This window comes from Podarcis melisellensis (genome assembly GCF_964234715.1).
Source record: "Podarcis melisellensis genome assembly, chromosome: Z".
NCBI classification, from domain to species: Eukaryota; Metazoa; Chordata; class Lepidosauria; order Squamata; family Lacertidae; genus Podarcis; species Podarcis melisellensis.
In genome coordinates, this window is record NC_138547.1 from 9476259 (window position 1) to 9539083 (window position 62825).

At 46.6% G+C, this 62825-nt stretch overlaps 1 protein-coding gene across 2 annotated transcripts; it reads right to left on the minus strand.

The window, feature by feature from the left end:
- Positions 1-3961: 3961 nt before the first annotated feature.
- ARRDC1 (arrestin domain containing 1) lies at positions 3962-56148 on the minus strand. 2 transcript variants are annotated; one of them, XM_081896548.1, is made up of 8 exons: positions 55729-56148; positions 30610-30720; positions 12357-12407; positions 9001-9155; positions 8533-8712; positions 7616-7792; positions 6342-6753; positions 3962-5539 (listed from the first exon to the last, which is right to left on the minus strand). In XM_081896548.1, exons 1-8 carry the CDS (start codon positions 55844-55846, stop codon positions 5475-5477), a joined length of 1269 nt encoding a protein of 422 aa, XP_081752674.1. In that variant the 5' UTR covers positions 55847-56148; the 3' UTR covers positions 3962-5474. The 2 variants fall into 2 exon arrangements, with proteins under 2 accessions (XP_081752674.1, XP_081752673.1); XM_081896547.1 differs by having other exon boundaries at positions 8533-8715; positions 55729-56145.
- Positions 56149-62825: the final 6677 nt, after the last annotated feature.

The following is a 62825-nucleotide window of genomic DNA, read 5'->3' on the forward strand; positions in this document are numbered from 1 at the left end:
AGATCCTTTAGCTTCATAGGGGCTACTCGGAGTATAACTTAGTAGGCTACAATCCTCTGAATTGTTTGCAGGGAGGTTAGAGGACCTTTGCATCATTTCCCCACCTGTTTCCTCATCAGAAAAGGTCTGATCTTCAGAGGAAGCAGGTGTGCTGTACAAGAGCTCCCAATTTAACTGTAATTGCACATCCCGAATTTGCTGGTACATGACTGAGCCCAAAGATATTGACACGCTTGGTTTCCAGGTCACGGGAACTGATTTCCTAGATGAGAATGAAGATCCATTCCAGCTTAGTGTTCTGTTTCCAGCAGTGCTTAGCTACATATGATCCTAGAACACTGGTCTTCAGCTGCTCAATTCGGTTTTAATAGATTCAAGGATATGGCCACAGTTTAGTGGTACTGTAGTACACTTGGTTTGCATGCAGAAGTTGTGGGGTTTGCAGCCAAAATCACAAGTGCATGTTTTGCTAGACAAGCACAGAGATCTTCAACTTCCTAAAGAGGATGCTCTGTGTATGGTCACTTTCTTTGCCTCCTCTAGGTGGGAGTCCTGTAACAAAGGAGGCAACCTTTTATATTTTCTTCTGCACCTGATGGGTCCCTCCGCCATGCCTCCAAGCTCCTGCTTTCAGCCACGTTAGCTAAAACTACCAACTTTTTTTTTGTACTTTTAAATATGTTAATTTAACTTAAAGGAGATACATGATGTAGAGTTTTACACATGTTGTGGAGAGATAGGGTGATGGTGTTTTCTTTCTGTAAGAACTCAAGAACCCAAGGCCATCTGATGAAGCTGAATGATGGGTGATTCAGGACAGACAGAAGGAATTTGTCACACTGTTCATTTAAAGTATGGAAGTCCCAGGATGTGGGAACCACCGGCTTAAGTGGCTTAGGCACTGGTGTCCAAACTTTTTGGAAAGAGGGCCAGATTTGATGAAGTGAAGCACCAAAGGGCCAACCAAAGTTGTTGACCTTTTTTTAGGTTTGAAGTTGTTGAAGGTGTTTTTTTAGGACTTTACCCCAAAGTTGCTGAGCTTTTTTGGGGGGGATTGGGCCCCCCAAATGGACTTTGGACATGCCTGCCCATTGTCTTGGCCATGGGCTTTCCAGGGGTATCTGGTTTACCACTGCAGTGGAAAGAGGATCCTCTCTTAGATTAGTCTTTGGTGTGATCTTGGTGCTCTGCTAATTGATCTTATCCAATTGTGAACTCGCCCCCCCCCAAAAAAAAAACCAAAGACACTAAGGTGGGCTTTCATCTTTAATCATTGTGTATAAAATCATTGCACATATACTAGGGTCAGGATGAATCTGCCACCTTCAAGGGCTGAAGTTAGGCTTGGAGATAGGTAGAACCTAGCTGGGGGATTGCTGCTAGGAGAATCACAGCTAACAAAATGTTTTAAAAGGCATTCATAAGAGGCACACATGGAGGCACACACACACACGGTAGTGATTTAGCACTAAGAGATATCAGAAAACACAGTACATTGACAAGTGGAAGACTTAGAAGGTGCATTTTAAGAAAAAGGCTACCTGGGAATCATTAGGAGCCTAGATAATAGAGTGCACATAGGAATGTGCACAGGTAGAAGCCAGCGGTGTAGAAGTTTCCAGAAGCAGGGGCAATACAATATGCTTTTGTGCAGGATTTGTATCTAAGTCTGAGGTGGGCAAAGTGAGCTTTGAGTGGAACCCCTCCAGAGCTTGCCTCCTGAATACTAAACAGCACTACATGGCCATTTTAATTTCCCAGAATGCTCCAGGTAAAGGTAAAGGGATCCTGACCGTTTGGTCCAGTCGCGGACAACTGTTGTTGTGGTGCTCATCATGCTTTACTGGCCAAGGGAGCCTGCGTACAGCTTCCGGGTCATGTGGCCAGCTTGACTAAGCTGCTTCTGACGAACCAGAGCAGCGCACATAAACGAACCACCGACCTTCTGATCAGCAAGTCCTAGGCTCTGTGGTTTAGACCACAGCACCACTCACATCCAGAGCAGAGGCCAAATGTGGCATCCCAGCCATGCTTTCAGCACCCTCGCTTCACACCCTCCTAGAGGGTATTTACCTGGCTGGAATGTATCCTTAAACTCTGACAACACCTGTTGGTTGCCTGTTTGGGGTACAGAGAGGGCTCTCTCTCTCTCTGTTTATGTAGAAATTAGCCTATGGTTTACTAAGGTAACGTACACCCATTGTTGTGGCCCTGCCCAAGACTGGCATGTGGCTCCCATTATGATAAAGTTCTCCCCACCCTCCTTCAGATCAGGGACATTGTGAAATATATGGCCACTACACCTAGCTACCCAACACTGCTCAAATCACCAAGCTGGACTATTCATATTTATTAGTGCGAATGCCAGGGAAAGTGTTAGCAGCGACCCCAGCTCAGAGATGCCAGATATGTGCGTAATATGGCCTCGCTTTTACAGAATCCACTTGATTAAAACCAGGAGAGGAAATGGCTGACACAAGACTTTGCAGCGCTTCCCACTACAGGAAGCAGAGGCCAAGACCATCCAGCTGCTGCCTGGTTCTCTCTGAACATCAGCCAGCCCTGCCTCTTATACGATACTTCCTATGAATATTTGAAGGATGCCCTCCATGTCCCTTCAGGGCAAGACAGACAGACAGCTGTGGCTGGTAGGCGTCTGGTTTGGAGACGAAGAACTGGCTTTTGGAAATGTCACAACACTGGCAGAGGAGACGATGGCAGGGAAGAGATACCAGAAGATCTCTCACAAGCAAATCAAGTCTTCCGGCACAAGCTTTATACAGTATCTGATGTGGACAAAACATGCACATCTTGGCTTTATGCCTCAGCTGAAATTGTACAGTTTGTGAAACTGGGTGGTACAGGATTGCCATTCAGCACTGTAGCAAATGAAGGCTGAGTTTGGTTTTATCTGTTGATTTCAATCATCTTTTGTTTTTGTTTGTCTTGAAAACAATGCTCCTTTTTAAGCAATAATTTTTATGTTCCAAATTGTTTCAAGGTTTTCCTACATTCAAGGAGTGTATATGCCTTTTCATTAAAATGAAATACAACAAATGAATTACTTCATTGCAAATTAAAGACAGGTGAGGGCTTGCAATGAAACAGCAGTATTTCAAGGGCTCCCTCTCCATAATTCCAGCTGCTCCATTCCATTATCTATCCTGAATCATTTCCCACCGTATCCCCATTACAGACACTCAATTGTCCATTGAACATACCCAGATCTCACCGTGGGCACCTAGATTCTCTGTCTCTCTCTCCTCTCCTACACTGGCTGCCAACTTTTGGTACTTCTCATACCTCCTGTTGATACACCCCCTCATGGGGGGTGTTGCTGATTTAACTACATTAGCACCAGCATTAGCACCATACAGTAAAAGGTAAAGGGACCCCTGATGACCATTAGGTCCAGTTGCGGATGACTTTGGGGTTGTAGCGCTCATCTCGCTTTATTGGCCGAGGCAGCCGGCGTACAGCATGACTAAGCTGCTTCTGGTGAACCAGAGCAGCACACAGAAATTGTGTTTACCTTCCTGCCAGAGTGGTAACCAATTTATCAACTTGCACTTTAATGTGCTTTCGAACTGCTAGGTTAGCAGGAGCAGGGACTGAGCAACGGGAGCTCACCCCGTCGTGGGGATTCAAACTGCCGACCTTCTGATCAGCAAGTCCTAGGCTCCGTGATTTAACCCACAGCACCACCTGCATCCCTTCAGAAACAGGGGGATTTGCAAAATAAGCCAAGACAGGCAGAATGACTCCTGCTTCACATTTATGGTTAAATCCAGAGATGGGGAACCTCTGGCCCTCCAGTGCTGGAAAACTCTTTGTCACACACAGGCAGGATGAGGCTGGCAGTTGTTCGGAACAGCACTTAGAGGACCAACTCCTGATTCAATCAGAGCTGCTGAGAGGAGTGCAGGGGGCGTGCGAGTGAAGCAAAGAAGACATTTTTACATTCAAGGTCTCAGAATAATTTATTAAATACATTTAAAATCTGTGTTTTCAAAGTTTCACCATTTAAACAAAGCTGATTGGAAAAAGACACAAATAAAAAGGGTCGTGGAAGAGGATCAATTGTCCTATAAAAACCACGTGGTGCTGGGAATGTGAACGTTTGCATGTCCATGTTGCTGGATCAGCCACCCAGCAAACTTGAAGGAGCTCATGAAGAGAGGCTGGCCGAGAGAAAGGAAAAAGGCTTCACGACTCCAGAGGTGGTGCTTAGCAGATCAGACTTGCACACACAGAAAAACCTGATGCCCAACGTAGTAAATAGCCATGGAAAAAATAACACCCCCCACACAAACCCACAGACACACACAGTGTGTCAGAAGCCCTGCTTTAAAAATACTTTGACATTGGCTGTTCTGTAACATTGAGATTGCAGAGGCCGGGAGCCTGTCTGGGCAGCAGCTAGTCCACTTTTAAAACTGCTATGCTAGTAAGCAGGCAGAACTCTCTATTTGAAGGAGAAGGCAAGAAACTCCAGAAGGAATATAGCCAACCAGCCTCACACCTCCACTGGCCATGAGCTGCAAAGCTGCAGAGGCACTCACTGTGGAGCACAGCACGAGACCTGTTCCCACCCACTGTTGTCCAGTGGATCAAGTGCATCACTACCCAAAGCTCCTAACTATTTGGAATTCTGCTTAACAAACTGTATGTTTTTCTTTTCTTTTCCAAAAAGCTCTCCTCCTTTCCCCTCCTCCATCTGGACTCACTTCCTGGGAGAAGCAAAGTCAAGAGGTAGAGTTAGGCTAGAATTGTGATTGTCAGTTGTCTCCAGTCTGTGGATTACAGGGGTGGCAGAGAGAGGGGAAATGGTAGCTACTACAAGCACTCAAGAGCCAAAAAAGGAACTACTACAAGCACCCAGAGTAAAAATCAGATGTGCTATGCCACATTTTTTTAAAAAAATGGCAGGGAAATGCCAGTTGCCCTACATCAGAAGGAATGTTGATAGCAGCTCTTCCTGCACTGCCTGTACTGTTCTCTAGAGGGCAAGCTAGTGCAAAAGGGTGCACTGGGCTTAAATCACGGGATGCCCAGCAGAGAAGCAATTTGTCTACACCCACACACCTTTTCTGGTTAGCACACAATAGATATGGGGTGGCACTCAAAATATATACATATGTACATTCATTCATTCATTCATTTGTTCGTTCGTTCATTCTCTCTCACTCACTCACACACACACACACACACACACACACACACACTGATCTGCACACACCTCTATCTTTCCATACACGATGACTCCCACATTTCAGATAAGGCATCACGGGTGTTCGGATTATAAAGCAGCAAGTAAGATGATGAACTGTACAGCACAAGGAAAGAGATTGTTGTGCAAGGCAGCCATGGCCCAGGGAACTATTGCTGGGGGAGAGAGCGCCCCCTCCAGGCAATGTTTTGCACTGTCCTTTCTCCCAGCTTGGCATGCCAGACATCAGGTTGTGAGCTCGTGGCTAGTTGCCATTGCTCAGGCTGGAGGTTGCGCTGCTGCAACTTTGTTCATATGAAGGGGGTGCCTCTGGAAGGAAGCAAAAGAGAGAGAGAAGTTGAAAGCCATCTAGTTCAGAGGTTTTCAAATTGTGGTCACACAGTCAGTCCCTAGTCATTCTTCGGAACTTAACTTCACAGGAGGCAGTGATGGCCACCAACTTGCAAGGCCTCAAAAGAGGATTAGACCAATTAACAGAGGAGTAAATTTAATGGTGTCTACTAGCCATGTTGGCTATCCTCCATGGCAGCAATGATTCTGAGTACCAGTTGCTGCAACCTGCACAAGGGGAGAGGGCTCTGGAGCTCAGGTCCTGCAGGCATCTGGTTGGCCACTGCGAGAATGGGATGCTGGACTAGATGGGCCACTGGCCTTCTGATGTTCTTATGGTCCACAGATCAGTGGTCCATGAGCTCTAACTGTCTGCAGCCTGAGGAACATAACAAGCTGCCAGTGGTCCATTCAGTTCAGTGCTGTTGAGGCTGCCTAGTTGCAAATTCCCCAGGAAAGAGACTCTCCCGTTCTTTCTGGGAGATGCTGGGAACTGAACATGGGATATTCTGCATGCAAAGCAGGTGCTCTGCCACAGTGCTATGGGCCTTCCTTTTTAGTCTTGGTGTTGCCCTTCAGAACTCAGCAGAGAGGAGGAGACAAAGATAGAATATACTGGCTTTGTCATCTGCTCTGGTGCCACTGGCTGACGGCCTCCCTGCCCTTCTGCCCCCCCAGTCCCCACAGGCATCACACACTGCTGCCCATGTGGGCAACAGCACAACCCCTGGGGTCTCTGCCCCAGCCAGGGAATCCTATCTGAGGCTAGGCAGGATCTTACCGTATGGGTAACCCCAGGTGCTATACTCCGGAGGCAGGATGAGGGAGCTGGCTGTGGGAACCGGAACCACCGTCCCCTCGGCATAGTAAGGGATCGTCGCTCCTGTCGAGAGGCAGAGTGTGGGGTGGTTGGGCGAGCTGCCCTGCTCAGAGTCCAGCCTTGCTTCCGGGAAGCTCAAGCCTGGTGCATAGCTGAAAGGCTGCTGCTGGGAGTGGCTCTTGGTGGGGATGGAAATGTTGTCCATGGGGTGGTAGCCACCGGCAGCCTCCTCGTCCACTGGCGGTGCACTCGGGATCACGGGCGACGGGACGTGAGGGACCGAGCGGGTCGGGTTGAGGGGGATCCTGTTCACAGCGATGTTGCCAATGTAGATCGGGAGAGCAACAGAAACCTCAGGAGATTTCAGGGAAACCTAGGGGCAGGGAGACAACAATATGACAGCAAGCATGAGGACATTGCAGGGGTTTGGACTGGACGGCCCTTAAGAGCCCTTCCAACTCTATGACTCTATAAGGAGCAGTCCTGTGAGGTCAGACCAAGGACCCATACATCAGGGGTGCAGAAGTGTCAGTCCCAGTGGCTGAATATGGCTCTCCAGACCTCTCTGTCTAGCCCTCAGGTCTACATTTCATCTCTCCTGTGATGGGACGATGAGCTGCTTGTGCGTAAAATGCAAGTCCCTCAGAGTTTGATCAGGTTTTCAAACCTCTGCCTGTGACGGAGCCCCTCCAGCATGGCTGCGTCAATCACTAGTAGAATCCGAAAGTGGCTGCTTTCGGAAACGTTTCCAACATAAAAGCTCCTTAACGGAAACACGTCGTCTGGCCTCTCGGCGTGACAGTTTCCGTCGAGGTGTGGGTGTCCCTATAGGAGGTCCTGAGACCTCCCCACTGGTTTCGCTTGAAGCGTCTCTGAGCCATCCCTCCGACTCACTTTCCCTTGGAGTTCTTGCTCGCCCTCTACTGGTTCCCTCTTCCGCTGCTACTGCTCTCTCAACCTCAGGGAGCCTTTGCACCTGCGGCGCTTTAGATGTCAGTTCCCTGACATCTCCCTAGGGATGTTGGTGCCTGGAAGGTGTTTTTTTATTATTTACAAAATATATGTGCTGCTTGATACACCTGTTTCCCTGTTAACTCACCCACTTTTGCTTCTGGCTCTCAAGAGGCTGCCCAGGAGGAAATGTGGCCCTCGGGTTGAAAAAGACCCCCTGCTGCCTCTGTTATATTGGTACCCACAACCTGTGCTCCTAATCCTCAGCAGAACCTGGACCTTACCTGGATGTAGTAGTCAATATGGATGAGGCTGCAGCCTTGCAGGATGGACTGAGGCAGCGCTGGGACGAGAATCTGCTCTCTCCATTCTGCATGCTTCCAGGCCTTCACGGGAGAACCCTCCACTTCCGCTATGGTCCTCAGGTCATAGATCCACCGCTTGGATTTGTAGGCAACTTTCTGGGTTGGGCAGAAGAGAAGGGGAAAATACGGTCTGTATATTTAAAGCTATGGTTTTCACAATAGTGATGTATGGAAGTGAGAGCTGGACCATAAAGAAGGCTGATCGCTGGAGAATTGATGCTTCAGAATTATGGTGCTGGAGGAGACTCTTGAGAGTCCCGTGGACTGCAAGAAGATCAAACCTCTCCATTCTTAAGGAAATCAGCCCTGAGTGCTCACTGGAAGGACAGATCGTGAAGCTGAGGCTCCAATATTTTGGCCACCTCATGAGAAGAGAAGACTCCCTGGAAAAGACCCTGATGTTGGGAAAGATGGAGGGCACAAGGAGAAGGGGACAACAGAGGACAAGATGGTGGGACAGTGTTCTCAAAGCTACCAGCATGAGTTTGACCAAACTGCGGGAGGCAGTGGAAGACAGGAGTGCCTGCCGTGCTCTGGTTCATGGGGGTCACGAAGAGTCGGACACGACTAAATGACTAAACAACAACAACAACAATCTAATAAGTACTCCAAGTACATCTAATAAAAAAATGGGCCTATTATTCTGAGAAGAACTGAGTTGAATACAACCCTATAGTTTTGCCTTGGATTCATCAACAGCTAATCCTAATTCTTCATAAAGACAGCTTCCTATGTTCCTAAGATTGCATCTGCAGCAAGGGAACGAAAAATGAACAAGTGCCCCTCAAGCAAAGCTGAGCACCTAAAATACACTATCAAAAGCCTAGCCCGGTTACCTGGATGAGGCTGGCTACAATGGTGCTGGTGTCCCGGCCTGATTTGTTCTCAATGTCTGTCCGCAACTGGATGACCTGCCCTACAACGTAGCCCTTGAGGTCTGTGGTGGCTGTCAGGACCACGTTGCCAGTTTTCACGAGCTTGTAGCTGAACTTCTTTGTGATCGACGTTGTGTTTGGCTGCTGCAGAAAAGGAACACTAGGATGAGAAGGGAAAACACAGCCTGCCTGCCACTGAGTTAGGCCCCACCAGCACTATTCATTTAAAGCACTATGAGGCCACTTTGAACCATCACTGGCTTCTCCTCTAAGAATCCTGTGAACTATAGTTTAAGGTTGCTGAAGATGGCGAGGAGATTCCTATTCCCTTCACGGAATTCCCAAAGTGGTTTAATGAACTGTCCCTTGGGATTGAAAAGCAAGGTGTGGGGGTGCCTAACACCTTCCTTCCTTCCCACCAACCCTTACCTCAATCTCAGGGATATCATTCAGGTTCAGCGGGCAGAGGACATAGAATATCTTGCTGCATTTGTGATCCTTGGAAAACCGTGGTGTCTCTATCACAGCTTTGACCTGATGCAAGACCTTCCCAAAGGGACCCTCGAAGGATGTAGGAGCTGAAGCTGTTTTCCAAAGAGAAAAGAGAGAAGACATGGCATATAATGTACTTCCCCCCACCTTTTAAACACCCACACAAACACACTTTCTTATGACTTGCAATAGAAAAGAACAACAAAAATAATTTTGCCAAAATCTCATTCTACTCCAGGAAAAGGTTTTGACATGCATATGTTTTGCAAACATTAGAAGTAAAACCAAAACCGTACATCTTCTTGATTTCTGATGGTTTTGGGGAGGAGGGTGATGTGGGGCATTTTACAACCATAAGCCAAGACATTTTGGCACCTGAGGCAGACCCCAAAATGGCACCTCCCTCCCCACCAGGGAAGAAATGGTGAGGGAAGATCTACATCAGGAATAAGGTGGGGGTGGGAGGAAAGGTTGACATCAGGATCTGCTGCCCTGGTGGATCTTGCCACCTGAGGCAGTCACCTCACTTCGCCTCACGGCTGAGCCGGCCCTGACCATAAGGCAGACCTGCACAACTTGGCAGTAGGTAGGGGCCAAAATTAAAACAGGCTAAACTTCTTCGGACCAATTTCCAAGTAAAGTTATAATTAATGATTAAACTGTTTTGCAAATAAACCGTATTATTAAAAAGGGAGATTTCAATTAATATAAATTAACTTGGTGGGCTGCTGTGCAGCAAGCATGGGGTAATAAGCCCTCATGTTGCTGCCGCTCACTGCATAGCGGGTGTCAGCTGCGTTGGTCCCTGTCCAATGCCAGTAATGACCAAAAACACAGCGGAAAGATATGACTCCCACTCCTCTAGGACTAGAGATAGATTGGCAATGGCTGGTTGCCGTGGGTTACGTGACAAACAGGAGAGAATGTTCAGTGGCAACCCATCCACCAAATTACATGATGGGCACAATCAGCGCTTTTATTCTGGGGGTACTCAGAGGTATGCAGTACCAACACCTTTTTTCCCCTAGAAGAAAAACATTGGGCACAATAGCAGAAGGCAGTTCAAGTGGCACATGGAAAAGCACTCATTACATCTTTACTTCCCTTTACATTTTTTGCAGGCCACCCAAAATCCTTGGGGAGCTGGGCCTTATGTTGTGCAGGTCATAAGGACTAGAAAATTGTTGCTTTCTTTTTTTTAAAAAAGGAAAAGCAGGCAGATATTGTAAGCTGCCTTACGAGTGCCAATTGTTTTTGTCAAACAAACAAGTTTATTAAATTTGTGAGGTCCATGCCTTTACACAAAATACCATAAAACATTATTAAAAGATAAACAATCAAATTATAAAAATAAGCTAAAATTCATGCCATGCTGTCCCAGCAAGGAAACTACCCAACTTTTTGGGTAGTTTCCAATTGTTTTTATTCGTTTAAAATATTCATGAATCACCTGCAATCATAGCTCTCTAAGCAATGTACATTACAGTACAGAATAAAATATGGAGCATACATAGTACAAAAATGGTTTTTTTTTTCTAAAAAAAAGGGACAAGATAAAATTGATGTTCCAGAAACAGCATGATGAAATCCATACAATCCATAATTAGTATAGATATCAAATTTCAGAATGTAAATATTCTTAGGAATGTTCAGTTCTCTGCTTTGCATCAAAGTCTGTTTTCAATTTGGTGTTTGCATGGACTAATGAACAGCCCCAGACAGACACGTTCTTCAACTACCCCTCTTTCTAAGCATTTTTAAACTCTCTTTTTCAAACCTGATTTAGAAGTTCCTAGTTATTTTAGTTAACTGTTTATTCTTTATATCCCCAGCTTCCTTTAAACAAACAAACCCTCAAGACAAACTGGAAACACCCCCATGGACACCAGCTTAACAACTCTGCAGGTAGGCTAGGCAGGAAAGGTGTGACCAGCCCAAAATCCACCCAGTGAGCTTCCTGACAGAGAAGATGCTCTTATGCACATCCACAAAGTCAAAGCTCAGCCATTCAATTAAAACAAACAAACAAACAAAAACTATGATGAATAAGCAGGGGTTTTGGGGGGAGGGGAATAACGTTCTTGTTTAATGTTTCACGGTTTTATATAGAAACAACCAATTTTAAAAATTAAGCGAGAGAATGGAGTGCATGATTTGAACCTGAAGACCCTGATAGGTGCAATTTTTTTGGGGGGGGGGAGCACTGCAGATCAGCTTCTGTTCCACATATTCAGCTGTAGGGCTCATTCACACATGCCCCGTGCTTTCTAGGCAACAGACCCGCACTTTCCTGGTCTGCGCTAGAGTACTCTCCCCAACCCCACCACTTTCCCCAAGAAAACCTGATCTTTAATGCCGAATTGGAACAGATGACAAATGGGGCTTTTCTGCAAGTTGCCAAGTGCCTTAAAGAGTGGGTTTCCGTGAGGAAAGCGGCTGAAGGGGGGGGGGATTAAAATAGAAATGCTACGACACAGACTGGAATAGCACAGAACTGTGCCTACAAAGCACAGTGAACCATTAGTGTGTATGAGCCCATAGTGACTAGTGACCATGTGAACTCAGATGAAGGGTTGTATATATATATATATATTTAATAAATAAGCCAATAAATAAGACAGGGAGCCCAACAGGAGGTGCTGCCAAAGGGGAGGAAGAGCCAACCCATTCTAGTTCTGTCCCCATCCTCCTCCTCCTCCTCCTCCTCCTCCTCCTCCTCCTCCTCCCCCCTCTACAAAGGCAACATTGGAATCTGACAGCTACTGGACTGGGCAGTAAGCAGCAAGGTAGACAGGTGGGGGCTTGCTGAAAGCAGACTGGGGTTGTTAGAACAACACCTCAGTCACATTCATTCACTTGACACAAAACCATGGCTAGCTCTTGCACAGGTTTTGGAATTCCCACCCCACAGAGGTGCATCTGACACCTTCGTTGAATAGTTTTTGTCGTATGCTGAAAATAAACCTCTCCTTTCTGTCCGCTGATGCAACTGAGACCCGCCACACTCCTATGATTTTTTAACTTAGTTGTAAGCTGTTTTAACAGTGTATTTTAAATCATTGCAGCCTGCCGTGGTAAGTTAGGGTGAAAGGCAGGTAAGAAATCCAAATAAAATTACCAATAATAATAGCAATATCTGACAGCAGTTAAGCACTTGAATGACACCCCAGGCAACCCTGTGGTTGTGCTCACAGGACATTAAAACCAAGGTTATAGGAAGTCTGAAGTCACTGTTCAGTCGCAGTCCTGGAAATCAATGGGAACAAGAGAGCAAAAGAATGAATTCACTGTACCTGGAAGAAGGAACTGGAAAGGGAATGTGTGCTCCCCAGCTGCCAGGACCCCTGCAAAATATAAATGCAGAATAAGTGTAGGTAAAAGAAGAAGCCAGCAGGGAAATGTAAAACAGGACTTAAGAAGAAACAGGCCACATGCCCATCTAGACCCACATCCTGGCCTCACAGTGGCCAGCCAGGTGGCCTCAGTGAAAGGCTCAAAAGGAGGGCCTGAATGCAAACACCATTTCTCCAGTGGCGTAGCATGGGTTGTCAGCACCCGGGGCAAGGCAAGTAATTTGCGCCCCCTAACCCGTGGTAGGGGCAGAGAGCTGCGAGTGCAAGCGCGCCCCCCCCCCAGATGTTGTGCCTGGTGCGGCCGCCCCCCCTGCACCCCCCATTCTACGCCACTGCATTTCTCCACTAGTAATTCCCAGCAGCTTCTATCCAGAGGCATATACTGCCTCCAACAGAGGAGACAGAACAGAATAAGAGCATGCGTCAGGCTAGTGGCCCATCTAGTACAGCATCCTGTTCTCACCTTGACAAACAAGATACCTGTGGGAAGCCCAGAGGCAGGACCTGAGCACCCTCTGCACTTGCAATCCCAGGAAGTGTTATTCAGAGATGGTGGGGGGTAGTATGTAAAAAGAACTCTGCGGCTGGATCAGGCCAAAGACGCATCTAGTCCAGGATCCTGAACTCACAGCGGCCAACCAGATGCCCCATCTTACAGGAGACTTTTTTAAATATATTAATGTTGCAATACATATATGAGATGGGACGCGGGTGGCGCTGTGGGTTAAACCACAGAGCCTAGGGCTTGCCGATCAGGAGGTCGGTGGTTCGAATCCCTGTGACGGGGTGAGCTCCTGTTGCTGGGTCCCTGCTCCTGCAAACCTAGCAGTTCGAAAGCACGTCAAAGTGCAAGTAGATAAATAGGTACCGCTCTGGCGGGAAGGTAAATGGCATTTCCATGTGCTGCTCTGGTTCACCAGAAGCAGCTTAGTCATACTGGCCACATGATCCGGAAGCTGTATGCCGGCTCCCTCGGCCAATAAAGCGAGATGAGCGCCGCAACCCCAAAGTCGGTCACGACTGGACCTAATGGTCAGGGGTCCCTTTACCTTTACGAGACTGGGCAGGAAGCTGAAAGGCCTTCAGGCATGGGTGGATTTTTCATCCCTCCAACTCCCATCAGCCCCACACAGGATGCCCAATGGCCAAGAATCCCATGATGGGAGCTGTTATCCAACAACTTTGGCTACCCTAGTGTGCTCAGCTTCAGGCTCTTCTGTCCTACAAACTAGGCTGAAATATTATACCCTGCCTAGCCACTAGGGGGATCAGAAGTAGCTTTTCACCAACAGGTACAAATACAGGGTGAGTGCTTTAAAAGAGGTCCTGTGGATACAGAGTACACATGTTCCATGTGGCCTCTTTTAAAAGACTCACCCTATATAAATTAAGCTCGCTGCAGTCACCTATTGTCTAGTTCTGGCACACTTTGAAAAATTAACTGTACAGTGGTACCTTGAGTTAAGTACGTAATTCGTTCCAGAGGTCCATTCTTAACCTGAAACTGTTCTTAACCTGAGGTACCACTTTAGCTAATGGAGCTTCCAGCTGCCGCCGCGCCGCTGCTGCACGATTTCTGTTCTCATCCTGAAGCAAAGTTCTTAAGCCAAGGTACTATTTCGGGGTTAGCGGAGTCTGTAACCTGAAGTGTATGTAACCCGAGGTACCACTGTAATGCGTATTGCTTCACAGCTGGAAGAGCCATAGTTCACAGGTAGAGCATCATGCTTTGCATGCAGAAGGTCTGAGGTTCAATCCCTGCATCTCCAAATAGGATTGGGTGAGATCCCTGCCTGAAACCCCGGAGGAGCTGCTGCCAGCCAGTGTAGACAATAATGAGCTACATGTGCCAATAGCCTGATGCAGTATAAGGCAGTTTCCTGTGTTGCTGAAGCCTTGCTGTGTCTGGGGGCCCTCCTGCTCATTCTGCTTAGTGCAACTCTGTACATCCAGCCCAGAGGCCTTCCTTGATGGCACCAATCACTCTTCCTCCGAAAGGTGTATAGAGGAGCACAGCTTAAAGGGGAAGCAGCCCCTTAACCTCTGTGCAACTTGTTGAGGAAACAGCTGCAACGCTGTGCTAAATGCATCCCAGCATGACTCCAAATTTGTAACCACTGGGGAATGCAAATCCCATACAACTGTAAAAGGAAAAATAAACTGCTAAGATTTTTTTAAAGCATGTGAAGGCGGTCAGCTGAGCAAAGACTGCTAGAACAGGGTGGTCCCCAGGGCCGGATTTAGGTTCGATGAGGCCCTAAGCTACTGAAGGTAATGGGGCCCTTTATATGTGATATTTTAGGGAGCAGGCTAGCAGGCATAAGCAGGCTAGCAGGCCCATTACTTACATCACAGGAGCCTACAGAACACAAAACACTGTTGCTATATGTAGGTTTTATTTTATTTGTTTTTCATCTTATACAGTGGTACCTCAGGTTAAGTACTTAATTCGTTCCGGAGGTCCGTTCTTAACCTGAAACTGTTCTTAACCTGAAGCACCACTTTAGCTAATGGGGCCTCCCGCTGCCGCCGTGCCGCTGGAGCACAATTTCTGTTCTCATCCTGAAGCAAAGTTCTTAACCTGAAGCACTATTTCTGGGTTAGCGGAGTCTGTAACCTGAGGCGTATGCAACCTGAAGCGTATGTAACCTGAGGTACCACTGTATTTTGGAAATGTACATCCACTTTGTTTTTTCCCTTAAACTTTTTTTTGGGGGGCCCAAGAGAGTGAGGCCCTAAGCTATAGCTTGTTTAGCTTATACGTAAATCCAGCGCTGGTGGCCCCTATTTAACTGAAGAAGTACCTTTATGTGAAAGTAGAGTACATTGGTACCTCGGGTTACATATGCTTCAAGTTACAGGTTACAGAGTCCGCTAACCCAGAAATAGTACCTTGGGTTAAGAACTTTGCTTCAGGATGAGAACAGAAATCGTGCTCCGGCGGTGTGGTGGCAGCGGGAGGCCCCACTAGCTAAAGGGATGCTTCAGGTTAAGAACAGTTTCAGGTCAAGAATGGACCTCTGGAACTAATTAAGCACTTAACCCAAGTTATACAACTTAAGAAGAACTGCTTGCTCCTATATAGGGCCCAGTATAAAGCTGGCTGTTGCTGAAGCAACATTAGAGCAGCTCTGCTCCCCTCCCCTCCCTTCCCCTCCCCAACACTGTATCTTTGTTCTCTTCTGGCATTTAATGTGAGCCTTGCACAAGGAAGTTTACCATCTCCTTGCTGTGGCAGAGGTCAATGCTTGCAGCAGGACAACTACCTTCTCTCCACAACCCATTATTTGCATACTGAGCCCAACAAAATCTATCTCTCTCCCCCCACTCCCCAACAAAATATTTCCCTTGATTGTTGAGAGAACAGAATAAAACTTGGTGTCTACAGTCTACTGTGCAATTCTGTTTACAGAGCAAACAAAAGCCTAATCCCCACCCCAGAGGGGGAAGAGGAAAAGATGCAATTGACAGCACTCACAATACTCCAAGCAGAAGCTCTCAAACACCGAGAGTTGTTACTAAAAAGAGACTTGCTGGTTAGTGACTTTAGGCAACTTCACAGTCAAGGAGAGTTAAGCAGACAGAGGGCTCATCCACAATTCTGCTTGTCCCACTGCACAAACATCAGTCGGGTTTTCTGTGCATTTGTGTTTGTTCTGATTCAGTGTTAATCAGTGGGTTAAAAAGCAGCAGAATGAAAAATCACTCAGGCTCATGCCTGGAAAGCGTAGGACAAGTGGAAGTTTGGATGAGCCCAGGGACTGATGCATTTGAGAGATGCCTTGGGGTGATGGGCCAAGGTTTGCACACAGTACAGGGGAATGCAAGCCTGCCTTACAAGAGGGTTGTTGCAAAGATGAATGAATGCCTGCCAAGTTCTTCACACATTCTAAAGTGTGCTGTGCTAGACGCCAACAGCAATATTAGGTTGGTGTTGTTCTCAGAGGTTGAGGTTTGAACCCCACTCCTGCTGTGTCCTCACTAGGAAGTCTGCAGCAAAGCCACTTTCAGCTTCTTGTCTGTGTTATTGGGGGTGAGAGATAATGACAATGACCTACCCTAGAGGGTTGTTGTAAAATGGTTATAAAAGTAAATTGAGCAAGCAGCAGGAAATGCTGGATCCATGTACAGTGGACACTCGGGTTGCGAACGTGATCCATGTGGTATGCACATTCGCAACCCGCAGTAGCACGTCTGCGCATGTGCGGGTTGTGATTCGGCGCGTCTGCGCATGCGCAAAGCGTGATTTAGAGCTTCTGCACATGCACAACCGCCAAAACCTGGAAGTAACCCGTTCCGGTACTTCCAGGTTTTGGCGGTCCGCATCCCGAAAAAACACAACCTGAAGCACCTGTAATCCGAGGTATGACTGTAAAGAAGCCCATAGCTCAGTGGGTAAAAGCCCCTGGCATTGTATGCATAAAGCACCACTGTCAACCCCCTGGCATCTCCAGCTAAGGGCATCAAGCACAAAGGCTGGGGGTTGACTTCATCCCCAGGGCCTCAGAAAGAAGTTCAAAACTCAAGCAGATACTATTGGGCTAGACTCTTCCCAAGTCACCTTGACTCTGTTCAAGTTACCTTGGTCCAAGAAGTCTTGATCAGAGAAACAAGCCCTTTTCCCCCTCCAAGATTTGCTCAAAATGCCATTTCTGCCCCATTAAAAATAATAAAAAAAGTCTTGATCATGGCAGACAGGAGTTCAGTGTATAAAACTCTAAAAACCATTCAGGGCTTACTTCATTCCCAGAAGCCTGAACAAAAGGCTCAGTGTTTCCCCACACAAAAGCTTTTCCTGAAATTTGTTCACAGCTAAAAATACCTCTGAGAGAAAGTCATTACGCCTAGAGGCTGCTAGGTCAGATTCCACCTGTAAATGCCCCCCTCCCATTGTCCCCTTTGTCCAGGGAGGGAGACAGGCAGGGGCTTAGGTGGGAGCAGTGAACTCAGTGGAGAGACAGCTAGGAAACTTCTTGGAGAGCGTCATGCCTTATTTCTGCAGAAAGCCATATGGAGCTTTCATTTAGAAAGAAAAGAAAACTGAGCAGTATATATTGATGGTCTGCCAGTGTAAGCAAGGCTAAGAGCAAGATATTCCGGTTGAGCCCCTCCTCCTGCTCCAGGCACAGACAATAAAAGCAACAAATATTTTGAAGGATGATTTGTTGGTTTTTCGTCAAGTTACACACTAATTTATCGTTGAGGTAATTGAGATACAGTGGTACCTCAGGTTACAGACTCCGCTAACCCAGAAATATTACCTCGGGTTAAGAACTTTGCTTCAGGATGAGAACAGAAATCGTGCTCCGGCGGCAGCGGGAGGCCCCATTAGCTAAAGTGGTGCTTCAGGTTAAGAACAGTTTCAGGTTAAGAACGGACCTCCGGAATGAATTAAGTACTTAACCTGAAGTACCACTGTACTTGCACAGATTTCACCAGCCAGCAAGATCAGGAAAGGAGAGGTTTTAAAGATTGTTTAAAAAAACTGAACATGCCAGTATTCCCAGTAACCCTAAACTACAGTTCCCAGGAATCTGTTTTAATGTGTGGTGTGTAAAGGTAAAGGTACCCCTGCCCGTACGGGCCAGTCGTGACCGACTCTGGGGTTTCGTGCTCATCTCGCTTAAGAAGCCGGGAGCCAACGCTGTCCGAAGACACTTCTGGGTCACGTGGCCAATGTGACAAAGCTGCTCAGACGAGCCAGCACCAGTGCAACACACGGAAACACTGTTTACCTTCTCGCTATAAAGCGGTCCCTATTTATCTACTTGCACTTAGGGGTGCTTTCGAACTGCTAGGTGGGCAGGAGCTGGGACCGAGCAGCAGGAGCGCACCCCGCCACGGGGATTCGAACCGCCGACCATACGATCGGCAAGTCCAAGACACTGAGGTTTTACCCACAGCGCCACCCGCGTCCCGTGTGGTGTGTACGCAGCCTCAATAGTTATAGTGGGAATTCCTTGCAGATTACCACAGTGCCTGGAGACAATCAATCAGGTTGGGTATCCACAGCAGTGAGCAGAGGAGAAATGACCACAGGGAGGACAGCAGAGAGAATAAACGCCATGATGCATCTGCAGCAGCACAACCAGCCACTTTCACCTGCCCCAGCTGAAACAGAACATGTCTCTCCCATTTCGGTCTCTACAGCCACAGCAGGCACTGCAACTCTCCAACAGTGACTTCACCCCCGAAGATGCACTCCTCCATTGTTTCCTGAGACAGACAGATGCCAACTCAAAACACACACAAAGGCTGGGGAAACTCTGACCTATAACTCCCATCAACTCTAAAACTTGGGGCTGATAAGAACTGGAGTCTATCAGCATCGAGAGGGGTCAAAGGTCTCCCAGCTTTGTTTTCCTTTAATTGTTGGGCGTGTGGCAGGGATAAGGCTTGTTCTTTTTATTGTATGTACAGTTGGATGAGAGTTGGGGGTTGGGGGTGGGAATTTTGTGTTGTATATCATTTTAATTTGGCTTTTAATTAATTTTATCCATTTTAATTTATTTCATTATTAAGTGTCACTGAAACATCTCCCCCCCAATAATGTGATTAACCAATAAAATAACAATCCAAAAATCCTAAGCTCCGAATTGTCTGCCCATTGACATTTTTTCCTGTGATGCTTTTTATTTGATTTTCTTTCATTATACATTTACATATTCCAATCTATACTTTAACTTATGTTAAGTGTAAAACAAATCCAAAAAATATCCACATTTCTTCACCCGTGACTTCCCACAACCACACTGCAGCTTCTTCTATTCTATTTTTCTTTTCAGTTGTGTTGATTACCTTTGTTATCTCATTTACACACAATAAATAACATATCTATCTGAATTTTTACTTCGTGAAATTTAGTCAATACATATCAAGGGTTTGATTTGGGAACAATGTTTTATAATATATTCTTCCACGCTTTCCCACTCTTTTAAGTCTTTGGTTTGATTGTTGCCCGATTACCACTGACACAAGACCTTTGCTGTCTTGTTTTGTGTGCCTGCTAAAAACACTTCTGTTTATGCACGCCTCCCCAGACATGTGAAGTTGACATATATTTTAATCCGTATTTTTACCTTATAGTGCATACTTTTAATTGTTGAGTTTACTCGTTCTGCTCTTCTTAAGACTTGTTTTTTTGCTGACAATTCCAATGTTGATATACTTTGTAAACTGCTTAGAGGACTTATACGTAGTTAAGCGGAATCTATCTTTTGTTAAAATACTAATAGTAAAATGCACACTAATAGTAAGCTACTAATAGTTGTAACAAAACACAAAAACTTGCTATCCACCTTTTGAAATGGCAACAGAAATATTTGGCCTCTTTCGACCTTGAAGGTCGAAATATAAGCAAGAAATATAAGCAAGACCCTGATATAAGCAAGAACCCTCTCCCCCACAGCTACCTCCTTCGCCCTCTCCCCTCTGAGGTGCAGATAAGTCTGTGGGATAGAGGCCAAGTTTCCATGGCTTTGAATGCAAGCATATCTCTGTGCCTTTCCCATCCCATCCAGGTGGCTGCTACCTGCCTCACTGGCCACACTGCTGAATTGTTCTCTAGAATATAATAACAAGGCACAGGTTGGATGCTTTGGAGGAGGCGATCTGGTTTCATAGGAGAAGAGACACTCGAAACATGAGCAGCAAAGGTAACTTCATCATTTTCTGTGAGGGAGGCTGTTTGGGAGCTGCAAGGAGCCAAGAGTGGCCAGATCCTGTCTGCTAGAGAAGAGGAACTGCATTCCGTGGAGCAACAGTCAAGGGGCTTGGAACACCCACTTGGGAACAAAGCAGCTTATTATGTTCCTTCTAGCTCAGTACAGAGCAGGCTTGTCCCAACTGTTTCAGCCCCAGGACCCACTTTTAACCCAAGCTTGCATTGGGGAACCACTGCTCAATCCTTTGCCATATATTTACATGATGCTAGTAGGGCTGAGACATCACCTTGCCAACAAAGGTCCGTATAGTTAAAGCTATGGTTTTCCCAGTAGTGATGTATGGAAGTGAGAGTTGGACCATAAAGAAGGCTGACCGCCGAAGAATTGATGCTTTTGAATTATGGTGCTGGAGGAGACTCTTGAGAGTCCCATGGACTGCAAGAAGATCAAACCGATCCATTCTGAAGGAAATCAGCCCTGAGTGCTCACTGGAAGGACAGATCGTGAAGCTGTGGCTCCAAAACTTTGGCCACCTCATGAGAAGAGAAGACTCCCTGGAAAAGACCCTGATGTTGGGAAAGATGGAGGGCACAAGGAGAAGGGGACGACAGAGGACAAGATGGTGGGACAGTGTTCTCGAAGCTACCAGCATGAGTTTGACCAAACTGTGGGAGGCAGTGGAAGACAGGAGTGCCTGGCATCCATGGGGTCGCGAAGAGTTGGACACGACTAAACAACAACAAGCAGGGCTGAGAATGTCTCCTGTCCAAAACCCTGGAGAGCTTCTGCCAGTCAATGAAGACAATACTGAGCTTTATGGACCAATGGTCTGACTCAGTATAAGGCAGCTTCCAGTCTTCCTATTCACTAGTCATCTGCCCACTAACCAGTTAAGACTGCATATATTCAAACCTGTTTTGGATTCTACATCCGAAGGTGGAAAAGGAGAATGAGATAGAAAGCTTATCATTTGAAGCAAAAGCAAGCTGGTCATATCCACTGCGACACTCCTGTATCACACAGTCATGGCTTCCCTAAAGAATCCTGGGAAGTATAGCTCATTAAAGGTCCCAAGAATTGACTGGAGACTCTGTATCTCCACCATAGAGCTAAAGTTCCCACAGTTCCTTGGGAAGAGGGACTGAGTGTGATGACCTATCCTGAAATTGTACCTCTAAAAGGTGCAATTTATTTATTTTTAAACTTGAGGTAACCTTTTCCCCTTACCTTTTAAAAATTAAATAATAATTATTTTTTTTGTATGGGGCCGGGGGCCGGAATGGATAGACTCCCAAAGCCAAAAATCCACTTATATCAATAATCAGTAAGTTGTGGCCATTTCCAATCCAAACCATTGTCTGCTTGAGTTTATTATTCATATCTTACATTTAGCCACTGCCCAGGGAGGGGGGTGGCACGATGACTGGCCCCACAATAAACTAACCAAGCAACTTTGTGGTGAGTTCCCCCACCTTATTTTTCAGGGGGAAAACAACTGGTGAGGTGAATAGGGGTCTCTTGACAACTTTCAGAACTATGGTTCTCAGGATTCTTTGATGAAAGTGGCATGACAGAATCAAGGGTTGAAAAGAAGCAGTCTTACATTCTCCATTCCACGATTCAATAAACCAAAGGCTTAGTTGAACTAACAAGCATACAACCTTACTGGAAACCAATTTGGTAGTGTATGGTGTGTGTTATTAGGTACACACACACACACACAAAGAAACTTGGCACAAATGACGAAGCAACAAAGTCAAAAGGGATAGCTGTGTGTGGAGCAAACAGCTCCAATACAAAACTCCCTCTGCTACCAACCCAGCCAATCTTACTTTTGACACGAGGGAGGGAGGGAGACTTCTACCCAGTTTCACATGTGAAGACCCACCTGTTTATACAAGAAGCCAAGAACCACCTGTTGGGTCAGGCCTGCATCCTGTTCTAGATCCAGGTGCCAATTAGAGAAGGTGGGAGTGAGGTAGGGAGAGCCAGGAGGGCCTTTGGGCCAGAGTCACAAATTTAGACATTTGTTATATATTTATACACATCAGCCCAAACGTGATGCACTCTTTCAGCTTAAAGCTCCAAATTTCAGCAAAGTATAGTTGTGATTTAGTAAGAGACATGCATTCTTCCCCCCACCCCCGTGAGTCATCAATACTTTTTTTTAAAAAAATGGCCAGGGGCATTGAAAGCTGGAAGTGGCACAGGCCTCTCTGGACCTCCGAGAAGGTCTGCTGATGGACCTCTGTGGTCTGAGTCCGTCTGGTGACTCAGCTCTTGTGCATGTAGTAAGCTGCTGTTGAGAGGTTTATGTGACGCACGAACAACTCCACCTGGTTGCAAATGGAGGTGATGTCAGAGGAAAGATGGGAATTCAGACACAGGGGATTAGACATAGCCAGGTTTGTATCTGCACAAGTGGCTTCAGCTTGCTGTCTGAAGGCATGGAAGAAGGTAGGGCCCTTTTTGGCTTGCTTTCTGGAGTGCAGACAGACTACCCAGCCAGTGGGTCAGTGTTGCTTCCCCAAAGACTCTGTGAAATGTGTTACAGGAACTAAGGAGGTCCAGGTGCGCCCAGAACTACCCATTAACTTGGGACCAGTTTACCTGAAAAATCACCTTACCCCATAAAGGCCTGTCCAACCGCTCCGTTCTGCAGAGCAGGCAGGTGCCACATAACGCTCATTCCGCATTTGTAGGAAATCAATCTTTTAGTGTGGCAGCACCTGCACTTTGGAACTCCCTGCCTATTTACATCAAGCATAGACTTCCACCATACTCTTTTCGGTGCCTGCTAAAAACATTGCTGTATAGGCAAGCTTACCCAGACATGTGGGTTAAACCACAGAGCCTAGGACTTGCTGATCAGAAGGTCGGTGATTCGAATTCCCGCGACGGGGGTGAGCTCCCGTTGCTTGGTCCCTGCTCCTGCCAACCTAGCAGTTTGAAAGCACAAAAGTGCAAGTAGATAAATAGGTACCGCTCCGGCGGGAGGGTAAATGGCGTTTCCGTGCACTGCTCTGGTTTGCCAGAAGCGGCTTAGTCATGCTGGCCACGTGACCCGGAAGCTGTACGCCGGCTCCCTCGGCCAGTAAAGCAAGATGAGCGCCGCAACCCCAGAGTCGGCCACAACTGGACCTAACGGTCAGGGGTACCTTTACCTTTACCCAGACATGTAGAATGCTGACCTGTATTTTAATCTGGTTTTAACCATTTTTGCAAGTTTAAATTTTCTTGTTTCTAACTGAGTTGGTTTTTTTAAAAAAAAATATCAACAAAACTGGTTTTCTTGTTTTTTTGTAAACAGCTTTGAGGTTCTTTTGTTTTTGTCTTGCAATCAAGTACAGTAGTAGTAAAAAAAATATGAAATAAGTAAATAAAATAAAGTTTGAGAACAGTCAGGGACCAGAGCTCAGTGGCAGAAGGTTCAGCCCACGGCATCTTTAACTAAGAAAGATCAGGTACTGATAAAGGCTTCTGCCAGAGAGCTGCTGCCAGTCAGGGCTGGATGAATCAACTACTGGTATGTGGCAGCTCCCCCATGATCCCAGGAGACTTTGGTAATCAATTCCAGTTCTCTTTTTTAAATTATTGCTGTTATTATGTATGATCATTATCGGTATTAGTAGCAATAAGTCCCAGCAGCCTCATAACCACCCAGAAAGGATCACAACAGCATCATCAAAGGAAGAACTTCTCGTAAAATAAAAACAATATTTTTAGACCCTGCACATCAAAAGCAACTAGAGCAGCTTCAAAAGCAACTAAAAACACCTCACCATAAAAACACAAAATTACCAAGCGTTAAAAAAAACAAAAAGTATGGAAGAAAACAGCAACCTTTTTAAGAAAATTAAAGAAGAACCAGTGGTGCAGTCCCCAAAAACTAAAGTTAAGAGGTGAGGAACAATCCCTTGGAGGGTGGCCACTTGTGCATGGGGGGTGGGTGAGGGCAGGGGAGGAAATAGGGCTTGCCGATCAGAAGGTGAGCGGTTCAAATCCCCATGACAGGGTGAGCTTCCGTTGTTCAGTCTCAGCTCCTGCCCACCTAGCAGTTCGAAAGAACGTCAAAGTGCAAGTAGATAAATAGGTACCGCTCCGGCGGGAAGGTAAACGGTGTTTCTGTGTGCTGCTCTGGTTTGCCAGAAGTGGCTTAGTCATGCTGGCCACATGACCTGGAAGCCTTCTGCGGACAAACGCCAGCTCCCTCAGCCTATAGAGTGAGATGAGCGTCGCAACCCCAGAGTCATCCGCGACTGGACCTAACGGTCAGGGGTACCTTTACCTTTACTTTTATTCCCCACCCCCAGGCGGGTCATGAGGAAGTTACATGGCAAGGGAATGGCCGACAGAGTGTTCTGGTATCATCACATACAGGTAGGAAGAAGTGGATAAGAAAGGGGGGGTATTGCAAACTCCTCCCACAGTCCAATTCAAAAGCCCAAGACGAAACCATTGCAGTGTACAGAGCAAGTCAGGGAAGTGACCTTCAAGGAGGTTTATGGGGCCATGTATCTGTGGTTCTGCTACACCCAAAATGTACAAATTCAGTTGTTTCACCAAGCCACATTCCAGGTGCGTATTGGCAACCAGATGGAAAAAATGGCAGAGAAAAAACTGACAGGAGGGGCTCCAAAATAAATCTGATGAGATAAAGTGGGAGAGTGCACCCCCTTCAGGCCAGAATGGGAAGGACTCCAGGGACTGGGTGGTGGGTGATGGTTAGCAAATGCTTTTTTAACTGTGTTCAAGGTTTGACTTAATGTGTCATCCAATCTCGAGGTCATGGTTTAGGTGCCACATTCTGTAACCAAGTTTTGTCCCGCAGTTGCTGGTTGCGCTTGAGGGACCTTAATTCCAATCCTCAATTGCCAAAAGCTGTTGACCAGTTATCTTCTCTAATCCCATTTGAGAGCCATCTAAGCCTATGGTCATTGAACCTTGCAGCAGGTAGTTCCATACCAATAAATTGTTTATACATATATTGTATAACACCCAGTGGAAGCAAGCAGGGAGCTCCAGAGCCTTGCACCTCCTGTTCCTGTACGTCATCACCACCTCTTGGTCCCAAATAATCCTAGTCTGAGCTGCAGTTCTGCATTCAACAGAGGAGGAGGAGAAAGCAGGAGAGAGCCCTTCTCTAGCAGCCAGCAGGGTTGCACTTTTGCCCATAGCCAAGGTTTGGCATACCGCCCCATGCCAACATGGCCCATTTTATTTGACAGGTCCCCAAAATTGTGCAGTCAATTGGAGGTTGGGGAGGGATCTCTGTACGAGAGGGGAGGGTGTGTGGTCTTGAGCATAGTTAAAAGTTAATGTTGGTCTTATTGGCTTACTATCTATCTATCTATCATCTATCATCTATCTATCTATCTATCTATCTATCATCTATCATCTATCTATCTATCATCTATCATCTATCTATCATCTATCTATATCTACCTACTATCATCTATCTATCTATCTATCTATCTATCTATCTATCTATCATCTATCATCTATCTATCTATCTATCTATCTATCTATCTATCATCTATCATCTATCTATCTATCTATCTATCTATATCTATCTATATCTATCTATTATCATCTATCTATCTATCATCTATCTATCTATCATCTATCTATCTGTCATCTATCTATCTATCATCTATCTATCTATCATCTATCTATCTATCATCTATCTATCTATCTAGTGCAACATCATCATATACAGCAGTACCTCCAGTTGTGGATGGGAACTCCAGTCAGATCCCACGGTTTCTGCAACTGGAGGTGCCTGTTCTGTGCATGCGCACAGCGTGGTAGAGCGCTTCTGCGCATGTGGCGAAACCTGGAAATATACATCCGAGTTTGCCACGTGCGTATCCCAAAGGATACATAACAAGAGGGGCACGTAAGTAGAGGTACCACTGTATATCTCAAATAAAACATAAAACCATATAATAAAAACCACATTTAAAATATTAAAAAGAACAATTACACCTACACCAGTCTATGCGGTCTTTGCCTCTCCGGGACCCATCAACTGCATTGCTTTCCCATAAAACTAGTACAGTACTTGGACTCCATTTCCCATCAGCTCCAGCCATCGTGGCCAATTGTTAGGGATCATGGGAGCTATAGCCCATCAACATCTAGAGGGCCAAAGGTTCCTTTAGCTCTGCAAATGAGGCTGTGCTAGGTGTGTCTTAATTGTGGTTAAGAGGGTCACGTGATTGCACATACTTTCCCCTTGCTCACATATCCAATTCCCTCTGTTTGCCTAACTGGCTAGTTATCCCTGGCTACTTGTTCCATCAAGTTAACAATGGTTAACACCAGGCATAGGCAAATTCGGCCCTCCAGATGTTTTGGGACTACATTTCCCATCATCCCTGGCTATCAGTTCTGTTAGCTAGGGATCATGGGAGTTGTAGTCTCAAAAACATCTGGAGGGCCGAGTTTGCCTATGCCTGGTTAACACTGATCTGGGCTCCCACCCAGGTCCTGATGTCAATTAGCAGAACTGCAGTAAAGATAGGACTAATGTAACCATTAAAGGTTAAAAGAAAAAGAAAAAAGGTAAAGGACTCCTGGACGTTTACCAGTCAAAGTCCAGTCAAAGGCAGCTATGGGATGCAGTGCTCATCTCGCTTCAGGCCGAGGGAGCTGGCGTTTGTCCACAGACAGCTTTCCAGGTCATGCGGCCAGCATGACTAAACCAATTCTGGTGCAACAGGACTCTGTGACGGAAGCCAGAGTGCACAGAAATGCCGTTTACCTTCCCGCCACAGTGGTACCTATTTATCTACTTGCACTGATGTGCTTTCAAACTGCTAGGTTGGCAGAAGCTGGGACAGAGCAACAGGAGCTCACCTGGTTGCGGGGATTTGAACCGCTGACTTTCCAATCATCAAGCCCAAGAGGCTCAGTGGTTTAGAGCAAAGTGCCATCCACTCCCTCTAATGTAACCACTAAGCCTGGTTAAGATAAACCACCTACATTTTCATCTAAACTTACCTCCTCTCGTAAGCAACAACGCTCCGAATTATCTAGTAGTTTGTGAGCACCACGGCATGTTTTCCCTACAAAACCAGAAGACAGTGGCCACAGAGGCTGTTTTTCGCTATAATACTAGCACTTGGAGGTTACCTAATGAAAACCTAAAGACCAGGTAAATTCAGGGAAAGCAAAATAAATTGCTTCATGAAACTAGAAATTTAGAGAGGAACTTGGTGTCACAAGGTGTGATAGACACAAAAGGAGTTGGACAAATCCATACACAAGATGTCTAATCAATAGCTTTTGGCAAAGAATAGCCAGGTAGAACCCCCACGTTCAGAGGCAGCATGCTGACAAATTATCAGCAGAAAGATGTCCTATAGCTTCTCAAGAACCAGTGCCCTTTAAAGAGTCATAGCCCAGCAATCCAGATTCAGACTGGAGTACGCGTCTGCTGCAGAACTTGCCAAAACACTTGGAGGGATGAAATCCTCAGCTGGTTTTTTCCGTTTTGCTCTGGGCATTTAAAGGCAGAAGAGGAACCTCCTACTGAAAGCAACAACCTGAAGTTTGTTCTCTCACTCACACACACACACACACACACACAAACAGGGCTCTAAGCAAGATCCCAAGGCCACCTGCAGCAGCAAAGGAACACCGTCTTGTGGGGCTTGAGGATCGAAGCTGGAGCAACACTTTGGGCTCAGGGTGTCCAAGTAGCTTCCCCTCACCTTGCTTCAAAGTCCGCAGTCAAGCAGAAGTTGCCAAGCGAGTCTGGCTGCTCCCTTCGGCCACATTTCCCATTTTTTTCAGTGCGTCATTTGAAATTCCTCTTCTCTTACACACCCTTCCCCTCCCCTCCAGTGTACATTGACTAACAAAGCACCACTGTGCAGCAGTGGCTGCTGCTGTTTTTCACCAACTAGTTTCGATGCTCAAAATTAATCTGTGCCCTTTGCAACCTGTTTGCCAGCCAGTGGAAGGCGCCGATCATTCAACCCTAGAGAGTCTCTGGAACGTGGCCAGGTCCCCCATCCACCTTACACCATGGATCTGTGCCAAGTGGCTCATTAACAGGAATCTTTTAGGTGGGCAGGGGCTCTTTTCAAGAGGAGGCAGCCCCCAAAGAAAGATGCTGTTCCCACCAGGGAGGAAGCCATTGTGCCCAGAAAAGCGATTTTTTTTGTATTAGTTAAATGCCCTTCCTTCTGATGGACAGGATGTATGCAAGAAGGAAAACTTGCCTTATTGCTGGGAGCACACTGGTTCTCTTTAATATGATACTGCCTTACATTGTACATGGGGCTGCCCTTGAAGGTAGCAGGGGAACTGCAGTTAGTGCAGCAGGGACCACCAACCCTCCAAGGCCCACTTGAGCACATATGGGGCTTTGGGAAAGTTCTGTAGGTGCCACCAGCCCTGCCACCTTTCTCTCTGCTTCTCTGAACTAGCAAGAGACAAATGATTACAGTGGTACCTCTGGATGCAAACGGGATCCGTTCTGGAGCCCCGTTCACATCCTGAAGTGAATGTAACATGCAACTGTGCAACTGCGCGCATGCGGGTTGCGTTTTGCCGCTTCTGCGCATGAGCGTGACGTCATTTTGAGCGTCTGCGCATGCGCGAGTGGCGAAACCTGGAAGTAACACGTTCTGTTACTTCTGGGTTGCCGTGGAGCACAATCCAAAAATGCTTAACCTAAAGTGTATTCATCCAAGGTATGACCCTTCACCCTAAGGTCCCAGCACAGGTTACAGCATTAAAGCACAGTATTATAAGGAATTTTAAATTTAAACCCCACAAACGTTTTGCTTTTTCCAAGAGTTCTTGTTAAAAGCTGTATACCCAGTGGAATTAATCCGAGCCTTGAAAAGCATATAGAGCCGAAAGTGGAAGTGGGAAAGGGTGTCACTCTCTCCACTTCCTCCTTCAGCTCAGGACTTGATCTCCTTCCGCAGGGCATGTAAGACAGAGCTATTCTGCCTGGCCTTCAATCTGAATTACGGTAGCCTGATCCTCTATTCCCTTTTCTCTTCTATGAAGAAACCCTTTCTGGACCCCACATTTAAATTCTTCCCTGGTCTCCTTGCTGGCCCTAGTAGGACCAACTTGGCCAGTTAGCCCTGGTGATCATTTGATGTCTACTGCCTGGGTTCCCCCCCCCTGCCCAAAATGACCCCAGAATTTTTGAATTTTATTGATATTGATGTTGCATTTTATGTTGCATTTTATGCTATTTTCAATCATTGTTTTATATTTGCTGTTAGCCGCCCTGAGCCCGATTTTTAAACCGGGAAGGGTGGGGTATAAATGAAATAATAATAATAAATAATAATAAATAATAATAATATGCACTTCTCAAGTGTGGTGGTGGAGAGGTAATGCCCCTCAAAACCAGTGCTTTAAAAAAAGAAGAAAAGGTGTCAGTATTCACCAAGAAGCTGTTACAGCAAGTGCTACACTTTTAACATTTGGAAGAAAAAGGTGCTGGTACTGTGAAGTTAAAAAGCAATACTCACCACCAAGAGGATAGTAGGTGGGGAGTGGGTGCAAGTCAAACACCTCAAGGGCTATCACTCATGACCAAGAGGACACAGGGGAGTAGGGGACTCAAGAGATTCATGGGCACCAGAGGAAGACCCTCTTAAATACAGAACCTTGCCAACGCTCAATAGTTCCTCCGGCTTCCAATCCATTTCCAGTCCCAAGGTTCTGCTGCTCATCTCTAAAGGAGGTGTGGGGAACCTCTGGCCTTCCAAGAGTTTGTTGAACTGCAACTCACATCAGCTCCAGCAAGCATGGTCAGTGTGGCCAGGGATGACAGGAGTCAAAGTTCAGCAACACCTGGAGGACCATATGCTTCTTGCACCTGCAGTAAAATCCCACATGGTTTGGGACCTGCCCACTCCCATTACCAACCCACCTGCAAACCAAGGTCACCTGCCAATGCTGTATTCAGGATGCCCTGCAAGATGCAAGGCAGGTGGCAACTAGAAGGGGAAAGGCAAGGAGAGCATTTTCCACTTGTTAAGCTCTCCCCCCCTGCCAAGCAGACACCTGGTTTTATAGCATCTTCTAATAAAAGGCGAAAGGGCCAATGGTTTGACTCAATATAAGGGGAGAAGCACAATGGCCTCATAATACCTGGGTAGGGGGGAAACAGACTGTAGTTACTGATTGACCCATTGCATATCTACCCCTCCCCCCTCTTTTCTCCAAGGAGCTCAAAGCTAGCCTTACTGGTTCCCCCCCCCCTCCTCATTTAATCCTCACAACAACCCTGTGAGGTAGGTGAGGCTGATAGGTAGTGCTTGGCCCAAGGTCACCCACCGAGCTTCATAGCCAAGTAGGGATTTGCACCCAGGTCTTCCAGGTCCTAGTCTGACACTCCAAAGGCAGAGTTAGAGACTTATGCATAGCTGTGCTTTGACTTTTACCAGCTACCAGGCAAAGAGTCTGAGACCTTTTCAAGAGACAGTACAAGTCCTTGCTGCCACAAAACTGTTTCAAAAATCATCCAGAGTTTCCTCTCCCAATCATACCTTTATCAGCCATTGAAAGGGTTGTATTGAAGTACTGCTCCTCCACTGTCCACGCAGTGTCATTTATTTTGCTGGAGACCCCACAGGAACCAACACAGCTCACCTTGATAGCTGGAAGGGAGAAGAGAAGAAGAAGAGGGGAGGAGAAAATATTAGCTTTCTTGGCAAGCCAAAATAAAGAGTATCAATATTTATCAGCTTAGGAAGCTGCACAGTTCCTCACCAAAGTTGAGGAACATTGTGGCTCCCTAACTATGCTCTGTTAGAAGTCCAGATGTTGCTGGCACCAAGCCATGACATGGTTTTCTCGGTGTTTTAAAGCTGTGGTACAAATATACCCAAGATTCCTCTAATACAGAGCTGTCCAACTTTTCATACCAAGTGGGCCACAATAACTGCCTTGTGAAGTGGGACAGGAGTGAGGTCAAGATTTGATACCCCTCCAGCCCTTGTGTTGCCTTCCCAAAGCTGAGTAAGTGAGGCAGCAGGTTTTGGGAAGGAGGCATGAGGCTCTGGCACGGTCCTAGAGCCCTCATGCCTCCTTCCCAAAGCCCAGCATCTCAATAACCAGGCTTTGGGAAGGCAGTGTGAGGGCAGTGGGCCATCAAATGTTGCCAAGGGCCACCAATAAAGTCCCCACAGGCTTCATGCTGGGCCACCCTACCCTAATACCATGTCTGTATGCCATGTTAAGAGTGGGACAGAATGAAGAAGTTCCATATTGCCCAAAATGTTCTTCTTGTGTCCTGCCCCAAATGATGAACATACAGACTTGGCTCTGGAAGAGATTCTCTCTCTCTCTCTCTCTCTCTCTCTCTCTCTCTCTCTCTCTCTCTCTCTCCCCCTCCCTCCCTCCCTTTCTCTTTCTCACACACAAACAAACACGCACTGTACTTGCAACCCAAATATTAGAATACGGTATTCTTTCTCTATAAAGCAATCACCCAATTTATGATTTAGGTACGTCTCCTAGCAACGCCTTTCTCTCTTATGCTATTCTTGGCGGGGGTAGGCTGGGAGGGTGGAACCAAGCAGTTTTTAGCACATATCCAAAAGCAATGTCCTTCACAGTGTCCTGGCAGCTTGTTGACCCAATAGAGGGTTCTGTCAGTACCACAGGGATGTTTTGTCCACGTGCCCCTGCACCCTCCAAAATCTGCTGCAGATGGGTGGTAGGGCAGAACAGCATGACTGGGGACAGAGGGAATAGGCAAAAAAATGGCTTCCCACTGCAGTGCTGCTGACAGAATCCTCCGCTGGACCAGACAGCCATCTGTCAATAATGCCACCCATTGCAGACAAAGCTTAGTACAGAGTTTCAGTTAAGCAAGGTAGGTATCTAAGCCACCAATTGTGCTCCAAACTAAGTCTGCAAACCAGCTCCAAAGTCCCAATGAATTAAATCAGCTTTTAAGTTAGATACCCACTGCTTTCAGTGAATGCCATGTCAACTAAAAAGGTTAGGAAGCTGCCTAACACAGAGTAAGACCCTTGGCCCATCAGCTCAGTCGGGTATACACTGACTGGCAACAGTTCTCTCTGGGGCTTCAGAAAGAGGGCACTCCTAGCACTTCCTGGAGATGTTGGGGATTAAAACCGAGACCTCCTGCATGCCAAGTTCACTGAGCTGCAGCTCTTCACCCACATAGCCAGGAAATGTATGCCAAGCTACACCCTCATTGCAAGGAAGCGAAAGCAGGAAGAAAACAACACAGAAATCAGTTATGAAGAAATTATGCTTTAAAAAAAAATCACATCCATAATTATTGTTTGCAACTGTCTGTCTTGAGAGACGATAGAGTCTGCCTTTGGGCATGAAACCAAACCTCTGCATTAGCAGCACTCAAATGACCTCCCTGGAATGCAAGCCTGGGCAGTGTGTATGGAGGTCTTGGGCTGCCAAGATGACAAGACACCCCTCTCAGCCCCACTGATGTGGTCCAAAGGAAAGCAGAGCAATACATCTGGCAGCAGCTTGGCTGCAGAGTTGCCAGAAGGAGGTATACAAGGCTCCACCCAACCACCCAATCTTCTCCTGCAAGGCAGCAGAACCATCTGCCCTGCACTTCCCTCTACAGCAGCCTTTCTCAACCTGTGGGTCCCCAGATGTTACTGAACTACAACTCCCATCAGCCCCAGCAAGCATGGCCAGCTCAGGGATGATGGGAGTTGTAGTCCGACAACATCTGGGGACCCACAGGTTGAGAACCACTGCTCTACAGCATGGGTAGGCAAACTAAGGCCCGGGGGCTGGATCCGGCCCAACTGCCTTCTAATCGGTCCAGGAATCAGTGTGTTTTCACATGAGTAGAATGTGTGCTTTTATTTAAAATGCATCTCTGGGTTATTTGTGGGGCATAGGAATTCGTTCACTCCCTCCCCCCAAAAATATAGTTCGGCTCCCACAAGGACTGAGGGACAGTGGACTGACCCCCTGCTGAAAAAGTTTGGTGACCCCTGCTCTACAGCACATGCAGAAACTGCTTTCCTGACCATTGGAGCCACTCTTGGTCTTTTTGTCCACTCAATCTTCCAGAGCCTATCTTCATGTGCACAGAAAGATCCTAACTCACCAAGGATTTCAGACCCATCGGCTGCCCTGACCTGGTTTAGCCAGCCAGTCAAAGCCATTTCCTAGGGTGTGGCTGTTGCTACAAGCTGACAGCTTCCAGGAGATCCAGGTGAGAGCTGAGTGCAGAGTGGGGCCCAAAGGTGGGCAAACTGCCCCAGAAGAAGCACAATTTGTTCCCCACCAGAGATACGACCCCTCCCCTAACACCAGTGTTAGAAACTGGGATAGGACTGGTAGGAGCCATGGGGCTCAAGGGACCTAGGTTGCTGGCACCAAAACAAAATGTATTTTTTTCTTCTTTTGCACTGCTACCGGACCAGGCAGCCGTGCAGACACGCCCCCCCCCCCCAATGCTGCTGGGTGAATCAGGTGGTCTGTTGATTTTGCCATGTCTTTTGCTATGGCACTACTGCACAAAAAAACACGATTCACCCGGCAGCGGGGGGAAAGGGGATTTGTTTATTTAACTTGCTGCTGGGCTAATCAGGGGGTCTGCAGGGTAGCAGCAATTTATTTATTCATTTATGCTGCCAGGCAAATCAGAGGTTTGGTGGGGGTAGCGCGACGGCAAAAGGCACAAGGTGTTTTGCTACCGCTGTGCTCGACAGACCAGCTGATTGCAGGCAGGCAAGTGGAGGTGCCAGGCACCGAGGGTGGCGCCAGGACATTTCGATCCAGTCACAAAAGGAGATTTTTAAAAAAGAGAACTGGAACTGATTACCAGAGTCTCCTAGGACCAAAGAGGGTTGCCACATACCATAGTTGGTTCATCCAGCAGCTGCCCAGAATCTCAGGCAGAAGTCTTTCACAGTACCCGATCTTTCTTAGTTAGAGATGCAGGATAATTTCGAACGCTGCCTAACAACCCATACACCTCATTATTTCTTTCTTTCTTTGTTAAATTAATTAAATTTTTATACTGCCCTTCATTCGAGGATCACAGGATAGTTTAAATATAAAAACACAAAAATACATAGCATAGTTACAAACAAAAACAAGAACACTTCCCAATACTGTTTAAATGGCCATAGATTATTTAATTAGCCAAAGGCATGGGGAAAGAGGAATTGTTTTGTCTGGCACCTACAGATTAATAATTATAATTATTTTTTTTATGATTATTATTTGTACCCCGCCCATCTAGCCCATCTCTCCAACAGAGATTAAGAATACATTAAAATGTCACACATTAAAAACTTCCCTGAACAGGGCTGCCTTCAGATGTCTTCTAAATGTCAGGTAGTTGTTTATCTCTTTGACATCTGATGGGAGGGCGTTCCACAGGGCGGGCGCCACTACCAAGAAGGCCCTCTGCCTGGTTCCCTGTAGCTTTGCTTCTCGCAGCGAGGGAACCGCCAGAAGGCCCTCTGTGTCTGGGCAGAACGATGGGGGTGGAGACGCTCCTTCAGGTATACTGGGCTGAGGCTGTTTAGGGCTTTAAAGGTCAGCACCAACACTTTGAATTGTGCTTGGATAAGTAAGGAAGGTGCCAGGCAAGTCTTCTGGGGAGAGCATTCCACAAACGGGAAACCACCACAGAAAAGGCCCATTGTTGTGTTGCCAGTACTCCGGACCTCTTGTGGGAAAGGCACACAAAGAAGGGTCTCAGGGGATGATTGCAGGATCCAGGTAGGTTTCTATGTGGAGAGGGACCACATTTCAGGCTTCATAGGTCAAAACCCGCACTTGGAATTGGGCCCCAAAACTAATTGGCAGCCAGTGCAATTGGGCCAGGATTAGCATTATATGCTCAAATCATCTTGCCCTGGTGAGCAACCTAGCCACCGAATTCTGCACCAGCTGAAGTTCCCAAACCATCTTCAGAGGCAGCGTTGCAGCAATCCAGCCTAGAGGTTACCAGAGCATAGAAGAGAAGTTAGGCTATCCCACCCTAGATAGGGGCACAGCTGGACCACTAGCCAAAGCTCATTGAAGGCACTTTACACCACTGAGGTCACCTGAGCCAAGAGACAACAATAGATCCAAGCTATGTACCTGCTCCTTCAGAGGGAGTGTAACCCCATCAAGAGCAGGCAACCTCCCTTCCATCCTGTCCAGTGAACCACCCGCTATTCCAGGGCTGAGTTTCAGTTTGTTGGCTCTCATCCAGTCCATTACCGAGGCAAGACAATGATCCAGCACATCCACTGTCTCACCTGCAGAGGTAAAGTGGAAGTAGAGCTGTGTGTCATTAGCATGCTGCTGACAACATACTCTAATAATAATAATAATAATAATAATAATAATAATAATAATTTATTATTTATACCCCGCCCATCTGGCTGAGTTTCCCCAGCCACTCTGGGCGGCTCCCAATCAGTATTAAAAACAATACAGCATTACATATTAAAAACATCCCTAAACAGGGCTGCCTTAAGATGTCTTCTGAACGTCAGGTAATTCTTTATCTCTTTGACATCTGATGGGAGGGCGTTCCACAGGGCGGGCGCCACTACCGAGAAGGCCCTCTGTCTGGTTCCCTGTAACCTCACTTCTCGCAATGAGGGAAACCTCCGAATAACCCCACTCTAAACCTCCGAATAACCCCACTCAGTGGTTTCATATAGATGTTAAACAGCATGAATAAAATTGTACCCCACACTGAAGGCTCCACGGGGCCGAAGAACATTCCCCAAGCATCACCCTCTGGAAACAACCAGACAAGTAAGACCAGAACCAGCATAAAGCAGTTCCACCTACTCCTACAGCTGCTCCATAAGAACACCATGGTCAATGGTACTGAAAGCAACGAAAAAGAGAGAATGTTTTGAAGTCGTGTTGTTATCCTTCTTACAAGGAGCCATGGGGTTATCCGATGGGGTTTCAACTTTTTTGAGTCCACGGCTTCCTTGACTAACTACATGCTTTCTGTGGCACCCCTGTGGGGCTCAGGAGTTATAGCACCCTTTACCTGCAGCTCCTCACCCCTTTTCGAACACCCTCCCTTGTGGGGTGTTCCCTCAGCCTCCTCTCCCCTCTCCCTGGGAGTCCTCTGGGCAGGCACTGCTGCCACCCCTGATATTTGATCTGCCCTCCCCAACCCAAAGAGAGGTGCCTCCTCACACCGCCCCACAGGGGCCTGGGAAGCACCCCCTGACCATCCCCAGAGGTACTATTCACCCAGGGAGCTTGTAGCCAGGGCTGCTGCAACTAACAGCTGTGGAAGCAGAGACGTGAGAGGGCATCAGAGCAGGGAGGGAAGGTAAGAGTGGCAGAGGCCAGTGTTGCCCATGGCACCTCTGACCATCATTCAAGGCACCCTGGGGTGCCACAGCATACTGGTTGGAAATCACTGGGTTATCCCATTTCCTTCTCAGCCACCTCCATTACTTAAGCTCCAATACTCAGCCTAACCACTGCATCACACTGCCTCTCAAATGGGACTCTGGTTTTTGTTTTTCGTTTTAATTCTGCTTGTGTATTACTTTATGTATTTCTATCCTGCTGCAACTTATAAGGGGCTTCCAATACATCTTCCACCCAGCTGCCAACCCACCCATTTCCTGCTCAGCTTTAACCACCATACACCTTGAGCCCATTTTCTGGGTCTTAGGATTACAGGTGTGGGTGATGAACAGTGCCCAATTTTTGCTGCTCTCCTTTAATCTGTAAGAAGAATATCAAGTCTGGTTCCAGACATCTGCAACCCAAATAGCCAAGATTTCCTTGATTAATTTCTCTTTTGAAGCCTATCTCTAATACACCTTCACAGTGACAGTGTGTTTTAGTTGGAATTAAACCATATGGTTTTAGCAGAAAAGATATAAAGGATTAAGCAAAGATGAATTGTTAACAGGTGAAAATGTAAAGTTACAATATAGTAAGATAAAATATTAAGATAAAAGCAAAAAGGGTAAGGATTTGCTGAAACAACTACTGAATTAGAATACAAAAAAGGGAGGTGTGAGGAGGTCAGGGAAACAAGCAAATGAAAGATAAGATATGGAAAGACTGATTTGTTTTTAATTGTCTTTTATTTTTCTGTATTTTGTATTTTTGTTCTTCTTTTATTTTTTCTATTTTTGTAATTTCTTTGAAACTTTAATAAATATTATTCACAAAAAAAGACAGTGTGTTCTACATTGATTTATGTTATGCTGTATATTGGCATTCTCTGGCAATAAAAGGCAGCATTTAAGTAATGCCACATCTGCACTATGCATTTTAAGCATCATCATAGCACTTTAAACATCCCTGGCATCCTGTAAAGAATCTTGGGAACTATAGTTTGCTAACAATGCTGAGAGCACCCTCCTTTCCCCTCACAGAGCTACAGTTCCCATAGTTCTTTGGGAAGAGCAACTGGCTGTTATGAACCACACAGGTACTTGTAGCTCTTTGAAGGAAATGGGGATCTCCTAGCAGCTTTTGGCACCCTTCGTGAACTACAATTCCCAGGAATCTTTGTGGGGAAAGCCAGAGTGGTGTGACACTGCTTGAAAGTACAGTGCAGATGGTGTTCTTGTTACTATTTTGAAGTGCAGGCAAACAAACACATTTGAGCACAACAAGGGCTATAGCTCAGTGGTAGAGGGTAGAGTGGTAGAGGTACAAAGTTCCAGGTTCAATTCCCACTGGCATCTCTGGGTAGAGCTAGGAAAGTCTGCAACCTTAAACCCTGGAGAGCTGCTATCTTCTAGTGTAGGAAATGCTAAGCTAGAGATAGCATTGACTCAATAGGAGGCAGCTACCGATGTTCGTTCACTTCCAGCACTAAAAAGAGCATCTGGGTTGTGGGCAGCAATGGCTCTACATCACCCACCCCTTCCAAGACGATGGAAAACCAGCACCAGCACAAGGTGCATGAATTCACCCATTATTTTTAACCCAATGGGGTTTTATTTGGCATTCAGGCAAATAGGAGGAGGAACAAACACACGGGCCACCTGGAAATGTGCCAGGCGGCCCAACCTGGCTCAAGATGGTTTGCCAAATCAATTTGCTGCTGCTGCTGCTGCTCACCAGAGCGGTGGGTTACATGCATGATCAAAACAGCAAGCCTTGAGTCCTGTAGGGTAGGCATGAGATTAGGGTTGACAGAAATGGGGGGTGGGGGTGGGGGGGCGGGACACGCAGCCTTTCAAAGAGAAAGGACTGCCACAGTCAACTCTACAGTTCCTTAGCAACAGACACAGAGACCCTTCGAGTTTGTGACGACGTCCCACCACCTCAAATGGCTATAAGTACAAAAGGGCATGGCTGGCTTGGAGCCCAGAACCAGACCACCCGCCCGTCTATGTGCTAACCAGAAAGCAAACTTGAAGAGCCACAGCCATACTGTGACCCTGCTGCTCCCCTGCAGATGTTATTCTGACAACACTCACATTCAGACAGGAAGGGTTACCCTCACCTGCAAGCTGGTCCTACCCCTCTGTCATCAAACACTGCTAAGGCTACATTCACACAATATGTTTAAAGCACTATGACACCACTTTAAACAGCCATGGCTTCTTTCAAATAATGGGGGTCTTCTTTAAGCATCCTTAAACTCCAGCTCCCAGATGTTTGGGGGGTAGGGAGTCATGACTGTTTAAAGTGGTATCAAACAATGTGCACCCCCCACCCAAGGCAAATAAAGGAACAGGAAGAGGGGGGGAAGAGAAACTCCCTGGTAGATAGGGTGCAGTATGAGTTGGTGGCTACTAGACTGGTAGGGTGGAAAGCAAGGAGCCCAAAAGTTGTTGGCGCCAGAACCAATGATAGGAGGACCCAGAGTCAATGAACCAACCAATCCTAGCCTTGTCCCCATCTTCCTCCCTGCTGAGTTCTACCAGGACTAACACTCTTCCACACTTCCGCTTGTTCTAGTTCTAGAAGGAACAGGTCCGAGCAGTTTTCTGTTTGCTCCACTGCTTTCCCTGGAAATCTTGCTCTTTAAGCAAATTGGAGCAAACACGAATCTGTGGAAAACCCAACTGATGTTTGCTCCAAATCAGCAGTAAAGATGGGGTCTTCCTTGGAGGAATGTGGCAGGAGAAGCAGAAGTCTGGATGAGCCCTCAGGAGGAGAAGGAAGCTGGCCACCCCCTGAGCTAGTTTGTAAGTAAGAATGGCAGGCAGGCAAGGGGTGACTCAGGGAGGACTGAGGATGTGGGGCAGTGCCCCATTCGCCTTAATGAAGCAGCCTCCAGTGCTGTAGACATACATCTGATGACACGGGTTCTACTCCACAAACATTATGCCACAACACCTGTTAGTTCATAAAAAGGTGCTGTGTGACCTTTTTTCTTTTTTTGGCAACAACAGACTTACCACAGCAAACCCTCTGAAAGTCTCCCTCCTAGGCACTTCATTCCAAAATGAGTAATGCACTTCATACCAGCCTGCAACACAAAGCAGTGGAGCAGGCTGCTCTGGATTGTGTGCAATGGCTACAGGGAACTGTGTGGTGCCTCTGGGGAAAAGCCAGTGCAGCAGACACTCCATCCCTCCCCAAGCAAGAGGACAATGTTAGAGGGATGGAAAATGCTGATTGAAGGTCTAGTTTGCAGCTGTCTTTGGAAAGCAGGCACAGGGGGGATCACAGAGAGCCAGAGCTCATTGTGCAAAACCAAACAGGGAGCGGACCAACTTTATACCAATTCTATGCCAGATAAGAGAACCGATCAAGCGTTTGATGCGCCACTCAGGTCTGATCCCCAAACAATCTGTTCTGGGGCTGTCCCCAAAGGCTTTTTCAAAAAGTCCTCTCAAGAGTGCTAGTTCCAAGAGTTGTATCCAATAGTCATTCCTAATGGGCATGGCTAACTTTGGTCCATTGGTTTCAGTGGGTCTACTCTGAGTAGAATGAAGATTGGGTACCACCCCAAAAGACACCCTGCATAACAGGCAGTATATGTCCTGGGGTAAAATCCTAAAAAAGGCTCAGCATTGTAAAAAAAAAAAAAAAAAAAAGGTCAACAGCTTCAATCCTAAAAAACAGCTCAACAGCTTTGGGGTTAAATCCTAGAAAAGCTCAACAACTTTAGGGTAAAATTGTAAAAAAAAAAAGCTCAACTTTGGTCGGCCCTCACACATGTTCACTTCATCAAATCTTGAAAAAGCTTGGGCACCCCTGTAGTGTATAAGTTATCACCCTATATAAGTTAAGTTTATATCATGCAACATTTGTGATTGTAAGTTGTTTGAAAACAATTTTTAATATTGTGTTTTAATGTTATAACCCGCCCTGGGACTTTAGGGTGAAGGGCAGGTAACAAATTGTTTTTATTATTAATCTAAACACAGTTCCAGTACAGATAAAGACTGGGGAAAACATCTACGTAAAAGGCTCACTGGAAGAGGAAGGTCTTCACCAGATAACAGAATGGAACTCTAAATCATCACAACTATCAAGGTTGCTGAGAATCACAAGTACTGGCTGTTGCACTCAGGTCCTGTCTGTGGGCTTCCCATAATAAGCATCAGATTGGCCACTGTGAGAACAGGATGCTGGACTAGATGGGCACTGGTTTGATCCAGCAGGGTCTCTACTTATGTTCTTAACAACAATTGGTTATCAATAAGATGCAAGGGTCCAGGACAGTGGCATGTGTCAGTTTATATGAATGAAATAAATTTTAAGCTACTGTCAAACGAGAGTAGATAAAAACATGAGAAATGGCAGCTTAACAATGAGGACCCATAAAACACTCTTAAAAACACACAGCAATTTATTGTGGCACCAGCTTTGGTAGACTGGAGCTGATTAATCTAATGCACTCTTAGTTCCCTAAAAACCTGCCACTTCTTTGACAGGATAAATTGTCTAGTCCTGCAACGCCTCAATATTAAGTTGCTATTCCTCAATTTTAATCAACTCATTTCTCTTTGGATGACCAGCATTCACAAGACACGGGAGGGGTTTTGTGAGATTGCAATGAGCAGCCAGAAGCTTACGATTCCACACTCACCCACTTCAAATCTCAGCGAAATGAAGCTGAGCACAAGGGACAGGGCACAATCACAGAACAGATCTGCTGACCAGCTTCGATATTTGGCTTCTCTTTCTCTGCCTAAGCTCCCCCCACCTTTCAGACTCCACTGAGCAAATGGGAGAGAGATTATCTTCAAACAGCAGGACCAACACTGCAAGACACCACGGCTCCACTGACACCATTGTGCAGCTTTAACAACAAAACATTAATCCAACATTAATCCAACAGGACATTTTGGTTCCCGAAAGGGGTGCTACTGTCCCATGGGGGACAGTAGGATTACCTTGTGGGGGAGCTAAAAGGCAAGGGGGCAGCAAGAGGGCACTGGAGGTGTAAGTGACTATCAGGCTTTGAAAAGCAGGTATGACTGAGTCAAGTCCATCAGTTTTGTTGAGTTAATTAAACTGAATCGTTTTAATTGAATTTTGAATAAATCTCCGATTATTGGTCATTGTTGAGTACCGTATTTCTCACTCCATAAGATGCACCTGACCATAAGACGCACCAAGTTTTTAGAGGGGGAATGCAAGGGGAAAAAATTCTTTAAAGGGCGCGTTGAGCAGAGCCTGTATGCATCTCAGGCTCTGCTCAGCGCTCCCTTTCACAAGCCATGTAGAGAGTGTGTATGGCACTTGCAGGCTTTTCCCCAAGGAGGGAGAAGGGCAGCCCATCACTTTTCCGGGTCGTGGGGGAAGGGACAGAGGGGCAGCCCTCTGTCCCTTCCCCCACCGCCAGCAAGAGCCGTGCAAAGCCTCCTCAGGCCGGTGGGATGAAGGCTTCCTATGCCCTGAAGAGGTTTCACACGGCTAAGCCAGAAGCTAGAACAGCGCTCCCTCTCACTGTTCTGGCTTCTAGCTTAGCTGCACAACCTGCATTCACTCCATAAGACGCACACACATTTCCCCTTACTTTTTAGGAGGGAAAAAGTGTGTCTTATAGAGCGAAAAACACAGTATTTTCCTGTGTTTCTATCTTCTTTAGTGGGTCATGCAAGCTGCTATTCTGAACAATGCTTTTTATAGGGTATGAGTTTGTGGAACCAAAGAAGCGGTGGCCCAAAAATGTTTGGGAACCACTGCTCTAAAGAGACACACACACACCCCCGCCACACACACCCATCTACTCCTATTATCAGTTCCTAGCACTAGGACAGATCAAGCTCCCCAGACACCCTTGATTATCTTGCAAGTCTGAAGAAAACCGTTTTGTAAACACTCATAGGCCTGTTCATGTAGCTAGGCTGGAGTGCAGTTTCTTATCCTGCCCCAATTGTGATGACTGGTGATTTGGAGAATCTTTTCAAGTCTTTTTTTTCAGTGCCTGAGGGCGGGTGGGGTCAGAGATAAAAATGGGTTGAGCAAGGGATGTAAATTTCACCTTTGTACAGTCGGCTACTTTCTATGCAAATGCATGCACACACACCTCTTTATTCTCCACCCAGGAAAGCAAGCACAGCATTCAAGGACACATTCCAGACAGGCAAAAAGAGCTCTCAGGTTGCAAAGCCAGGTTGGTGAGGTGTGAGTTCCAAGGACCAAACAGAGAGGCCTTGAGGGCTGCATTTTGCCCTTGGGACTGAGGTTCTCCACCCACAATCTAGGTTTACTTCTACACTGGGCACTCAACACAGAATTGCCAGGCTCCCTTTTTTCTGCAAGACATCACGAGCAAATCATCCCCCCCATATTCACCTGTTCAGTGATTAAAATGTATAGTGTAGCTGGGGTGGGGAATCATTAGTTGGGTACCATTGTTAGCAGTGGTATTTTTGTTTTTGTTTTAAGGGAAAAAAGGTGCTGGTACCATGAAGTTGTTACAGTAAGTGTGGCACTTGTAACATGGGGGGGGTGCTGGTACTGCATACCCTTGAGAACCCCCAGAAAAAAAGGACTGGTTGTTAGTACCAGAGAATGCTGGTAGACAACATAACACAAGTCAAACTGAAAATATAGGTGTCACTGAACGTGAATTAGCAATAGCTGCTGGCTTGTCCAGTAAAATTAATGAGGGGAAGGCTGTTATTTGAATTAAAGAAATATGGAACTAGAGTAGCTATTCCACTCACAGCTTAAAGGAGAGCAGCAATAATTGGGGCACTGTTCAACGTCCACACCTGTAAGCACCTTTGGAAACTTGGGCGCAGCTGAGTCACTCTTCTGCCACAGGTTCCAAGGTCCAATTCACACATCATGCATGTTCATGAGTCACCAATGGTAAACATGAGTGAAGTCATCACAAATTCCTCCCCCACCGTCAGAATGTTTAAGTGTTGCTGCCCCATCAGCTTAGCACCGTGTTCAGATGATGCACAAGCAAGTGGACCCACACAATCAGGAATAGAGCATGTGGTACAACCCTACTTTAGAATGCACGTGGAGCAAGTCATAGGTTTGAGTGCTCTCCCCCCCCCCCATTTAAATGCAGCTTTCAACAAGTTTCCACATCCTGGGACATCAAACTAATTCTCCACCGACTACCCAAATGTCCTAGCCATTGATTTCTTTTGGGGTTGGGCACAGAGAACCACAAACCTTTCTGTAGCAAAAGTCTTAGAATCATAGAATTGTAGAGTTGGAAGGGACCCCAAGGGTCATCTAGTCCAACCCCCTGTAGTGCAGGAATCTCAGCTAAAGCATCCATGACAGATGACCATCCAACCTCTGCTTAAAAACCTCCAAGGAAGGAGAGTCCACCACCTCCCGAGGGAGACCCTCCACTGCCGAATAGCTCTTACTATCAGAAAGCTTTTCCTGATGTTTAGTTGGAATCTCTTTTCTTGTAACTTGACGCCACTGGTTTGAGCCCTACCCTCCAGTGCAGGAGAAAACAAGCTTGCTCCATCTTCCATGTGAAAGCCCTTGGGACATTGGAAGACGGCTATCATAATTCCTCTGTCTCCCCCTTTTCCAGGCAAAACATACGCAGCTCCTTCAACTTTTCCTCATAAGGCTTGGTTTCCAGATTTTTTATCATCTTGCACACCTTCCAGTTTGCCAACAACCTTCCTAAACTGAAGCTCAGTAACAAATCATCTGCTTTGCATTGAGAAGATCCCAGGTTCAATATAATAATAATATAATAATTTATTATTTGTACCCTTGCCCATCTGTCTGGGTTTCCCCAGCCACTCTGGGCGGCTTCCAACAAAGATTAAAAATACATTAAAATGTCACACATTAAAAACTTCCCCGAACAGGGCTGCCTTCAGATGTCTTCTAAATGTCAGGTAGCTGTTTCTCTCTTTGACATCTGATGGGAGAGCATTCCACAGGACGGGCGCCACTACAGAGAAGGCCCTCTGCCTGGTTCCCTGTAGCTTTGCTTCTCACAATGAGGGAACCACCAGAAGACCCTCGGTGCTGGACCTCAGCGTTCAGGCAGAACGATGGGGTGGAGACGCTCCTTCAGGTATACTGGGCCGAGGCCGTTTAGGTCAACACCAACACTTTGAATTGTGCTCGGAAACATACTGGGAGCCAGTGTAGGTCTTTCAAGACCAGTGTTATGTGGTCTCGGCGGCCACCCCCAGTCACCAGTCCAGCTGCCGCATTCTGGATTAGTTGCAGTTTCTGGGTCATCTTGAAAGGTAGCCCCAAACAGAGCGCATTGAAGTAGTCCAAGCAGGAGATAACTAGAACATACACCACTCTGGCGAGACAGTCTGTGGGCAGGTAGGGTCTCAGCCTGTGTACCAGACAGAACTGATAAACAGCTGCCCTGGACACAGAATTGACCTGCGCCTCCATGGACAGCTGTGAGTCCAAAATGACTCCCAGGCTGAGCACCTGGTCCTTCAGGGGCACAGTTATCCCATTCAGGACCAGGGAGTCCTCCACACCAGCCCGCCCCCTGTCCCCCAAGAACAGTACTTCTGTCTTGTCAGGATTCAACCTCAATCCATTAGCCGCCATCCATCCTCCAACCGCCTCCAGGCACTCGCACAGGACCTTCACTGGTTCTGATTTGAAAGAGAGGTAGAGCTGGGTATCATCTGCATATTGATGGACACCCAGTCCAAACCCCCTGATGATCTCTCCCAGCGGCTTCATGTAGATGTTAAAAAGCATGGGGGAGAGGACGGAACCCTGAGGCACCCCACAAGTGAGGGCCCAGGGGTCTGAACACTCATTCCCCGCCCCCGGGCATCTCTGGCATCTCCAGGTAGGGCTGGGAGAAACCTCTTGTCTGAAATCCTGGAAAGCTGATGCCAGTCAGTATAGAGGGACCTAGAGTGGCCAGTCGTCTGACTTGACATAAGGCCTTTGTTCCAGCTCAATGGATCATGGGGAGAAGAGGTGAATTGGAACCTGCTACCAATTTCTTGCTAGCTCTTAAAGGTAAAGGGACTCCTGACCATTAGGTCCAGTCGTGGCCGACTCTGGGGTTGTGGCGCTCATCTTGCTTTATTGGCTGTGGGTGCCGGCGTACAGCTTCCGGGTCATATGGCCAGCATGACTAAGTTGCTTCTGGCGAACCAGAGCAGCTGCCGTTTACTTTCCGCCAGATAGGTACCTATTTATCTACTTGCACTTTGATGTGCTTTGGAACTGCTAGGCTGGCAGGAGCTGGGACCGAGCAATGGGAGCTCACCTCGTCGGAGGGATTTGAACCGCCGACCTTGGTAAGCCCTGGGCTCTGTGGTTTAACCCACAGCGCCACCCGCGTCCCTTTGCTAGGTCTTACTCCAGAATAATTGCCACAGGCAGCGTTAAGAAACTATTTACAAAAGCAATGTCAGCATTCCCACCCCCCAAAAAGTTGGCAGTTGTTTGGGTGTTCTTTCCAAAACACCTTCATATATACACACACACCACCGCCAAGGCAACTTGGCAAACCTCACCCTAGCCAGACACTGCCTTAGCTGCTGCGACAAGAGGAGTGAACCATGCTGGGTTGGGACAGGGGTTCAGCCCCCGCTGCGCTGTGACACCCATGCATGCCCTCAGGCCTAGCCTGCCATCTCTGTCTACGCTACAAGGCAGGGCAGAAATGCAAACTGAATGCAAAAATCTGAAGCCAGGGTATGAGGTGAGGGCTTCTCTTGCCTGCTTTGGCGATTTCTCACCAAGCCTACCCAAGAGATTTTCTCTCACCACCACACCACCCAAAGTGTTAATATTCACAGCTCTGATCCTAGAGAGAGAAACAGAACATAGCATACTGAAAGAGGCAAGCCAGCCCGCTCCCTTGTTTTTGCAGCCCCCAGCCTGAGAAAAGACCAAGATGTTCCAGGAGCTGCTGAGTCAACAGTCCCTTCCCAACTTCAAGGCATCTGCATTTGTCCAAGGCCCTGTGTAGGAGAGGAGGGTGGTCCTGGCTCCCTGCCTCAAGTGGCAGCCTGCTTTATAAAGGTTCCTTGGTTCCTGTTAGCCAGTTGAGAACTCAGAAGCCCATTCATATTGCTCCAAATCAAGAGCATGGGGAACCTTTTTCGGTCTGTGGCAACATGCCCTTCTAGGAAACATTTCAGGAGCCATATGCCAATTGTGGGTGGGCCAGATGCAAAGCCAGGCGGAACAACTCATGTAGATTTGTGGTATGGAAACATCCCCAGGGTATTTACCTATTTATTAGCCAGTGGTATGGTGGTTACCGGCCCCTGCTGGGAACTGGGAGACCAGGGTTCAAATCACCAGTCAGCTACACTGAAGATCACTGGGTAACCTCTTGTGAGTGACTGTCTCTCAGCCTAACCAGGGTTGTGATGAATCATGTATGCCACTTTGAGCTCATTGGAGGAAAAGTGGGATATAAATGCAATATATGTATATCTTTGTAAAATTTTACCCTGTTAATGCAGATGCATCACTTAGGGTAGCTTATAACAGTTAAACTCACAGCATCGTAATAAAAGCAAACACATATATACACACAGACGTATTTCTTAAAACCATACAATACAGAACACGAGTAGGCAAAACTGATTAAAAACAAAACTCTAAGATATCCAAACTCAAAAGGGAAATAAATTCTACCTTGAGTGTGACTACTGAGAAAGCCTTATCTGTCATTACAGCCGGCCATATCAAGGGCCCCTCCATTATATCTGACTCCCAGCTCCCAACCAGCATGGTTAATGGTGCCTAGAAAGGAGGGATGTTAAGAAGTGGAGTAAGGCATCAGTACTGAGACCTGTGCTTTCCAACATATATGTAACTGCCCTGGTGCTGAGCTCCAAAAGGATCTCTCCAGACTGGGTGAATGGGCATTAAGAGGCAAATGCAATGCAATGTAAGGAAGCGTGGAGCAATACATGCCTGGGGGGAATACACCCCAGTTTCAAATATACAGTGATAGGGTCTGCAAAGGGCAGTGTGACTCACCAGGAAATATATTGGGGCTATGGCGTTACGGCGGGTGGCCTGGCAGAAATGCTGGTCCTGTGTACAGCCACTGCCGAAAAGACAATTTCGATGTAAGGGATCGTTAGGATTGAAAAGGAACTGCTAATATTGTAACACCATTATACAAATCTATGGTGCAACCACACTTTGAATCCTGTGTACAGCTGTGGTCACTGAATCTCAAGGAGGACATTGTAAGGCTGGAAAAAAAGATTCAGAAAAGGGCAGCCAAGATAATCACTGGGTGAGAGGAACTCCCGATCGAGGAACAGTTGGGGCTTTTTTAGTCTGTATAAAAAGGTAGTAAGGAGACAACAGAGGTACATAAAACTGGACAGAGTTACATTTCTCCCCCTACCTTTTTCATTGTATTAGAACCTGCACTAATCTTTTTTTTTTTTAATTCTTTTTATTAAGCTGTGTTTTTTTAGAAAAACAACATAAAGTAAAACAAAACCACAAACATACCAAGAAAAAAAACAAAAGTACATAAATAAACAACAAAAGAGAAACATTAATTCATAGCATAACCTTAATTGACTTCCCTCCATCACGATTTTGAGCTATATCTCCACATTATCTTCTGCGGTATCTTTTTACAACCTTTATCTATACATCGCAGGTTTTATGTTACACCTACTGTGATTTTAATGTTTCCTAAATTTGTTTCTATATATGTAATGAATTTGTTCCAATCGTTAATAAATTTTACATTTTTTTTATGCCTGATCTTCTGTGACATCTTTGCTAGTTCTATATATTCGAATAACTTAATTTGCCATTCTCTAATAGGTGGGATATTAGGTGTTTTCCAGTTTTGAGCTAGCAATATCCTGGCAGCTACTGTTGCGTATTACCTGGCAGGGGAGACACCTTGATCATGAAGAACCTGCACTAATCCAATGAAGTTGAACATTGGAAGATCCAGGGCAAACAAAAGGAAATATTTCACACAACACAGAATTATACACTGGAAATTTGCTGCCACAGAATGTAGGTGATTGCCATCAACTTAAGATGGCTTTAGCAAAGGATTGGGGGGTGGGGGGGTTACACAAACCCATGGAGGAGGATAATGGCTACTATTCCTGATGGCTGTGGACCGATTCCTGTACAGGAGGCAGTATACCATATTTCCTCAAATGTAATGCACACCTTTTTTGGCCAAATTATGCCGTGAAAATTAGGGTGTGCATTAGATTTGAGAACGCATTTACATTCGCCAGCAAATACTTTTTTTTGTTTCAAGGCTTTGAAAACTGAGGTGTGCATTAGATTCAATGGTGCATTAGATTTGTGTAAATACGGTAAAAAGGTACAGGTTAAGGACCACTGACGGTTAAGTGCAGTCATAGACGACTCTGGGGTTGCGGCGCTCATCTCGCTTTACAGGCCAAGGGAGCTGGCGTTTGTCCGAAGACCATTTTTCCAGGTCAAGTGGCCAGCATGACTAAGCCGCTTCTGGCACAACGGAACACTGACACCAGAGCAGTGCCTGGAAATGCCGTTTACCTTTCCGCCGGAGCGGTACCTATTCATCTACTTGCACTTTGACGTGATTTCGAACTGCTAGGTTGGCAGGAGCAGGGACTGAGCAACGGGAGCTCACCCCGTCGCGGGGATTTGAACTGCTGACCTTCTGATCAGCAAGCCCAAGAGGCTTAGTGGTTTAGACCACAGCACCATCCGCGTTCCCCTGGTAAATACGGTGTATGCCTCTAAATGCCAGTTGCAGGGAATCACAAGCTGCTGTTTCCCTCAGGTCTGGCTTGCAGGCTTCCCATTGGGGCATCTGGTTGGCCATTGTGAGAACAGGTGGCTGAACTAAATGGGCCTTTGACCTGATCCATCAGGGCTATTTTTATGTTCTTAACCCAAGATACAGACAGTGATGGCTTCCCCACCAGCTAAATATATACTTTCACCATCCTCCTTCCAGAAAAGCATAAGGCATCTCCACAGCCCCCCAGAGTGGCTGGGGCAACTGAGTCAGTTGGGTGGGGTATGATGATGATGATGATGATGCCCTGGGGTGCATCCCAGGGCCAAACAGAAATGTTTGGAAATGCCACAATTGGCCCCTGGAACTGAGGCTCCCCAACCTTGATCACACCTGATGAAGAGTTCTGGAAAACCCAAGGTATTCCCCCAGCCATGTGGATTTTTGGTTTGTTGGTTTCATACAATTATATGCCACTTGGTTGTAAAAATAAATAAATAAATAAATAAATAAATAAATAAATAAATAATAAATATCTCAAATCAATTTACAAAAGGAATATAAACTATCAAATCATCAGCAAAATTACCAATCAAATCTTAACATTCTTGTGCACCTGATGAGCCACAGATTTTCCACCTGTTTATAGGGACGGAGGAAAACTCAAGAGGATACGGTGCTTTTGGTTTTTTGCTATATATATAATAGCACTGTTTTATCTGTTAACTATAGAGAATTGCCTTCAAGTCACCTTATGTCCAAGAAGTGGACAACCTTAAAAGCAACAAAATAGTTCACTTTTCACCAGGTCAAAGTGGGTTATTAGCTCCCCATTCCAGATTCCCACAAAAGTTCAAAACAAAGCACGCTCTCCACTATAACCTGTGGAGAGACTTATTGGACTGAATTTTTAAGAAATGAATATACATGTCTGATACCTTTCGAGACTGTTATTTTATCCATGCAACCCCATTCAGGGATCAGCCATAGTATGATTGCTGTTGTCTATGTTTGCCTGTTGCATGTATTTCAGAAATAACAAGAATACATTTTTAAAAGTGCAGAGGCTTGATAAGAAGTTGATGCTATGACCTAACTATCCCATAGCCAATACACCTCCATGATTGAGGACCTGTCCCATGTGCAACACAGAAGAACGATCTTCAGGCAGAGCCTGTTTGTTAGTTCTATGCTATTAAATCTGGGGTGACCCCAAAACACACTTAAAAGTAAGGAAGAGGAGGGATGTACCCTAAGCTTTGAACAACATCCTTTTTTAAAAAAAGAAATAATTATTCAAAATTAAAACAAAACATATTATCCAGAAACATATCATCCTTATTCCCCCCTCTTTTTCCTCCCTCCCCCCACAGAACCCACCCGCCCCTACCCCCTGGTTTCCCTCAGTTCCAGTCTTTGATTTCTCTAAAAATGCTGTTTTCTGCATGTTACAAAGTTGTATAGATCCTCAAACTATTTAGCTGATTATTATCAATAAAAAGTTTGTGAATGTTTATTCAAAACCTGCCAAGGAGTCCAGTTCGCTTTGTTGCATCTTCAAATACTTTGTAAAGGGTTCCCATTCATCTTTAAAGTCACAGTTATCCTTGTCCCGTAGCTTTGAACAGCATCCTATCCTACAAAGACACAACCAAGAATGTATCCTGCAGGAGTCTTCAACCTTTTCAGACCCAAGAACCATTAGGAATAAGGAACAGAGAGACCCAGAATCCCATTGTGGTCCTCTACACCTCTCTATCTGGTCCTCAGAACTTTCCCTAGGTCACATGCCTCATCCCTTTTCTTCAGTGTTTTTGCCTGGCTGGAATACAGTCATACCTTGGGTTACAGACACTTCAGTTTGCGCATCGCGCCAAACCCGGAAGTACCAGAACAGGTTAGTTCTGGGTTTCGGTGCTTGCGCATGTGCAGAAGGACCAAGTCACGACCTGCACGTGCGCAGATGCGACGCTGGGGGTTGCGAATGCTGCAGGTTGAAAATGTGCCTCCTGCATGAATCACGTTCGCAACCCGAGCGTCCACTGTATGTCCCCGAATTCTTATCATGCCTCTTCCTTGTCTGGATGAAGGATGGAGAAGGGTATGCAAGTGAGTGTAGAATTTTGGCTACTGTGCGTTAAATGATTTACATTAGTTGCTCCACCCACTTTTGCCTCTGACCCCACCCACCACTGACCTTTGGAAGCTTTCCCAGAAGGGAACCCAGGCTGGAAAAGGTTCCCTACCCTGGAAAGAAATTAGTGTTGACCTAGAGACAACACTGGGACATCTAAGGGAAAACACTCTCGTAGCTCTGCAAGTGTATGGTTTCTGGTTGCCCAAAACATAGTGTGGGGTTTATACATTTCTAAATACACTATGTACACTATGATTGGCAAAGGGCAGTATTCTAGACAGTGCCTTGCATGACAATGCAGAGTTAAGCTTGGTGTAATTTTGGAATGTTTCATAGAAAATAATTTCCTGGGGCAGTAGGCATGGAATCCAATATCTTCTTTCAGAATGACTTGAACTGTGATTCCTGTGGAGTTCCATTGTACCTAAAAGAGCTTGCATGCCATGCTCTTGTGACTAAGCTGCTTCTGGCGAACCAGAGCAGTGCACGTAAACGCCATTTACCTTCCTGCCGGAGCGGTACCTATTTATCTACTTGCACTTTGATGTGCTTTCAAACTGCTAGGTTGGCAGGAGCAGGGACTGAGCAACGGGAGCTCACCCCATCGTGGGGATTCGAACCGCTGACCTTCTGATAGGCAAGCCCTAGGCTCTGTGGTTTAGACCTCAGCGCTACCTGCATCCCAGGGCCACCGACATCCTTATTGGAGTACACAGTGGCTAAAAAGCCCCCCTTTCATGCTGATGGAGCGGCTCTAGAATGCTGGAAGCAGGGACCCTGCTGCAGAAATAGCAACAGGTCTCTGACAACAGACCACAGCACAGCTGGCTGTTGCACTAAAATTCTCATCCTCTCTGACCATGGGCCATTCCGGTTAGAGTGTCACACCAGGTCCAAATGCCCACTCAGCTTTGAAGTTCAGTGGGTGGCCTTGGGCAAATCACAACCTCTCAGTCTATCCTACTTCTTTGCAGGGCCATTGCAATGATACTTACCATTTCAGATACTAGGCATACTCAGAAGAAATATAGGTTATATTTTGCAATAAAAGTTCTAACAAAGGTGGCCAAGAGATATTAGGGTTGCAGCCTGAAGTACACCTGCTAGGAATTCCCACTGAACTTAGAGGGGCTTACTTGTGAGTAAACATGCTGAGGTTGAGCTATACCAAGTCAATTTACTAAGCCCCAGGGGGACTTACTCCCCCAGTAAGCATGTGGAAGTATTTGCTGTGTATGATGAAGAAGTACCCCTCCCCATTGGAACCTCACCTCCAACAGGGACTTCACTGAGCTGCCTTATTTTGATTATGCATTTTGCGTTTTTATATTGTGATTTTATCTTGTGAAGCATGGGTAGAGGGTGGTATATAAGCTTAATAAATAATAACAACATAATAACAACTCAAGTCCAACCTACACAAGCTGCACTATGTGGTTAATATCATCAGCCTAGCTGAGAGGGCTACTGTGAGAACAACTGGAGATATAAGAAAATCACTTTGAGCGCTCAGGAATTGCACTACAAGTATCAGGAAGGGGGAAATCTCAGGACCAGAGGGCCAGATGTGGCCCTTGGGTCTCTTCCTAGTCCACTCCTTCTCTGCAAGCCACACCCCTCTTCTCAGACCACACCCCTTTCCACTCCCACTTTGTGTCCTCCTTGAGTGCTTCTGTGTGACTGAAGAATGGAGGGTTGTGCGTATACACAGACAAACCTGAACTATGTGACTTCAAGGCTCACTCCATTCCTGTGACTGCAGTCTGTTTTCACTACTTTTAATACTGGATTTTAAATTATTCTAACCTGCCCTGGGACCTGCTGCTAAAGTGTGGGTCATCATAATAAAAATCATAGACTGAACTTGATCTTGGTTTTGGTGTACTATATCCTACTGTACAAGCCATTGTTCCGTTTACTTTTGGGTTCTGGTTGTGCCCGCCATTGTCATGCAACCCTTGGAACACTGCCTAGGAGAGGAATGCGGACCTCAGGCTGGAAGAAGTTTCCCTACCTGCTGATGAATATCATGGCATTATATCTCATTGGGACAGGTTGAAAACAAGAAAACTGGAAGCTTCAATCCCTACTGTGCAGATCTGCACAGTTGAAGGAAATCTACTTCCAAATCCACTCCCAATGTAGGCATCTGTTTTATCCAGGTTCCTCTGTGCCAGAGCTTTCCAAACCGTGTGTCGCGACACATTAATGTGTCAGGCTGCAGTGCGTAGGTGTGTCACGCAAACGTTCCCCACACTCCCTTCTAGGGCTGGGAAGGGGTTAGTTTAACCTCTGGTTTGCTAGTAAAACTGAATTACTGTGTCGTGAAATGATGCATGTCTTAAAAAGTGCGTCGCCAACATGAAAAGTTTGGAAAGCTCTGCTCTGCACCTTCCCCAACCACCACCTGGCCACACAACACCCAAGCCTAACCTGCTTATCCAAGTGCACCATATGTTCCAATTTCCAGATGTCAATGCTACATACATTTCACACATTATGCGCATCCACGCAAAGGGCACAGCAAGTCACTCTGCCTCCAGAGGCTATTCATGCGGCTAATAGTGCAGGTATAGCTAGTGGAGTACTGGTGCCTGCCAGATGTTTCCAGACTTCCAGCTCCCATCAGGCCCAGTCAAGTGCAGCCAATGGTCACGGTTCAGTTGCACTTCAGCAACATCTGGCGGGCACATTGGCTACCCCTGGGGTAGTGGCTAAGAGCATTGGATCAGAGCTAGGGAGCTTTGGGTTCAAATCCTCACTCAACAAAGTCACCTAGTCACTATGGGCCAGTCACCCACCTACCATGCAAGGTTGGTGGGAAGCCATAACATTCAAGAAGTCAGTGTAATAATATATCTCACCCAGCCTTTTTCTCCTCGTGCAGAAAAAGGTTTGTCCGGAGTTTATGCCACAGATAGACCAATGATATACACGTCTACAACAAGTTGTTTTATGCTCAGTAGGGCTTACTCTCAGGTAAGCATGCACAGGATTGTGGCCTCAGTCAACCATCAACAAGGATGGATGCAACTTGGGCTTTTGGTATATTTGATTCATTCTGGCTCAGCTGAATATAGAAAAAGTTGTCTCCCCTGCAACCAATATTTCAGAATGCTCAGGGTTGCTTCTTATACATGTGGGGAAACCTGTGGCACTGCAGATGTTGCTGAGCCACAGCTCCCATAATCCTCTACTAATAGCCATGCTGGTTGGCACTGGTGGGAGTTGGACTTCAGTGACATCTGAAGAGCCACAGGTTGTCTCCTGCCCACCCCGCCTTAAACCAAACAGAACACTGTCCCCTTCCAGACGACCACTCCCCACCCCAGTTCACACAAACTCCCTAACTGTGCTGAACACACTTAAGTTCTACTAAGAGAGTTCTGGGGTGCCTGTCACTCTCCTACTCCACCAAATCTGGAAGCAATGAGCCCATTAAGCTCAGATGCTTAAGATTACTCAAGCACTAAGAACTTGAAGCACTCTCCACATGTTCAGAAGCTCCTAACACAATCACATCACAAGGCAAAGCATACAGAAAGCGGTTTTACCAGACCTGACCACTCACTCAGGAGTTAAGCCTCTGGGACACTCCTTTCCGAAAGAATGCTGAAGAGTTAGCCAGACAATTGGGGGGGGGGGGTTTCCTTGTGTGTGGCTATTTCTATTATTAATTTATTACCTGCCTTTAACCCTAGGGTCCCAGAGCAGGTTATAACACTAAAACAGAATGTCAACAACAGTTTAAAACAACTTACAATACTAAAAATGTAGGTCCTAAAGTATTTTAAGATTCATCCCACCACTTCAGTGGATCTGGATGGGGTTAAGATTTTTACCACCACAGACCTGCAGAAGAGACACACAGAGAAATACACCTACATGGCAGCAGAGACATGGGGCAGAGGGAGACAGTGCCACAGACAACAGGAAAAAAGTTATCATTTCAGACAGGTAGTTGTGGGGTGTGGCTTATTTGACGTTAAGGCCTCCTTCAACGCCCCAAAATCAAGTCTCGCTGCTCAAACCAGGCAAAGATACAATACACAGTCCCTGAGCATAGACAGAGGATATTTTCCTCAACCGTAATTAAACTTCCCCCCGCTGCGCGCACATCAAAGCCACTCCTCTTTCTCCCCCACGAAATAAAGTGGGAAGAAGAAAGTAATCCTGGCGCTACACGGTGCGACTGTGAGCCTCGGCGCCTAATTGCAAGGGGGCTTAGAGAGTGAAAGAAGGTGGACGACAGGTGGAAAGGTCCCACCACCCAAAAAAAGTGTCCCGACAGCTGTGCACCCCTGCACCTATTCGCAAGCAGGCTTCGCGCAGAGGGTTAATGGGAATAGGAAGACGTGGAGAGGGTAGTGGAACGGACGTGGGAAACGGAGTCCCCCTCCCCTCCCGCTCCCTCCCTACTTGCTCGCTCACCGCGGTACTGGAGCGCTCCAGCCAGGCGGACGGTGACCGTGCCAGTCAGAGGCTCGCCGGGGCTGTAGACGACGCGGCTGTCGCCCAGGCGGATCTCGAAGAGCTGGATCTTCCCCATAGCCGAGCCGGAGCTGGAAGGGGTCGGACGATGGAGGCCTTGCGCTCTTGCTGTCGCTACGGGCTCCTCTTTTTTTCCTGCTTCGGGACGACGGTCGGCGGCGGCTGATGCCTGCTGCGCTTTTACGCTCCGCTCTGCTCTCTCCGCCTCTCCGGGCAAAACTGCGGAAGGCGCAGCTCGTCTCTCGTTCGCTCTCTACCTGCTTGCTCAGGGGACGGCCTGCGCATGGCCGGCCCCTTAAAGGGCCATCCCGTGGCCCCGCCTCCTCTCCTCCTGCCTTCCTTAATCCTGGCATTCAGCTTCAGAGGCAGCCAGTCAAGGAAACACTAACCCCGCGCTGCCGCTATTTACGCGTTTGGATTTCATCCCCGCGAGATGAGATGATGGGTTTATTTTGAAGTTGGGTCTATGTTTGGGTCTCATCAGGATCAGCCGCATTCATAAGACGCTGTGCAGGTTTATCTTCCAGACAGAAGAGCTGAGGATAGAGCCTCCCGGCTCGGAGGCAGTCTATCGCCAGTCCAGTGCAAAAGATACCTGCTGAATCTCTCAATCATCACCCCTGCACAACTTCAGAAAACCACAGAATTAACAAGTTAACAGAAGTAAAGTCTCGCCCAGTCTCCTGCGGGGGGTTTGGGGGCACCTTAGTACTGAGTCACACCATCGGTCCCTCTAGTCAGTATCCTGTGCATTGGGGGTGGGGGCTTTTTTCAGTCCGAGGGCCAAATTCATTTGTGAACTACCTTCCAGGGGCCATATGCCCATGGATGGGCAGGGTCAAGGGCAAAAGTGGGCAGGCCAATGGATGTGCCTCTTCCCTTTCTACAATAGACTACATTCCAGCCATTCAGAGCTGGAAGTTTCTCCATACTATAAACGTATAGTGGTTTTTAAGGGTGCAGTGCCCCACACTCATGTGGAAGGAGAGGATGGTAAGTGTGGCAGGAAGATTCAGGGACAATCAAAGAAACATTAAAGATTCCCATGTAGTATGGAAGCAGTACCCATGCCTCTTTCCAAGAGCATTGGCTATTCTTCTATAGTTCTCCATGATGCATTGTTGGGAACAGGGATTTTCAATTCTGACAAATATTAAGGATCAGAAAACAGAAAGGTTTGTTTGTGTTGAGGAGATGAGAGTTTGTTTGTCTCAAGTTAGACCTAATATAAATGAGATAACCCAGCAAAAGCAGGTTGACGCCTCTCATTGAACGCATACTTTTACATATTTAAGAGGCTCGTTTGTAATTATATTTTGGGAATTATTCATGCCCTTATGCAGCTGCATTGTTTTATACTTTTTGGATGCCCATGGGAAGGAACAAGGAGTATTTCCTTCTGTAAGTTATTGTAGGATCCAAATGGGATTTTGGGTCTTACACTTTCTGTGTGCAAAACAAAGGAACCGAGAAAGTTGCTTTATTCTGAGTCGAGTCGTAGTCCAGCTAGCCGAGTATTGACTTGCTGACTGGCAGAAGTGTTTTCCCAGCCCCTCCTGGAGAGTGACCCTGGGGTCGTCTGAAAGCAGACCATTTGCTCCTCCAATTGAACTATGCAGTTCCCTATGGGGTGTGTCATGTGTGTGCCTAAAACATATCAGATATCAAAAAACACATTAAAAAGCCACCTACATTGGCATCTGTTGCTGCTGCTGCTATGCTTCCATCTCATCCTTCTGCAAAAGAGCTCAGGAAGAAGGAGTTTGGATTTGATATCCCGCTTTATCACTCCCCTAAGGAGTCTCAAAGCGGCTAACATTCTCCTTTCCCTTCCTCCCCCACAACAAACACTGTGAGGTGAGTGGGGCTGAGAGACTTCAAAGAAGTGTGACTGGCCCAAGGTCACCCAGCAGCTGCATGTGGAGGAGCGGAGATGCGAACCCGGTTCACCAGATTACGAGTCCACCGCTCTTAACCACTACACCACACTGGCCCTCAGGATTAGGGTATAGGGTCGTTGTTGTCCACCTGCCCCTAGCCAACTGCATTTTATTGTCACAATAACCCTGTGAGGTAGGTTAGGCTTGCATAACAGGTCCCAAAGCACCCTAGCAAGCTTAATTCCTGCTGTGAATGGGCATTTGAACCAGCATATCCCCAGCCTAGGGGATGCGGGTGGCGCTGTGGTCTAAACCACTGAGCCTTGGGCTTGCCGATCAGAAGGTGAGCGGTTCAAATCCACGTGACGGGGTGAGCTCCCATTGCTCAGCCCCTGCTCCTGCCAACCTAGCAATTCAAAAGCATGTCAAAGTACAAGTAGATAAATAGGTACCACGCTGGCGGGAACCAGAAAAACTGTCTGTGGACAAACGTCAGCTCCCTTGGCCAGTAAAGCGAGATGAGTGCCGCAACCCCAAAGTTGTCCGCAACTGGACTTAACTGTCAGGGGTCCTTTACTTTTACCTTGCTATCCCCAGCCTTAGAATGACTTCTAAAATTACTTCTTAAGCTTAGAATGGCTTAAGCATGTGCTGCTCTGGTTCGCCAGAAGCAGTTTAGTCATGCTGGCCACATGACCCGGAAGCTGTATGCCGGCTCCCTCGGCCAATAAAGCAAGATGAGCACTGCAACACCAGAGTCATCCATAACTGGACCTAATGGTCAGGGGTCCCTTTACCTTTATAGTACTCAGAAAGACTCGGAGTGCTTGGAAGCAACCGGACCAAGCAGCCATGCTTTTCATGTCATGTGCAAAGTGCAGAGTGCTGCAGGGAAGGGGGGCTTTTGAGCATACAGCTGTACATGTGGAAGTTTTCACGAAACCTGGAACCATGTGTGATGAGGGCTATGGGAGTGGACACCAGGGATCAGGGAAACATGCCAATCGTGATGCCAGAGCTGTGGCTATATGGGCGCACTTTTTCACCTGGAAAATAAAAGGTTCCCCTGCCCCTAGAGTAAGCCATGATGGCACACAAGCCATTGGTAACCCTATTAAAGAGAAAATCTAGTTTGCTGCACATTATCCCAGAGCTGTTTCCTCTGTCACGGTTAACGACAGGCTCCTGAGCTCAGAGCACTGATTCATGTTCCAGGAACTTAGTGGCCGGTGGTTATCGGCAACAAGAGTGTTTAGCCACATGAAGTGCAGCCAAGCGTGTGCGTTCTCTCTCTCTCTCTCTCTCTCTCTCTCTCTCTGTCTGTCTCTCTGTCTCTGTCTCTGTCTGTCTCTGTCTCCCTCTCTTCATTTACTGCAGTGACAAGATGCAAGTCGAGGAGTGGGTGAAATAACACCCCCCTCCTATGGATAAATTACTTAATTTTGACAGAAGCAAGCGGTCCCCTGTGTAGAACCAAATGGTGAAAAGGCCTCCAGAAGGCCTATAAATGCCATCTTAATAGTCAAGAGCTGCAAGAATGAGCTCATATACGTTTACCTGCTTTGAAGCTTTAGTTTTAGGTAAGTGGGGGAGGAGCCAGCAGCTACTCCCTTACCTGGGAGATGGGTGAAGACTTGTGAATGGGCCTCTAAGCCAGGGGAGGGTTAATGATGCCAGCCTTTTTGTATAAGGAATGAGTAACTTAAGGGATGCGGGTGACACTGTGGTCTAAACCACAGAGCCTAGGGCTTGCCGATCGGAAGGTTGGCGGTTCGAATCCCCACAACGGGGTGAGCTCCCGTTGCTCGGTTCCAGCTCCTGCCAACCTAGCCGTTCGAAAGCACGTCAAAGTGCAAGTAGATCAATAGGTACCTCTCTGGCGGGAAGGTAAATGGCGTTTCCATGCGCTGCTCTGGTTTGCCAGAAGTGGCTTAGTCATGCTGGCCACATGACCCGGAAGCTGTATGCCGGCTCCCTCGGCCAATAAAGCGAGATGAGCGCCGCAACTCCAGAGTCGGCCACGGCTGGACCTAATGGTCAGGGGTCCCTATACCTTTACCTTTTAATGAGTAACTTAACAGCACCTAAGTGTGCATCACAGGAAAACTTATACGCAGAACAAACTTGGTTGGTCTCTAAGGTGCTACTGGACAATTTTTTTAATTTTTTAATTTGTTTAGACTGCGTCAGACCAACATGGCTACCTCCATGGATCTTTAATGGCACCTAGCAGACAAGTCATGGCAACAGCTTGGTGCTTTGGCATCCCTCTGGAGTCTGTAAAGGGCTGTGTTGTAAGTTTACACCTTTCATTAATAAAGCACTAGAACTGGCCATTCTGGTGGTTTTGACATCCTTCTTTCGTTTCCTTGCATCAAACCACTCGCATAGGCCCTCCTTTGGGCCTGTGGGTCAGGACATCCTCTCTCACTTCCCGCCCTCTGACCTTTTTCATAGCTCTCCCAAGTGGAACCCAGCTGAAGCAAAGATTGAAAAGAGATCAGCTAGGCACATGGTAGACAGAATCAGGGAGCTGGAAGGAATCCAGAGGTCATCTAGCAACCCCCCAGCCAATGTAGGAATTCCACTACCCCAGCATCCCTAAGTTTATATTTATATAGTCTATATCTTATTTAAATATTTATAATCTCACCTTTATAATCTCCAGGCAGGTTACAAAATAGAATAAAATCGATATATAAATACCTGTAAAATTATTTTTTTAAAAAACAGCAAAAAACAATCAGTAGATTCCAGTTGGTTAAAAAGAGAAATTCATATAGCAAAGGCAGGTCTAAACAATAGTTTTCAGAGGATGTCTGAAAAAAGGCAGGGACGGTTCCTGCCCAAACCTCTAGTGGCAGTGAGTTCCACAGGGCACCTAGTAAAGGTCAAGTGTAGAGAACCCCATAAGTGCCCCATCAGAGAATGAAGGTAGAATATATATATATATATATATTGGATCCAAGTTGCTTAGGGTTTTTGGAATTAACACAAAATCCTTGAACCTGTCCTGGAAACAAACTGGTAATGTAGGGGTGTGTGTGTGTGGGTGTGTGTGGGTGTGTGTGAGAATAGCCTACTGTTCACTGCCCTTTCCACTGCAAACTTAGGGTTGTCTCCAACTAAGTTCTACTCAGAGTAGACCCTGATCTAAGTTGGCCATGTCCATTATTTATCAATGGCTCTCCGCAGCATAGAACAAGCTTTATATACAACCCGTTGCCTTTTGCACACTTACAGAGGCATGCAAAACATTTGTTTGTTTGTTTTAATTGCTACTTTACTGGGCTCAATTCAATGTTTTGTTTTCAGCACAGTATTTTTAAAGCCCAATGCAACTTGGGGGCCAGGTACCTGAAGGGCCCCCTTGCCTCTACAGTGGTACCTTGGGTTAAGAACTTAATTCATCCTGGAAGTCTGTTCTTAACCTGAAACTGTTCTTAACCTGAGGTACCACTTTAGCCGCTGCACAATTTCCGTTATCATCCTGAAGCAAAGTTCTTAAACCGAGGTACTATTTCTGGGTTAGCGGAGTCTGTCACCTGAAGTGTCTGTAACCTGAAGTGACTGTAACCCAAGGTACCACTGTATAAGCACCTGCCCTGCAACTGTACGCTTCCATAGCAGTATTGTTAAGAATTCTGCAAACTGGGGTTCGGTGTGGTGGCTCCATCTCTATGGGATCAGCTCCTGGTTAAATGTAGACAAGTTTGTCTAACATTTTTGCTTTTAGCTTTGCAGAACTTATTTTTCAAGAGAGCTTTCAGTGACGGGTGACTCAGCAGTTTTATATAGGACTGATAAGGGCAGCCAACACGAAGTGGAGCCAGAGCCGAGAATAGGCGGAGCCAACTAATTTTAATTTTGCCTCCTTCCTGCTGAGGGATTACAATGTGGGGGAAGGGGCTGTGGGAAGGTATGCACACGCCACATTTTTCCCCCCATACACCTTTTATTCTCTACCTCCAAGGTAGGCTAGGCTGAAGGATAGTGATTGGCTCAGCAACGTACAACCTGCAAACTTTGCATCTGAGTGTGGCTGTGAATCAAAGACTTCGCAAACATAGGCTAGCACTCCAACCCCTAAACCGCACTGCCTCTTCTTATATCTCCGGTGAGGCATAGATTATTTGACAGTGACAGAGTGCAGAGATGCAATAATAGGGGAAACAAACATAGCCTCTCAATCCAACAGGGATGGAATACAGTGGTGCCCCGCAAGACGAATGCCTCGCAAAACGAAAAACGCGCAAGACGAAAGGGTTTTTCGGTTTTTGCGTCGCTTCGCAAGACGAATTTCCCTATGGGCTTGCTTCGCAAGACGAAAACGTCTTGCGAGTTTGTTCACTTTTTTCCTAAAGCCACTTGAAGAGGCGCAGTTGCGACGGACCGTGCTTCACAAGACGAAAAACATCGCAAGATGAAAAGACTCGCGGAACGAATTATTTTCGTCTTGCGAGGCACCACTGTTCTTTTATAGACTGGGGGCTGCAATCCAGCGGTGGGCAGGGCCAGATGTAAAAGTGGGTGGGACAAGGGTGGCGAGGGACGTGGCCTTGAGGGCTCCCCACCGCTGTTCTACAACACTCAGGCGTGCTTGTTTAAAAGACGCAACCAGCGTGCTTTCCTTCTTGCTGAGAAGACATTTCACAGCCTTTGATTTTATGATTCCAGGAATATATTTTTTTACATGAGCAGTGATCAGGAATGGTGACAAAGCAGGTTTGCCTTACAAAACACAAACAAAGCAGGGGGAGGTCCAGGAATGCAGGACCGAAGCCTTGCGGATCAATCCTGAGCCTCCAAGGCTCTTTGTCAAGTGCACGGTCACACACCTTTCCTCCTTAGTCACCTCTGCACGTCAAGTGATGAAAGTAGCTGATAATCATCTGACTGAACACACAAGGCAAAAACTTGCAGATATGCACATTAGGTCTATGGCTGGCCCCTGAAGATTGCTCTCGATGACAAGGCATCTGAGAGGAGCATCACAAGCAGCTGGAATGTAGACGGACACCACAATTAATGCGGCTGTGACCAAAGTGTGAAAATAAACGCACATGCCCGAAAGAAACAGCTGTGTGAAAGCTTTCTGGTGATCGGTGAAAAGGTAGCACAGTATTGAGCAGCAGTGGGCAAGGGCTGGATGTGGCC

What these genes read in the sequence shown, in the direction of transcription:
- ARRDC1 (XM_081896547.1), bottom strand. Translation starts at nt 55,846, where the DNA reads ATGGGGAAGATCCAGCTCTTCGAGATCCGCCTGGGCGACAGCCGCGTC. An exon ending in ATGATATCCCTGAGATTGAG is followed by an intron (nt 8,716 to 9,000) that starts GTAAGGGTTGGT and finishes CCTTTTCTGCAG; the next exon opens with CAGCCAAACACAACGTCGAT. An exon ending in TTGTAGCCAGCCTCATCCAG is followed by an intron (nt 7,793 to 8,532) that starts GTAACCGGGCTA and finishes TGCCCAACCCAG; the next exon opens with AAAGTTGCCTACAAATCCAA.